At 46.3% G+C, this 70,994-nt stretch overlaps 3 protein-coding genes and 1 long non-coding RNA gene across 7 annotated transcripts; 1 reads left to right on the top strand and 3 right to left on the bottom strand.

Moving 5' to 3' along the window:
• Window positions 1-27,544: 27,544 nt before the first annotated feature.
• LOC109741453 (PLASMODESMATA CALLOSE-BINDING PROTEIN 1) lies at window positions 27,545-29,895 on the bottom strand. Its single transcript, XM_020300542.4, has 3 exons — window positions 29,198-29,895; window positions 28,260-28,293; window positions 27,545-27,967 (listed from the first exon to the last, which is right to left on the bottom strand). The coding sequence occupies exons 1-3, from the start codon at window positions 29,526-29,528 to the stop codon at window positions 27,784-27,786; spliced, it is 549 nt and encodes a 182-aa protein (XP_020156131.1). The 5' UTR covers window positions 29,529-29,895; the 3' UTR covers window positions 27,545-27,783.
• A 7,627-nt stretch (window positions 29,896-37,522) lies between these two features.
• On the bottom strand, window positions 37,523-39,512 carry LOC109741447 (uncharacterized). 2 transcript variants are annotated; one of them, XM_073498352.1, is made up of 4 exons: window positions 39,284-39,512; window positions 38,862-39,195; window positions 38,281-38,753; window positions 37,523-37,869 (listed from the first exon to the last, which is right to left on the bottom strand). In XM_073498352.1, the coding sequence occupies exons 2-4, from the start codon at window positions 38,962-38,964 to the stop codon at window positions 37,753-37,755; spliced, it is 693 nt and encodes a 230-aa protein (XP_073354453.1). In that variant the 5' UTR covers window positions 38,965-39,195; window positions 39,284-39,512; the 3' UTR covers window positions 37,523-37,752. The 2 variants fall into 2 exon arrangements, with proteins under 2 accessions (XP_073354453.1, XP_020156123.1); XM_020300534.4 differs by lacking the exon at window positions 39,284-39,512 and having other exon boundaries at window positions 38,862-39,203.
• A 637-nt stretch (window positions 39,513-40,149) lies between these two features.
• LOC109741445 (5'-adenylylsulfate reductase-like 5) lies at window positions 40,150-44,565 on the bottom strand. Its single transcript, XM_020300533.4, has 4 exons — window positions 44,268-44,565; window positions 41,829-42,010; window positions 41,580-41,704; window positions 40,150-40,810 (listed from the first exon to the last, which is right to left on the bottom strand). The coding sequence occupies exons 1-4, from the start codon at window positions 44,445-44,447 to the stop codon at window positions 40,395-40,397; spliced, it is 903 nt and encodes a 300-aa protein (XP_020156122.4). The 5' UTR covers window positions 44,448-44,565; the 3' UTR covers window positions 40,150-40,394.
• Window positions 44,566-46,111: 1,546 nt separating this feature from the next.
• On the top strand, window positions 46,112-52,000 carry LOC120964136 (uncharacterized). Of its 3 annotated transcripts, XR_005755789.3 has the most exons (10): window positions 46,121-46,320; window positions 46,410-46,878; window positions 47,259-47,320; window positions 47,422-47,510; window positions 47,905-48,092; window positions 48,176-48,249; window positions 50,539-50,681; window positions 50,872-50,935; window positions 51,155-51,258; window positions 51,340-52,000. It is a non-coding gene; the product is annotated as an uncharacterized lncRNA (long non-coding RNA). The 3 variants fall into 3 exon arrangements; XR_012183355.1 differs by having other exon boundaries at window positions 46,112-46,320; window positions 47,422-48,092; window positions 50,539-50,788; XR_012183354.1 differs by having other exon boundaries at window positions 46,115-46,320; window positions 47,422-48,092.
• The last annotated feature ends 18,994 nt before the right edge of the window (window positions 52,001-70,994 follow it).

The raw sequence follows: 70,994 nt of genomic DNA, 5'->3' as shown, positions 1-70,994 counted from the left end.
CGGACTCTGTTCGGTCACCGGAGCCGTCACCACGGGCTCCTTCTTGCACCAGCATTGGGTCACCGGAGCCATCATAATCATGTCTTTCCTCCTCCACTCTTCGATCACCGTAGCCTGCTTCTTCACGCTGTTCTTCCAGACCATCATTGTCGTTAAGATACGACAAGATATCACCTCCGGCTAAGATTATGTCCCCCAACACCTCTTCTGCTTCCTCGTCTCGTCCGTGCTCCATTGTTTCTGCAAATATTACGACATGGCAATTATTACACAAACATGACAGCAGGTGCATATATTAGTACAAACGTAGACCTAGCTTATTCCGGGTTTGGGGTGGCCTCGGCAACGCTTCAAGGGTAAGGGCGCGGCGGGAGGGGGTAGGAGACCGACATCGTTTTTTCCTAGGGTTTGGGTGTCCTCGAGAGTTTTGGTCGAGCGAGAGGGACGGGGGGTGCTCCCGTGGTATAAGTTATCACGGTCGAGAGGGGGTATATATATCGACCGCCCATCATGTCGAAGTTATTTTGGAATGGAGTTCCCGATAAAAATTAAGAAGAGGAAGTAGAAGATAAAAAAAGTGGAGAAGAAGAAAAAAAAGGAGAAGAAGAAGGAATAGAGGAGAAGAAGAAAAAATAGTTCTATTCCTTCTTCTTCTCCTCTTATTTTTCTTCTTAATCCTCTTCTTAGTTCATTCCTTCTTCCTTTCTTCCTAGCTAGATATATAAAACTTTTCTAAAAAATGTTATCGGGGAGGGGGTATCGACCTCCCCTCATGTTGAAATTGTCGGGGAGCCCCCTCATCATCCATATATAGCTACCACATACATATATACATTGAAAAAAATTACATATATACAACAAAAACATTAATACACATATGAACAAAAAATACATATATGAACAAAAACATGTTGTGAACAAAAAAATTAATGTAATAAATCTAATAAGAAATTAATCTAATAAAAAACATGCTCTGAACTTACATATAGCCACATACATACAAATATACATTTTATATATATGAACAAAAAATAATCTAATACAAAATAAAAACAGAGCCGGACCGGCGCGGCGGCTCACAGCGGGGGCGTCTGGCGATGGCGACGGCGGGGGGTGCTCGATCGGTGCGACGTGGACTCGGTGGAAACACTTTATGAAAATGCGGTGGTGACTGGGCCGGGCGGTTTTCTTTTCCTTCTTCATTTTTTCCTTTGTTTTTTCTTATATGTTTGTTTTCGTTTTCAGTCTACATTTTCGTACATATGAAAAAAATAAAGTTTCTATACAAAAGTGCACAATTTTTATGAACAAATTACAACATCTAAATTAACTACACATCTAAATAAATATTACTGCCCATCTGAAATTTTCCTAATCTTAAAACTAAACTAAACATAAACTAAAATAATCTAAAAAACATGTAAAAACATCTAAGTGCACCGCACAGGGGCGGAGGGGCACGGCGGAGGGGCCGGCGCCGGCGGGGCGCAGGGGCGCGGGACTGGGGAGGGGTGCGGGAGCAGGCTAGTGCTCACAAGGGGCGGCGGGGCACGGTGGAGCAGGGGCGACGGTGACGGCAGAGGGCGGCAACGGCGACTCGGAGGAGCAGGGGCGTCGGGGCAGAGGGCGAAAGCGGCGGCGGCGGCGGCGGCGACGACGTTGAGCAGCCTGACGGCGTCGGTGGCGGCGGCGACGGGGACGTCGAGCAGCCTGACGGCGTCGGTGGCGACGGCAACGTGAAGCAGGGGCGTCGGGCGGCGACGGCGAGGAGGAGCAGGGGCGTCGGGGGGTGAAGAAGTGATGGATTTGGTCGAAACTTCTAAGTGTTTGCTGATATACAAAGAGCATTGGTACCGGTTGGTGGCACCAACCGGGACCAAAGGCCTCTTTTCAGCAGCCCAAAGGGCGGGAAGCGGCGGCCTTTGGTCCCGGTTGGTGGCACCAACCGGGACTAAAGGGGGGCCATTGGTCCCGGTTGGTGCCACCAACCGGGAAGGAAAGCCTTGCACAGCGGCTTAGTGGTGGGAGTTTAGTCCCACCTCGCTAGCTGAGAGAGAGCCGCACCTGTTTATAAGGTGCGGTGCGCCTAAGCTGTCGAGCTCCTCTCTAAAGCAGGCTTACGGGCCTAACCTCTCTGTACATGCCTGTGGGCCTACTGGGCCTTCCGCGGGCCTGAATCCTGGCCCATGGATGGGTTTCTAGTCGTATTCAGACCGTGGTGGCCCAGTAGGTGGCATAATTTTTATTGTTTGCCTGTTTTTTTTTCTTTTTTGCTTTATTTATTTTGTTTTGTTTCTACTTACAACAAAAAACTTATTTATTTTATTTTATTTTGTTTCTAATTACTTATTTATTTTACTTTATGATAATTCTTTTTGCTATTAAAGTTTCTAACAAAAAAAGTTCTTTATGAAAATTATTTTTGCTTTCAATGATTTTGAACAGAAAATACTTCGATAATTTTAGTTGCATCAATTTAATATAATTTTAGTTTCAATAATACTAGAGGTTGCTTATAATGTTTTGAACAGAAAATACTTTGATAATTTTAGTTTCATAAATTTTATTTATGTTATTAAAGTTTGTTTTATTTGTTTCTACTTATATATTTTATTAAAGTTTATATTATTTTGTTTATAATTAATTATTTATTTTATTTTTTATTTTTCATGCACCATTTTTCATGCATTTACTGATTATTTTGAGCTATAAGACCCTAAAATTGAAAAGCATTTCAAATGAACTCTGAAAAGGTTGAAAGTTGGCATGGTATCATCATTTCATCCACATAGCATGTGCAAGAAAGTTGAGAGGGTTACGGCAAAAACTGGATGCACTTCGTGTACAAAACGGACAATCTCTTTCGAAGTATCAGGATTTCATACGGAAACTCGTCTGTTACAAAGGGATTTCATTTTTTAAAACTTATTTGAACTCCTGACTTTTTGTGTGTTCAAAATGCACCATTCAAAGCCACATCATCAATTTTCAACCCTTTTTGACTTCATTTGTTATTTTTCATGCATTTATTGATTATTTTGAGCTATACGACCCTGAAATTGAAAAGCATTTCAAATGAACTCTGAAAAGGTTGAAAGTTGGCATGGTATCATCATTTCATCCACATAGCATGTGCAAGAAAGTTGAGAGGGTTACGGCAAAAACTGGATGCACTTCGTGTACAAAACGGACAATGGTATCATACTCGTCTGTTACAAAGTTGGCATGGTATCCTCATAATAGTTGCGGGAGAAAGTATTCACTTTTTCTTCGCTTGTGTCATTTGCTTATTGCACCGTAACCATGGATAATCTTCATCGTTTATCAGGATGCTTGGGTCAGCCTTGACTTTGAAGGGAGGAATTTCATGAAACTTTTCATAATCTTCAGACATGTCTGTCTTGCCCTCCACTCCCACAATGTCCCTTTTTCCTGAAAGAACTATGTGGTGCTTTGGCTCATCGTATGATGTATTCGCTTCCTTATCTTTTCTTTTTCTCAGTCTGGTAGACATGTCCTTCACATAGATAACCTGTGCCACATCATTGGCTAGGACGAACGGTTCATCAGTGTACCCAAGATTGTTCAGATCCACTGTTGTCATTCCGTACTGTGGGTCTACCTGTACCCCGCCTCCTGACAGATTGCCCCATTTGCACTTAAACAAAGGGACCTTAAAATCATGTCCGTAGTCAAGTTCCCATATGTCCATTATGTAACCATAATATGTGTCCTTTCCCCTCTCGGTTGCTGCATCAAAGCGGACACCGCTGTTTTGATTGGTGCTCTTTTGATCTTGGGCGATCGTGTAAAATGTATTTCCATTTATCTCATATCCTTTGTAAGTCAATACAGTCGAAGATGGTCCCCTGGACAACGAGTACAACTCATCACAAACAGTGGTGTCACCTCTGAGACGTGTTTCCAACCAACTGCTGAAAGTCCTGATGTGTTCACATGTAATCCAGTCGTCACACTGCTCCGGGTGTTTGGAGCGCAGACTGTTCTTGTGTTCATCGACATACGGGGTCACCAAGGTAGAGTTCTGTAGAACTGTGTAGTGTGCTTGAGACCAAGAATGCCCGTCCCTGCATATTATTGAGTCCGCTCCTAGCGTGCCTTTTCCAGTCAGTCTCCCCTCATACCGCGATTTAGGGAGACCTATCTTCTTAAGGCCAGTAATGAAGTCAACACAAAACCCAATGACATCCTCTGTTTGATGGCCCATGGAGATGCTTCCTTCTGGCCTAGCAGGGTTACAGACATATTTCTTTAGGACTCCCATGAACCTCTCAAAGGGGAACATATTGTGTAGAAATACGGGCCCCAGAATGACAATCTCGTCGACTAGATGAACTAGGACTCGCGTCATGATATTGAAGAAGGATGGTGGGAACACAAGCTCGAAACTGACAAGACATTGCGCCACATCACTCCTTAGCCTTGGTATGATTTCTGGATCGATCACCTTCTGAGAGATTGCATTGAGGAATGCACATAGCTTCACAATGGCTAATCGGACGTTTTCCGGTAGAAACCCCCTCAATGCAACCGGAAGCAGTTGCGTCATAATCACGTGGCATTCATGAGACTTTAGGTTCTGGAACTCTTTCTCTGGCATATTTATTATTTCCTTTATATTCGACGAGAAGCCAGTCAGGACCTTCATACTGAGCAGGCATTCAAAGAAGATTTCTTTCTCTTCTTTCGTAAGAGCGTAGCTGGCAGGACCTTCATACTGCTTCGGAGGCATGCCGTCTTTTCGTGCAAACGTTGCAGGTCCTCCCGTGCCTCAGGTGTATCTTTTGTCTTCCCATACACGCCCAAGAAGCCTAGCAGGTTCACGCAAAGGTTCTTCGTCACGTGCATCACGTCGATTGAAGAGCGGACCTCTAGGTCTTTCCAGTAGGGTAGGTCCCAAAATATAGATTTCTTCTTCCACATGGGTGCGTGTCCCTCAGCGTCATTCGGAACAGCTAGTCCGCGGGGACCCTTTCCAAAGATTACGTGTAAATCATTGACCATAGCAAGTACGTGATCACCGGTACGCATGGCGGGCTTCTTCCGGTGATCTTTCGACATTGATGGTTGGTCGGAAGAAATCACGATGGCCCAGGTACACATTCTTCCTGCATTTGTCCAGGTATATACTTTCAGTGTCATCTAAACAGCGCGTGCATGCGTGGTATCCCTTGTTTGTCTGTCCTGAAAGGTTACTGAGAGCGGGCCAATCGTTGATGGTTACAAACAGCAACGCGTGCAGGTTAAATTCCTCCTGTTTGTGCTCATCTCACATACGTACACCGTTTCCATTCCACAGCTGTAAAAGTTCTTCAACTAATGGCCTTAGTTACACATCAATGTCGTTGTCGGGTTGCTTAGGGCCTTGGATGAGAATGTTGGGGAACGTAGCAGAAATTTAAAATTTTCTACGTATCACCAAGATCAATCTATGGAGTTATCTAGAAACGAGAGAGAGGGGAGTGCATCTACATACCCTTGTAGATCGCGCGCGGAAGCGTTCAAGAGAACGGGGTTGATGGAGTCGTACTCGTCGTGATCCAAATCACCGATGATCCTAGCGCCGAACGGACGGCACCTCCGCGTTCAACACACGTACGGAGCGGGGACGTCTCCTCCTTCTTGATCCAGCAAGGGGGGAGGAGAAGTTGATGGAGATCCAGCAGCACGATGGCGTGGTGGTGGAAGTAGCGGGATCCCGGCAGGGCTTCGCCAACCGCAAGCGGGGAGGAAGAGGTGTCACGGGAGGGAGGGAGGCGCCAGGGCTTGGGGTGCTGCTCCCATGCGCCTCCCCACTATATATAGGGGTGGAGGGGGCTGGTTTCTTGCCCTCCAAGTCCATTGGGCCATTGGCAAAGTTGGGGGAAAGAAATCCCATCATTTCCCTTCTCCACCGATTGTTATCCCCCTTTTTTAGGGATCTTGATCTTATCCCTTCGGGATATGATCTTATTCCTTCTAAGGTGGGATCTTGGTGCGCCTTGACCAGGGGTGTGGGGGCTTGCCCCCACTAACCACGTTCATGTGGGTCCCCCCATGCAGGTGGGCCCCACTTCGGAACCTTCTAGAACCTTCCCGGTACAATACCGAAAAATCCCGAACATTTTCCGGTGGCCAAAATAGGACTTCCCATATATAAATCTTTACCTCCGGACCATTCCGGAACTCCTCGTGACGTCCGGGATCTCATCCGGAACTCCGAACAACTTTCGGTTAACCGCATACTAATATCTCTACAAGTCTAGCGTCACCGAACCTTAAGTGTGCAGACCCTACGGGTTCGGGAGACATGCAGACATGACCGAGACGACTCTCCGGTCAATAACCAACAGCGGGATCTGGATACCCATGTTGGCTCCCACATGTTCCACGATGATCTCATCGGATGAACCACGATGTCGAGGATTCAATCAATCCCGTATACAATTCCCTTTGTCAATCGGTACGTTACTTGCCCGAGATTCGATCGTCGGTATCCCAATACCTTGTTCAATCTCGTTACTGGCAAGTCACTTTACTCGTACCATAACGCATGATCCCGTGGTTAACTCCTTAGTCACATTGAGCTCATTATGATGATGCATTACCGAGTGGGCCCAGAGATACCTCTCCGTCATACGGAGTGACAAATCCCAGTCTCGATTCGTGCCAACCCAACAGACACTTTCGGAGATACCTGTAGTGCACCTTTATAGCCACCTAGTTACGTTGTGACGTTTGGTACACCCAAAGCATTCCTACGGTATCCGGGAGTTGCACAATCTCATGGTCTAAGGAAATGATACTTGACATTAGAAAAGCTCTAGCAAACGAACTACACGATCTTGTGCTATGCTTAGGATTGGGTCTTGTCCATCACATCATTCTCCTAATGATGTGATCCCGTTATCAATGACATCCAATGTCCATGCTCAGGAAACCATAACCATCTATTGATCAACGAGCTATTCAACTAGAGGCTTACTAGGTACATGTTGTGGTCTATGTATTCACACATGTATTATGGTTTCCAGTTAATACAATTATGGAATGAACAACAGACAATTATCATGAACAAGGAAATACAATAATAACCATTTTATTATTTCCTCTAGGGCATATTTCCAACAGTCTCCCACTTGAACTAGAGTCAATAATCTAGTTCACATCACCATGTGATTAACACTCAAAGTTCACATCACCATGTGACTAATACCCAAGAGTTTACTAGAGTCAATAATCTAGTTCACATCACCATGTGATTAACACTCAATGAGTTCTAGGGTTTGATCATGTTATGCTTACGAGAGAGGTTTTAGTCAACGGGTCTGCAACATTCAGATCCGTGTGTGCTTTACAAATCTCCATGTCATCTTGTAGATGCAGCTACCACGCGCTACTTGGAGCTATTCCAAATAACTGCTCTACTATACGAATCCGGTTCACTACTCAGAGTCATCCGGATTAGTGTCAAAGTTTGCATCGACGTAACCCTTTATGACGAACCCCCTTCCCACCTCCATAATCGAGAAAATTCCTTAGTCCACTAGATACTAAGGATAAGTTCGACCGCTGTCATGTGATCCCTTCCTGGATCACTATTGTACCCCTTGACTAACTCATGGCAAGGCACACTTCAGGTGCGGTACACAGCATAGCATATTGTAGAGCCTACGTCTAAAGCATAGGGGACGACCTTCGTCCTTTCTCTTTCTTCTGCCGTGGTCAGGTCTTGAGTCTTACTCAATACTCACACCTTGTAACACAGCCAAGAACTCCTTCTTTGCTGATCTATTTTGAACTCCTTCAAAATCTTGTCACGGTATGTATTCATTTGAAAGTACTATTAAGCGTTTTTTATCTATCCTTATAGATCTTGATGCTCAATGTTCAAGTAGCTTAATCCAGGTTTTCCATTAAAAACACTTTTCAAATAACCCTGGATGCTTTCCAGAAATTCTACATCATTTTTTTATCAACAATATGTTAACAACATATACTCATCAAAAATTCTATAGTGCTCCCACTCACTTCTTTGGAAATACAAGTTTCTCATGAACTTTGTATAAACCCAAAATCTTTGATCATCTCATCAAAGCGTTCATTCCAACTCCGAGATGCTTACTCCAATCCTTAGAAGGATTGCTGGAGCTTTGCATACTTGTTAGCATCTTTCAGGATTGACAAAACCTTCTGGTTGTATCACATACAACCTTTCCTCAAGAAAATCGTCGAGGAAACAATATTTTGACATCCTATCTACAAGATTTCATAAATAATGCAGTAACTGCTAATATAATTCTAACAGACTCTTAGCATCGCTACAAGTGAGAAAGTCTCATCGCAGTCAACTCCTTGAACTTGCCGGAAAACATCTTAACGACAAGTCGAGCTTTCTTAATGGTGACACTTACCATCATTGTCTGTCTTCCCTTTAAAATCCATCTGTACCCAACAGCCTTACGACCATCAAGTAGTTCTTTCAAATTCTATACTTTGTTTTCATACATGATCCTCTCGGATTGTATGGCCTCGAGCCATTCGTCGGAATCCGGGCCCACTATCGCTTCTCCATAGCTCGTAGGTTCATTGTTGTCTAGCAACATAACTTCCAAGACAGGATTACGTACCACTCTGAAGTAGTACGCATCCTTGTCGTCCTATGAGGTTTGGTAGTGACTTGATCTGAAGTTTCATGATCACTATCATAAGCTTCCACTTCAATTGGTGTAGGTGCCACAGGAACAACTTCATGTGCCCTGCTACACATTAGTTGAAGTGACGGTTCAATGACCTCATCAAGTCTCCACCATCCTCCCACTCAATTCTTTCGAGAGAAACTTTTCCTCGAGAAAGGACCCGTTTCTAGAAACAATCACTTTTGCTTCCAGATCTGAAATAGGAGGTATACCCAACTGTTTTGGGTATTCTACGAAGATGCATTTATCCGCTTTGGGTTCGAGCTTATCAGCCTGAAACTTTTTCACATAAGCGTCGCAGCCCCAAACTTTTAAGAAACGACAGCTTAGGTTTCTCTAAACCATAGTTCATACGGTGTCGTCTCAACGGAATTGCGTGGTGCCCTATTTAAAGTGAATGCGGTTGTCTCTAATGCCTAACCCATAAACGATAGTTGTAATTCGATAAGAGACATCATGGTATGCACCATATCCAATAGGGTGCAGTTATGATGTTCGGACACACCATCACAATATGGTGTTCCAGGCGGTATTAGTCGTGAAACAATTTCCACAATTTCTTAATTGTGTGCCAAACTCGTAACTCAGATATTCATCTCTATGATCATATCACAGACATTTTATCCTCTTGTCACGACGATCTTCAACTTCACTCTGAAATTACTTGAACCTTTCAATAATTCAGACTTGTGTTTCATCAAGTAAATATTCTCAGCATCTACTCAAATCATCTGTGAAGTAAGAACATAACGATATCCACTGCATGCGTCAGCACTCATTGGACTGCGCACATCAAATGTATTATTTCCAACAAGTTGCTCTCTTGTTCCATCTTACTGAAAACGAGGCCTTTTAGTCATCTTGCCCATGTGGTATGATTTGCATGTCTCAAGTGATTCAAAATCAAGTGAGTCCAAATGATCCATCTGTATGGACTTTCTTCATGCATATATATACTAATAGACATGGTTCGCATGTCTCAATCTTTTCAAAAACGAGTGAGTCCAAAGATCCATCAACATGGAGGTTCTTCATGCGTTTTATACCAATATGACTCAAGTGGCAGTGCCACAAGTATGTGGTACTATCATTACTATCTTATATCTTTTGGCATGAACATGTGTATCACTACGATCGAGATTTAATAAACCATTCATTTTAGGTGCAAGACCATTGAAGGTATTATTCAAATAGACAGAGTAACCATTATTCTCCTTTAATGAATAACCGTATTGCGATAAACATAATCCAATCATGTCTATGCTCAACACAAACACCAAATAATAATTATTCAGGTTTAACCCCAATCTCGATGGTAGAGGGAGCATGCGATGCTTGATCACATCAACCTTGGAAACACTTCCAACACATATCGTCATCTCACCTTTAGTTAGTCTCCGTTTATTCCGCAGCTTTTATTTCGAGTTACTAACAATTAGCAACCGAACCGGTATCTAATACCCTGGTGCTACTAGGAGTACTAGTAAAGTACACATTAATATAATGTATATCCAATATACTTCTGTCGACCTTGCCAGCCTTCTCATCTACGAAGTATCTAGGGTAGTTCTGCTTCAGTGACCGTTCCCCTCATTTCAGAAGCACTTAGTCTCGGGTTTGGGTTCAACCTTGGGTTTCTTCACTAGAGCAGCAACTGATTTGTCGTTTCATGAAGTATCCCTTCTTGCCCTTGCCCTTCTAGAAACTAGTGGTTTTACTAACCATCAACAATTGATGCTCCTTCTTGATTTCTACTTTCACGGTGTCAAACATCGCGAGTTGCTCAAGGATCATCATGTCTATCCCTGATATGTTATAGTTCATCACGAAGCTCTAATAGCTTGGTGGCAGTGACTATGGAGAACCATCACTATCTCATCTGGAAGATTAACTCCCACTCGATTCAAGTGATTGTAGTACTCAGACAATCTGAGCACATGCTCAACGATTGAGCTTTTCTCCCTTAGTTTGCAGGCTTAAGAAACTTGTCAGAGGACTCATACCTCTTGACGTGGGCATTAGTCTGAAATCCCAATTTCAGTCTTTGGAACATCTCATATGTTCTGCGACGTTTCAAAACCGTCTTTGGTGCCACAATTTTAAACCGTTAGCATCACACACTGAACTATCACGTAGTCATCAAAACGAGTATGTCAGATGTTTCGTAACATCTACAGACGACGCTCGAGGTTCAGCACACCGAGCGGTGCATTAAGGACATAAACCTTCTGTGCAGCAATGAGGACAATCCTCAGTTTACGGACCCAGTCCGCATAATTGCTACTATCAACTTTCAACTAAATTTTCTCTAGGAACATATCTTAGTAGAACTAAAGCGTAAGCTACGACATTATTTGCAAAGACCTTTTGACTATGTTCATGATAATTAAGTTCATCTGATTATTTAATGAACTCCCACTTAGATAGACATCCCTCTAGTCATCTAAGTGATACATGATCCGAATCGACTAGGCCATGTCCGATCATCACGTGAGACGGACTAGTCATCATCGGTGAACATCTCCATGTTGATCGTATCTACTATACGACTCATGTTCGACCTTTCGGTCTCTTGTGTTCTGAGGCCATGTCTGTACATGCTAGGCTCGTCAAGTCAACCTAAGTGTTTTGCTTGTGTTCCGAGGCCATGTCTGTACATGCTAGGCATGTCAACACCCGTTGTATGCGAACGTTAGAATCTATCACACCCGATCATCACGTGGTGCTTCGAAACAACGAACCTTCGCAACGGTGCACAGTTAGGGGGAACACATCTCTTGAAATTTTAGTGAGGGATCATCTTATTTATGCTACCGTCGTTCTAAGCAAATAAGATGTAAACATGAGAAACATCACATGCAAATCATAAAGTGACATGATATGGCCAATATCATCTTGCGCCTTTTGATCTCCATCTTCGAGGCGCGGCATGATCACCTTCGTCACCGGCATGACACCATGATCTCCATCATCGTGTCTTCATGAAGTTGTCTCGCCAACTATTACTTCTACTACTATGGCTAACGGTTAGCAATAAAGTAAAGTAATTACATGGCGTTTTTCATTGACACGCAGGTCATACAATAAATTAAGAAAACTCCTATGGCTCCTGCCGGTTGTCATACTCATCGACATGCAAGTCGTGATTCCTATTACAAGAACATGATCAATCTCATACATCACATATATCATTCATCACATCCTTTTGGCCATATCACATCACATAGCATACCCTGCAAAAACAAGTTAGACGTCCTCTAATTGTTGTTGCATGTTTTACGTGGCTGCTATGGGTTTCTAGCAAGAACGTTTCTTACCAACGCAAAAGCCACAACGGTGATATGCCAATTTCTATTTACCCTTCATAAGGACCCTTTTCATCGCATTCGATCTGAGTAAAGTGGGAGAGACAGACACCCGCTAGCCACCTTATGCATCAAGTGCATGTCAGTCGGTGGAACCTGTCTCACGTAAGAGTACGTGTAAGGTCGGTCCGGGCCGCTTCATCCCACAATGCCGCCGAATCAAGATAAGACTAGTAACGGTAAGCAAATTGGACAAATCGTCGCCCACAACTACTTTGTGTTCTACTCGTGCATAGAATCTACGCATAAACCTGGCTCATGATGCCACTGTTGGGGAACGTAGCAGAAATTTAAAACTTTCTACGTATCACCAAGATCAATCTATGGAGTCATCTAGCAACGAGAGAGAGGGGAGTGCATCTACATACCCTTGTAGATCGCGCGCGGAAGCGTTCAAGAGAACGGCGTTGATGGAGTCGTACTCGTCGTGATCCAAATCACCGATGATCCTAGCGCCGAACGGACGGCACCTCCGCGTTCAACACACGTACAGAGCGGGGACGTATCCTCCTTCTTGATCTAGCAAGGGGGGGGAGGAGAAGTTGATGGAGCTCCAGCAGCACGACGGCGTGGTGGTGGAAGTAGCGGGATCCCGGCAGGGCTTCGCCAAGCGCAAGCGGGGATGAAGAGGTGTCACGGGAGGGAGGAAGGCGCCAGGGCTTGGGGTGCTGCTCCCATGCGCCTCCCCACTATATATAGGGGTGGAGGGGGCTGGTTTCTTGCCCTCCAAGTCCATTGGGCCGTTGGCAAAGGTGGGGGAAAGAAATCCCATCATTTCCTTTCCCCACCGATTGTTATCCCCCTTTTTTAGGGATCTTGATCTTATCCCTTCGGGATATGATCTTATTCCTTCTAAGGTGGGATCTTGGTGCGCCTTGACCAGGGGTGTGGGGGCTTGCCCCCACTACCCACGTTCATGTGGGTCCCCCCATGCAGGTGGGCCCCACTTCGGAACCTTCTAGAACCTTCCCGGTACAATACCGAAAAATCCCGAACATTTTCCGGTGGCCAAAATAGGACTTCCCATATATAAATCTTTACCTCCGGACCATTTCGGAACTCCTCGTGATGTCCGGGATCTCATCCGGAACTCCGAACAACTTTCGGTTAACCGCATACTAATATCTCTACAAGTCTAGCGTCACCGAACCTTAAGTGTGCAGACCCTACGGGTTCGGGAGACATGCAGACATGACCGAGACGACTCTCCGGTCAATAACCAACAGTGGGATCTGGATACCCATGTTGGCTCCCACATGTTCCACGATGATCTCATCGGATGAACCACGATGTTGAGGATTCAATCAATCCCGTATACAATTCCCTTTGTCAATCGGTACGTTACTTGCCCGAGATTCGATCGTCGGTATCCCAATACCTTGTTCAATCTCGTTACCGGCAAGTCACTTTACTCGTACAGTAACGCATGATCCCGTGGCTAACTCCTTAGTCACATTGAGCTCATTATGATGATGCATTACCGAGTGGGCCCAGAGATACCTCTCCGTCATACGGAGTGACAAATCCCAGTCTCGATTCGTGCCAACCCAACAGACACTTTCGGAGATACCTGTAGTGCACCTTTATAGCCACCCAGTTACGTTGTGACGTTTGGTACACCCAAAGCATTCCTACGGTATTCGGGAGTTGCACAATCTCATGGTCTAAGGAAATGATACTTGACATTAGAAAAGCTCTAGCAAACGAACTACACGATCTTGTGCTATGCTTAGGATTGGGTCTTGTCCATCACATCATTCTCCTAATGATGTGATCCCGTTATCAGTGACATCCAATGTCCATGGTCAGGAAACCATAACCATCTATTGATCAACGAGCTAGTCAACTAGAGGCTTACAAGGGACATGTTGTGGTCTATGTATTCACACATGTATTACGGTTTCCAGTTAATACAGTTATAGCATGAACAGACAATTATCATGAACAAGGAAATACAATAATAACCATTTTATTATTGCTTCTTGGGCATATTTCCAACAGAGAACTGGCAACATAATGAACTTCCGCTTCATGCACATCCAAGGAGGAAGGTTATACATACATAGAGTCACGGGGCAGGTGCTGTGATTGCTGCTCTGCTCCCCGAAAGGATTAATGCCATCCGCGCTTAAACCAAACCATACGTTCCTTGGGTCAGCTGCAAACTCAGCCCAGTACTTTCTCTCGATTTTTCTCCACTGCGACCCGTCAGCGGGTGCTCGCAACTTTTCGTCTTTCTTACGGTCCTCACTGTGCCATCGCATCAACTTGGCATGCTCTACGTTTCTGAACAGACGTTTCAACCGTGGTACTATAGGAGCATACCACATCACCTTCGTAGGAACCCTCTTCCTGGGGGGCTCGTCGTCAACATCACCAGAGTCATCTCGTCTGATCTTATACCGCAATGCACCGCATACCGGGCATGCGTTCAGATCCTTGTACGCACCGCGGTAGAGGATGCAGTCATTAGGGCATGCATGTATCTTCTGCACCTCCAATCCTAGAGGGCATACGACCTTCTTTGCTGCGTATGTACTGTCGGGCAATTCGTTATCCTTTGGAAGCTTCTTCTTCAATATTTTCAATAGCTTCTCAAATCCTTTGTCAGGCACAACATTCTCTGCCTTCCACTGCAGCAATTCCAGTACGGTACCGAGCTTTGTGTTGCCATCTTCGCAATTGGGGTACAACCCTTTTTTGTGATCCTCTAACATGCGATGGAACTTCAGCTTCTCCTTTTGACTTTCACATTGCGTCCTTGCATCGACAATGACCCGGCGGAGATCATCATCATCGGGCACTGGTTCCTCTTAATCTTCAGCAGCTTCCCCCGTTGCAGCATCATTGGGCACATCGTCTGGTTCCTCTTGATCTTCAGCAGCTTCCCCCGTTGCAGCATCACCGTATTCAGGGGGCACATAGTTGTCATCGTCCTCTTCTTCTTCGCCGTTTTCCATCATAACCTCTATTTCTCCGTGCCTCGTCCAAACATTATAGTGTGACATGAAACCCTTGTAAAGCAGGTGGGTGTGAAGGATTTTCCGGTCAGAGTAAGACTTCGTATTCCCACATTTAGGGCATGGACAACACATAAAACCATTCTGCTTGTTTGCCTCAGCCACTTCGAGAAAATCATGCACGCCCTTAATGTACTCGGAGGTGTCTCTGTCACCGTACATCCATTGTCGGTTCATCTGCGTGCATTATATATAATTAAGTGTGTCAAAAACCATTACAGAACATCATAAATAGATAATTAAGTGACCAAATTAATAGAAGTTCATCATCACATTAAAACCGAAGTACATACATAGTTCTCATCTAACAACATATAGCTCTCCAGAGCATCTAATTAATTAAACCATACATTGAAACTATGTAAAACATTTCAATGCGAAAACAAATGCGATCATAATCGCAACCAAGGTAACAATTGATCCAACGGCATAATGATACCAAGCCTCGGTATGAATGTCATATTTTCTAATCTTTCTAATCTTCAAGCGCATTGCATCCATCTTGATCTTGTGGTCATCGACGACATCCGCAACATGCAACTCCAATATCATCTTCTCCTCCTCAATTTTTTTTATTTTTTCCTTCAAGAAATTGTTTTCTTCTTCAACTAAATTTAACCTCTCGACAATAGGGTCGGTTGGAATTTCCGGTTCACATACCTCCTAGATAAATAAAATCTATGTCACGTTGGTCGGCATAATTTTTATAAACAATAAATGAACCAATAGTTATAAAGATAATATATACCACATCTAAATCATAGACAAGACGAGGGCCGACGGGGGCGGATACCAAAACCATCGCACTATATAATAACAAGCAATAAAATAGTAAGAAAATTAGACAAGTATCTATCTAAAGTAAGAATTTTTTTCTTTCAGAAAGGAGATAAGAACAAGAGGCTCACCACGGTGGTGCCGGCGACGAGATCAGCGCGGGCGATCGACGGCGGTGAAGACGGGAATGGGACGTGACGGGCAGCTAAACCTAGACAAATCTCGAGAAAAATGGAGCTTTGAAGTCGAGCTTCGAGAGAAGAAAGCTTAACTAGTGTGGCGTGGGCATTTCATCGAACACCTCATGCGCATAGGAGGTGAGCTAGAGCACCACAAAGCCCTCCCCTCGCCGGCCAGAGAAAAACAAAGCACTGGAGTGCTCTGCTCGCGGGCAAGGGGTATATAGGCACCTTATTGGTCCCGGTTCGTGGCATGAACCGGGACTAAAAGGCAGCCTGTGGCCCCGGTTCAAGTCACCAACCGGGACCAATGGTGGTGGGCCAAGAGCGAGGCCCATTGGTCCCGGTTCGTCCCACCAACTGGGACCAAAGAGGCCAGACGAACCGGGACCAATGCCCCCATGAGGCCCGGCAGGCCCCTGGCCTCACGAACCGGGACCAGTGCCCACATTGGTCCCGGTTCTGGACTGAACCGGGACTAATGGGCTGACCCGGTCTAAACCAAATCCCTCTTTTCTACTAGTGTAGTAAAACCAGGCAACCAAACAGCCCGTTCGCTTCCCGCGCGGGCCTGGTTGGGCTTCACACAGGCAACCAAACACGCCCTTACACCACGGGATGGTCGTACGTACGTACGTACGCTGGTGGTATATCAGATTGATGGATCGACGCGCGTCTCAGCATGGCACGACGCCGCGACCAGGCTGATGATTCAGGGCGGAAGTAAGTACGTAGATGGGTAGCATTCGTTAATGTTAATTGGTCGCGGCATCGCGTCAATAACTGCCTTTGGTTTGGTCCAACGGTCCTCGCATCCGCATTCAAGGCACGGCGCTGTCAGTAGTTCGTTGCGCCTGCCAGCGCCAGCCAGGGGCGGCAGCTCCGGCCAGAGCAACGCCAAATCTGCTCCCGCTCCATGCCCGGCGCCGGCGGCCTCGTCCTCCCAGATCGGCGCGCGACCACGGGACGGCGGCTCCACTGGGCGTGCGTGCTCGGGCTTGAAGCTAGGCGCCGTGGTTGAGCACTTCGCGGTCCCATGGCCGTGCCGCGCGTGCTCCGTACGTGTTGGCCGCCGTTGTTCCGCCACCATTAAGAACGTGAACTACCTCCCCAACGTGCTTGTGTGCGTGCATGTCGCCGGCGGCGTGCGTCCTGTGTGAGCGCTTGTGTGCATGGTGCCGCCGCCGACGTGTCCCCATATGCGTGCTTGTCGTCGGCGCGCGTGCGTATTCCCAGTGCTCCGTTCCGGGCAGCTGCTTTGTTCCTGTCACCGCTTTGAACGAAGCACGCCAAATATGAAATATTCGATCAAATGCGCGAGCGAGCCTGTCCGGGACGCCTGGTTGAAGATGCTCTTAAGGGTGAGTGGTGCTAATCGTTGAGTATCGTGATTGTTTAGGAAATATAGGGTAGCGTATGATTTATTCTATATCTTGTCTTATATTTCAAGAAGATAATGCACTCCTATATGTACGCGTTTATAGATCACTACTTTAGTGATTTATATTTTTTTACGGAGGATCACCACTTTAGTAATCTAATGCTCTTATATTTCTTTACGTAGGGGGTGCTTCAAAAACAAATTCATTCGTCCGGGTAATCATGTTAAATCATGTGCTGTTTCCCTTGTCATATTGCCTGGTCTAGGTAGGAAATTAAGCTTGATCCGGGTCGTTGGGTGGCTTTAGGTACGGCTTAGTTTAGTTCATCTCTATGTATTTTTGCTCACTATACTAGTTAAGCAAGAGCACGTTTCCCCTTTTGTTAGGCTGTTGGGCCGAGCTTTCCTTCCGATTGATACGTGGTACGGCCGGATGTGAATTGCTTGTGGTGTGCATGCACGGACAGGAACACGTGCGTGCAATGCAGACCCGGACGTTGCATCCGCACGATGATTGCTTCGTGTCGTGAACCGGATCTTTTATTTGCTTGTCTCAGGCTCGTGGAATGGAAGCACGTCGGATTCCCTCGTTCGGAAAGGTGCACGTGCCGTGCCCGCTGCGTCGATTGGACGTGAAAGGGGCCGGGCGCCTAGATAAGATAACCGCTGTATGTGTGCACTGTTCTAATGCTGATCATATATGGGTGGTTGGTTCGGTTCGGTTCCACGAGCTATATATTCATCTACGGAGATTGTTGACCGATAAGTCACTGCCAACAAACAGAACACAGTCATAGCCGATCGGATACCATGAATGCACATGCAGATGCAGCCCCGGGTCGTAGCGAAATCGGACGCAGCCACTGCGCGCACTCGCCGCCGCCGCCGACGACGACGATTCAGAGCAGCGGACGGTCATTGATTGGTCGCGGCATCGCGTCCATAACTCCTCCGTCGACCGGGCGTTTGGTTCGGTCCAACGGTTTCCCCATTCGCTATCGCATTCAAGGCGCGGCGCTGTCAGTTCGTTAGGCCTGCCGTCATGGGCGGCAGCACCACATGCACCGTAGACGGAAAAGTTTGCAATACAATAATCGTTGTACTGATGGAGTGCTGGTGCACGTATATATAATACAAGGGAAGGCCTCTACCTCAACTATATAAGACTAGGAGGTGGGCCACAACTCCAATACACGTGCAATACAAAACACATACTCAACCCCACCCCCCCCCCCGCGCAGTCGAAGCGTCGCCGGACACACAGAGACTGGACCGAAACTCCTCGAAGACGGGAGTAGGCAATCCCTTAGTCATCACATCAGCAAACTGTTGCGTCGTCGGTACGTGGAGAATCCAAACACGGCCAAGGGCAACCTGCTCACGCACGAAGTGAATATCGAGCTCAATATGCTTCGTCCGTCGATGGTGCACTGGGTTGGAGAGGTAGACCGCGCTGACGTTATCGCAGTAGACAAGAGTGGCCTTGTGAACATCACAAAGCAACTCCTGGAGCAGCTGACGTATCCAAGAGCACTCGGCCACGGTGTTGGCCACGGCGCGATACTCTGCCTCGGCGCTGGAGCGGGAGACCGTGGGCTGCCGCTTCAATGACCAAGAGATCAACGAGGGCCCAAGGTAGACACAGTAGCCTGACGTAGAGCGTCGCGTGTCGGGGCAGCCAGTCCAGTCAGCATCCGAGTAGGCCACGAGGTCGGTGGAGGCGGAGGCCGTCAGGGTGAGTCCCAAGGACATGGTGCCGCGTATGTAACGGAGAATACGCTTCACCAGAGTCCAGTGAGAGTCACGCGGGGCATGCATATGGAGGCACACCTGCTGAACAGTGTACTGCAGGTCGGGGTGAGTCAGCGTCAAGTACTGTAAAGCACCGACAATAGAGCGATAAAATGCTCCAGCGAACGCGAGAGACCCCTCCAGAGCAGAGACCTTCGCCTTCGTGTCGACGGGGGTGGGCGCCGGCTTGCAGTTAAGCATACCGGCACGCTCAAGGAGCTCGTGGGCATACTTCTGCTGATGCAGAAAGAAACCGTCAGCCCGGCGGATCACCTCGATGCCGAGAAAGTAGTGCAGGGGCCCCAAGTCCTTGAGGGCGAACTCATCACGAAGACGAGCAGTCAGCCGCTGAAGGAGATCGGGGGTGGATGCCGTGAGGATGATGTCGTCGACGTATAGCAGCAGATATGCAGTGTCAGCTCCCTGATGATACACAAAAAGTGAGGCATCGGAGCGAGTGGACCGAAAGCCCAGAGACTGCAGGAAGGTTGCGATATGCTGGTACCAAGCCCGAGGCGCCTGCTTCAACCCGTACAGAGAGCGGGAGAGCAAGCACACGAAGTCGGGGTGCTCGGCGTCGACGAAACCAGTGGGCTGCTCACAGAACACCTGCTCGGCGAGATGACCATGCAAGAAGGCGTTGGAAACGTCCAACTGATGCACACGCCAGGCGCGCGAGACGGCCAGCTGAAGGACGGCGCGGATCGTGCCCGGTTTCACAACCGGTGCGAAAGTGTCGGTGAAGTCCACGCCCGCGCGCTGCCGAAAACCACGGACCACCCATCGAGCCTTGTAGCGCACGAGAGAACCGTCTGGGCGAGTCTTGTGGCGAAACACCCACTTGCCAGAGATGATGTTGGCACGAGGGGGTCGCGGAACAAGCTGCCACGTGCGGTTGCGATGTAAGGCGTCGAACTCCTCCTACATCGCAGCTAGCCAGTGGGGATCCCGAAGGGCAGCATGAGCGGAGGTGGGGACGGGTGATGGCGTCGACATCGAGGCGGTGCACACATACTCGTCGGCAGAGTAGCGCGTACTGGGCCGAAACACTCCTGCTCGGGCACGGGTAGTCACGCCAAGTGACGGGGCAGCAGGGCCGGCGGGTGCCGCGGCGGCAGGGGCCACGGCGGCGGGGGCACCCGGTGCGGCGGCGGCAGCAGAGGCCGCGGCGGCAGCAGCGTCGGCCGATCCGGTGACGGAAGAGGGGACGGGCGAGGTTGACGTCGAGCCCGTCGCAGGCGTGGCGGGCGGGGTGCCGGGCTCAACCTCGTATGAGGGAGACGTGGACACGGGGGCCCGCGCGGACTCGACCTCGGGGGAGGGAGTCACGAAGCCAGGTGGTGGCTGCATAGGGCGCCGTGCCGGGGGCTGCCGCCGCGCATCGCTCCACGAAGGGGGCGCGGGGGCCGGCGCCAAAGGGGCCGAAGCCGGAGGAACCTGAAAAAAAGGGAACACCGTCTCGACAAAGTACACATGCCTCGAGGTGTACACACGATGAGTGACAGGATCATAACACCGGTAACCTTTGGTATTAGGAGGGTAGCCAAGGAAGACGCATGGGACGGATCGTGGTGCGAGCTTGTGTGGCGTGGTGGACGCGGTGCTAGGATAACAGAGACACCCGAAGATGCGGAGACCATCATAGGACGGTGGTGTGCCGAAGAGAAGGTGGTGAGGGGCGTAGTTCCACCGAGGGCGACACAGACGAATGTTAACTAAGAGAGTGGCGGCAGCGAGGGCATCGGGCCAAAACCGAGCGGGCACGTTAGAGTGAAAGAGTAACGTGCGAACACAGTCATTAAGAGTGCGGAGAATGCGCTCGGCGCGGCCGTTCTGCTGGGAAGTGTAGGGGAAAGTCAGACGGAAGATGGTGCCGTGAGAGGCGAGAAGTGTGCGAAGAGCGACGTTGTCAAACTCTTTTCCGTTATCAGTTTGGAGTGTGATTATGGGGCGACCGAACTGGGTGGTGACATAGGAATAAAAGGCGGTGAGTGTGGCTAAAGCATCGGATTTACGACGAAGGGGAAAAGTCCACACATAATGAGAGTAATCATCTAAAATCACCAAGTAGTATAGATAGCCCGTGTTACTCGCAACGGGAGATGTCCAAACATCACTATGAAGTAATTGAAACGGAAAAGTGGAAACTGAAGAAGACGCACTAAAGGGAAGACGAACGTGCTTACCTAAGCGACAAGCCTCACAAGAGTGCTCGTCGAGCTTATCACATGAGAAAGAGAAACTCCTAAGGATTTGACGTAAGACGGTGTGGTTGGGGTGACCCAAGCGAGTGTGCCAAAGGTCAACGCCGGCGGCAAGAGCATCAGGTGTGGAGGTGGAGGCACCGGCATGCACGGGGTAGAGCTCATCGGGACTGTCACATCGGTGAAGGACCATCCGGGTACGAGCGTCTTTCACAGAAAAGCCGACACCGTCAAATTCAACCGTAAGTAGGTTCTCATGAGTAAGACGACGAACGGAAACTAGGTTTGTGACTAAATCAGGTGAAACTAGAACATTAGACATAGTGATAGGTGTGGAAGTGGAGGGAAAGCTAGTGCTACCGATATGAGTAATAGGTGAGGAGGGGTCGTTGCCGACGGTGATACGAGTGGGTGTGTAAACGGGAGTGGAGGAGGTTAGGTTACCGGGATGAGCTGCCATGTGCGCAGTAGCACCTGAGTCCATGTACCAGTCGCCTCCACCGACAGAGCTACTCGACGACGGTGCGGAGTTCTGGGCGGCGAGGAGGGTGGGGTCCTATGGCACAGGTACCGGCGGCGGCGGAAGGCCCCCATAGGGCGGCGCCGGGACGGGCGGGCCATAACCACCGAGGGGCGGCAGCGCGGGGAGGGCGCCATAGCCGGCGCTAGTCGGCTGGAAGGGCGCGCCGATGAACGCCTGGTGGCCAGCGGGGAGAGCCTGCGGATAGTGCAGCCCCCCGGCGTCCTGGGCCTGCGGCTGCTGCAGGCGGCGGCGACCGCCGCCACGCCGGTTGCGTCGGCCCCCGCTCCCTTGCGGGTGCTGTAGGGAAGGACGCGACTGGATTGGCACGGCCGGGGAAGCGGTTCCATCGCAGATGGTGAAGTAGCCTGGAGAGTCCATGGAAGGCGTCAGAGGCGGCGGGAAGAGGAAGGGGGCGGCGGCGGCGGCGCGTCGGGTTAGGGTTGCGGCGCGACGGGGAGGCAGCGGCGCGACTGGGGGCGCGCGGCGGTGGCAGTAAGTCAGCGCAAACGGGTGGGAGCGGAAGCGGCGCGGCGGCACGGGGCGGCGGCGGCGTCAGAGGAGGACGCGGTGGCGGCGGCGGCGGCGCGCGCAGGGAGGCGCGGCGGCGCACGCGAGGAAGCGCTGCGCGGCGGCGGCGGCGCGCGCGGGGAGCCGCTTCGCGGCGACGGCGGCGGTGGGGAGCGGCGGCGGAGGCGGCGCGCACGAGGAGGTGCGGTGCTGCGGCGGTGGCGGCGGCTTGCCCTAGGTCAGGACCTTCATGATTACCATGTGGACGGGAAAGTTTGCAATACAATAATCGTTGTATTGATGGGGTGCTGGTGCACGTATATATAATACAAAGGAAGGCCTCTACCTCAACTATACAAGACTAGAAAAACGCCCGTGCGTTGCAACGGGGCCACATTAACTTTAAAAGTTCAATATCAATTATGTTAATATTATATTTAATATTCTCGTACATATTAAGTGACATTGACAACCTTTTTTACCATCAAATTCTCACACACACACCCTCTCGCCCCCTCTCCCTCACTCGGGAGATGGGACGAAAATAAACTCGGAACGGAGACTACCAACTGAGACATTAGGAGTAGAGATCATTAGTTGATAAGAATAAATAGAAAACGGTGTTAAAAAGGAGAAACAGATCAGAGTACATTGAAAAACCAAAAGGACGATGTAAAAGGGGATTCGCCCTGTCCCCCCCCCCCCCCCCCCCCGGGCCTTGCCACCGAACCGGCTCAGTGGTCCAGTCCCCGCGCGGTCGTCTTCTCCTGTTCCCCGAGCCGCGTCGCTACAGAGCCGGGCTCCCGCCCGACCACCTCGCTAGCATCGAAGGGGAATGGATAAGGATGACGCCCTTCCTTCCCTGCAACCATGGCCTCACTCCTCCTCGACGCCCCCTCCCAAATCCACTTCTCCTCCTCGCTCGCTCGATCCCGACGATCTGGACGAAGTCAAACGCCACGGCCACCATGACCAACCCCGTCCACATGGCCACTGCCCTCCCTGCGGGCTAGGAGCTTGTCGAGGAGCTCCGAACGCCTTCGCCACTTCGTCTGCGCCAACGAGATCAAGTCCAGCACCCCCGCATCGACGTCGCCGCCGTCTTCCTCAACCTTGGGCCACCGCGACATTGCCGTTCGATCCGCGCCGCCCCGAGCTCCCATGTCTTCCCCTAGGGCGCCATTGACACCGCCATGATCTCTTCTTGCCTTTCCCCTGTTTTCCCTCTCGTTTGCTCTCGTTAGGTATTTCGCCGTGGCCGAGAACCGCCGTCTGCCATGGCCATTGCAGGGGTAGCCACCGAGCTCCTCGGATTGACCCCGTGGCACATGCCCGCTCCTATGCACGCCCATGCCCGAGCCTGCCGCTCTTCTTCCGCGCCCGCGGGGCCACTCCCTCTCCATGCCCACGCCCGTGCTACACCGCGTCGGTTGCGCCCGCCGCTGCCGTCGCGCTCGCCGCAGCCACCGCACCACTGTGCCCCGCGCGACACACAGCCTGGTCGCGTGCCACACTCTCGCTGGCCGCGCTCGCCCCGTCGGCTGCCGCCTATCCCTTCGCTCGCCCCGCTGTCGCGCCCCTGCCTCGCGCCGCCTCCAGTCGTGGCCATCTTCTGCCCATCGCCCCCTCAGCCACGCCGGTCGCGTCTCTGCCCTCCATCATCGGCCGCTCGCCTCGCCTGCTGCGTGTTGCTTCCTGCTGCTATGCGCTGCTCTAGCGCTGGTACGCTGCTGCGCCATGCCCTCGACACCGCCGTGGACAAATGTGGCGGAGGGATTGTTAATGGAGTACGAGAAGGAGGTGGCGGAGAAGGTGGAGAGGCAGGAGGTCTGGGGCGGTGTCACCTGGCTGTGGTGGAGGTGTTCATGCGAGAAGGAGCCGAAGTGGAAGGAGAGGTCACAATTGGAAAGAATCGCAAAAAAAAATCATAACCCGGAGATCTCAGTTCAAAAAAATGCTAATATCGAGGGTGATTTCCTTCAATAGGTGGAAAACATAGGAAATATTGGTTGTTATCAAGGAAAGGTAAAAATTTAGGAAAGTTAGGATTTTTGAACTGATTTCTATGCAAATGGGGTTTTATTATTTGGTAACGTGATATCAGTACCTGCCCGTTTGTGACGTGTCTGATTAGGAAAGTTTGCAAATGTTAAGAAACTATTTATTGGGAGGAAAGTTGTGACGTGTCTGTTATTCTTTCCTAAAACAAATTTCACTAATAAGAGAAATCGATTGATTTAGATAAGTTAGGAAAGTTAGATTAAAATGTATTATTTATTTCCTGAAAATCGGTTATTTGTTTCCTAAGACAAATTGAATCAATAAAACGGATCGATTGATTTGCATAATTTAAGAAAGTTAGATTAAAATGTATTATTTGTTTTTTAAAAATCTGTTATTTGTTTCCTAAGACAAATTGAACCAATAAAAGGAATCGATTGATTTGCATAATTTAAGGAAGTTAGATCCGTGATTTGTTATACGTTAGGAAAGTTCTGATTGTAATAAAGAGTGGAGAGAAAAATAAACCGATGGACCAAGGTGGGAGGAGAGACGAAAAAAACCCAACGAAAATAAACCGCGGACCAGGGTCGGAGGGGTGGTGGGAGGGGAGACAAAAAACCAGCGAAAATAAACCGCGAAGATGATTCACCAACTCGTCCATTAGAAATAGAGATTAGGAGGTAGGCCACAACTCCAATACACATGCAATACAAAACACATACTCAAGATGCATCTCTCTCCGCCGCCGCGGAGAGGAGGTGCGGACTAGAGACACAGACTGTTGGTGCTGCGTCGTCGGCTGGATGGACGGAAAGCTCACTCTCAGTTCAGAATTCAAACTGAACTTTTGATGAAGGATACCGACCTTTTTTTCCTTTTTTTGAGGGGAATGAAGGATACAGATCTGATGGGCATGAATGGAAGCCCACGATGGGTAAGAACGGGCCGAGCCAGACTAGAGGCTACCAAGCAGGCCGTGACACTCAAACCCGTCCCTGGACCTAAAAAAACGAAATCCCTATTTGACGCATTTTTCCTCACTGTTCATAAATCACACACGCACGGCCGATCTTTTGAACAGTTGGGTGGGCCCACCTCCTGCTGTACGTATGACTTTCAGTTCCGGTTTGAGAACCTTCTAGAAGGTAAGGTTACTTAACCAGTTTGTTTTTCCTTTTCTTTTTAATTTTCTTCTCTCTTTTTAAATATTTTTTTATATTTTTATATTAAAATTTTATTTGTGTTTCAGAAAAAATAGGAATTTTAGAAATTATTTTTGTTTAATTTTTTTTTCAGTTCTCAAAATATGACTCTACTTTCAAATTTTTTGTCCATGTATTCAAAAAATGTTCGCTTTTTTTAAAATTTGTTTGGGATTTCCAAATTTTTCTCGGTTTCAAAATTTTGTTCCCAATTTTTTTTATAAAAAGCGTATTTCTTATATTTTCAAAAAATCGGTGGCTTTTCATATATTTTTCATAACCTCAAAAAATGTTTGTGTTTTCAAAAGATGTTCAGGAATTTTAAAAAAAATCATAAATTCAAAAAAATGTTCATAATGTTTTACAAATTTTCCACATTTCTCAAAATATGATTATATTTTCAAAAAAAAAATCCATGTATTAAAAAAATCTTCGTTTTTTAAAAATTTGTTTGGGATTTCCAAATTGTACTCGGCTTCAAAATTTTGTTCCAAATTTTTTAATACAAAAACTTTTATATATTTTTTCAAAAAATTGGTCCCCTTTTCATATGTTTTTCATAATTTCAAAAAATATTTTTGTTTTCAAAAGTTGTTCGTGAATTTCAAAATTTGTTAAAAAAATTCAAAAATGTCCATAATGTTTTAGAAATTCTCCACATTTGTCAAAAAAATCTTCAAAATTTTAATAAAATTTTGAAAATCTGTTTGTGCATTTTTCAAGAAGTGTCAAATTTTGCCAGTGCCGTTAGTTCTTTAAGTGGCGCTGCATATCTGTCACTAGAGCTCGTCAGGCGCAGTGACTAGCAACACGCTACACATCAGCACACTGTCGCGGCTTCCATTCCCAGCTAGTGAGTGCTCTTTTACCTCGCTACGCGGTGCCACCGCAAATGGGCCTGCCTAGGTGGGCTGCCTCCTGTGCGAATCGCCAACTACTTGTAGCAAAGCGCAACATATATGAGGTTCGCCAAAAGAAACCAGTCTTCCCGTGCATCGCTGTCACAGGTAGAGCGGCACACTGGCATGTCTTCTTCCCCATCATCCTCTGATGTAGATGCATGATTTTTATCTCCCTACACGGCTAAGTCTCAATGTGCTCCAAACTTCGATCGTGGCCACACGATCCAGACGACAGCGCACGGTGTTCCCAAAAGAAAAAAAAAACAGTGAACGACGAAGCGACGGATCTCTGAGCAAAAAGCATACACCGTTCCAGATCCATTGAACGAACACACGGCCAAGTGGATGGGTGGCCTACGAGTATTTTGTGCACTCGATTATGCTAGCGCGTGATCAGGAGGCAAGGTACCATGTGCGTGCATTCGAGTGACGTGGGTGGTGGCGATGTAGACGTTGATCTATTTTTCAATAGAATTGGTCAAACATAAAAATGCTTGATGTCGAACAAACTTAGAATTTCAAGTATTTGGGAACGAAGGAAGTACACGTCAAGCTCGGGACATGAAGGAACAACCAAATGAATCAGACCAATTCAATTGTCTGCCACTCTAGCCCCTTTTTGCTTGAACGGGCAGGTTATAAATTCTAAATTCAGCTTAAATTGCCCCTAAAAATTTGAAGCGAACGGCGAAAGAAAAAGAACATTTTTTATAATTAAGACAATCGTTTGACGCCTCTGTGTTTGCGCATATGCCCGGCAACCTCCAAATCTATATGAAGCGCAATTCATATAACGAATGGAGATCAGGGATACAGATCATATATTCCCAAATGACCCTCATTTGTTTTGACAAGAAAAATACTTATTTTTTGTAACTTTGGTAATACTAAATCAGCGACAATTAATATGGATCGTAGGAAGTAGTAAACTTTCGCGCATTCGTCACCTACATTGAGACAAAAGATTTCAGAGATAGAGAAAATGTTAGATGTCAACCTCATGACACGAAAAACCCCGAAAAAAGGAAGAAGCTCATGACACGAAAGAACATCCAAATGAATCAGACGAATCCAAATGTCTGCCACTCTAGCCCCTTTTGCTTGAACGGGCAGGTTACAAATGCTACGAGCGATCACTACAAATTCCCTCCCAAAAACAAAACTGTGGTGGCTTCTTACATCGTGACAATGCTCTACGCACAGAGCCTAACTACGCAATCCATACCGTGTCACCACCAACGCAGGTGCAGGTACACGAAACATGACAGGGCAAGAGACATCAAGGGTGCATTGGCGGTGGCAACGTGAGCCTCATCGGCATCGGAATCGTCGTCGTCTGATCCAAGGTCAGGCTTGCGGTTGCCCGGCGGTGGTCGAGATGTAGACGTGGCTGAACCGGGTGACCCAGCTGCGCTGCATATAGGAACCCAACATGATAAATTTGAAAGTTTATTAAGGTGCAAAACTGTGGTAACAACAGATAAAATAAATTCAGCACAACACAGTCACAGTAGCCACAAGTTGAGCTAAGTAAACATCTTATGTCATTCGACGTGTTATATAGTTCAAATTTCATCTAGCAAATATCATGCACTAAGACAGCATTTGTTCATGTTATTCGACGTGTTAATGAATTATTAGAAATTCCTCATGTATTCTTCGTGAAGTTCTACAAATGGAAGCAAGTACAATGTGATGCACGTACCCTGGAGATGCAGGGAAGGTGCATGATCCATAACCTGAAAAACGTAAGACAAAACTGGATTATTAATAGAAGGGTATAAACACTTCACTTGCCTAGGTACAACTAGAAATACTCTGAAAGAGGTAGCCCTGGAAGTAGGGTTCACAGACAAGATGAAAACTGGCAATGCGTGAACACAATGAATAACTTTTGCATGTCTCAACACCGTCAGTTAATCAGGAATTTTGTAAAAAAAATGGATGAATTACTCCACATGCCGGTACAGAAATACTCTGAAGGCGGTAGTCCTGATTCCTGAAGATAGGGTTCACAAACAAGACGAAAACTGGGCAATGCATGAACACAGTGAAGTAACTTTTGCATATCTCAACACCATCACATAATGAATTTTAGAAGTCTTGTTTTGGATAACACATTCATGGTGAAATTACCAAAACATGGCCCATCAAAAATCATAGAACGACCTACACATGTATTCTTCGTTCAATGCATGGAGGCGCAAAGATTATTGCGTGTTCTTGAGAGAAAAATTCTCCTAATGAAAGCATAAGCCCAAAGGTTCCAAAAAGAAAAGTACGCCGGCTATTACCTATTGGTGCAGTGGTAGTGATACTACTAACGAAACAAAAAAAAGGCAAAAGCGACGCTGGTCAAGCAAAAAAAGAAGGCGGCAAAAGCAAAAGAGACGCGTGCATGGAAGGGATTGCACTGATAGGAAGCTTGCAAGTTGCAACCGAGGAAAAAGAAGCAGCATACTAGTACAATGCAAATATATTTTTTGAAATATACTTCAATGCAATTTACTGCTGTTTGTTTGAAATAAACTAGTACGATGCAGATTTAAAAGATAACCAGGGCATAATTGAAGAACCGATCGAGTGCGCAACGCATGCGTGACAGAGAAGGGAGGAACAAAGATAGAATCAACGTGTACTGACTGGGGTCGGTGAGCGTGACGGTGGCGGTGCCGGCGAAGTCGCAGGCGCCGGGGGCGGCGTGGGAGCGCTGGTAGACGGAGTTGAAGGCGTAGGAGGCGTGCGCGGCGAGGGTGTTGGGGAGGTAGCAGAGGGCGCTGGGCTGGATGGGCGCGCAGTCGGCGCCGCCCGCGGGGCTGCACGCGTAGTCCAGCGCCGCCTGCACCGTCCTCACCGGCGCCCCGGTGCGCACGATGCACCACGTCGGGTTCGCGGCCCCGGCGCCCGCGAGCAGCTGCAGAGCCCACGCCGCCGCGAGCCACAGCGCCGCCAGAGGAGAGCGCCGGCGCCGCATGTACGTAGGTAGTCTGCGGGAAGCGTGGCCGTGGAGGGTGCGGGAGGAGAGACGGCAAGGAGTAAAGGTGGTGGGAATATGTGCGAGGTGGTGGGGAGGGAATATGAGAAAGAAGAAAGATGGTGGGAGCGGGAGCGGGAGCGGAAGCCAGGAGGAGGATCTCCTTCTCCATCTCCATGGAGAACTGCTTTCTTTTCTTTTCTTTGCTTTTCCTTTGGAGTGTCTTATCTAATTACGACAGGAGAAAGGAGAGAGAGGGTAACTAGGAATGGACAGAACATCAATGAAGAAGAAGATCAACTGGTAAGATAGCAAGCAGACTCGCATGGTAGAAAATGGAGAAGATCAATTGCCACGAGGTCGTTTCCCTTCTTGAAGGCGCTACCTTATTTGCTCGAAGCGGCCCGATGTTTGGTTTTCGAGATGCTGGATGTCGCACTGGTCCGGCTTGCCTCCCTAGTTCTAGGCTTCGTGGGTTTAGCAGTGTTTTTTTTTTTGTTTGGGCCGAGCATCCCTTGTCTCTCCTCCGGGTGTCATGCTCACGCCTTTGCGTTTGTGTCATGGGTTGTACCTTTTCGGTACTCATTCTACTTCCTCCTATCAATGAAATGATACACAAGCTTTGCGTATTCGCGAAAAAAATATAAAGAATAACATGAGAAAGTACTCCCTCACACCTTTCAAAACGATCTTACATTATGGGATGGAGGGTAGAATACAAGAGGTAACAATAGAGAGCAAAGCAAGATGGCATTGGGATATGCCTCCTTGGTTGAAACTAAACCATGAATCCATTAGCACTTGATTAGAGAATGCAATAGAACCCTTGGACATAGTGACATAGTATGACTGAATATTTTATTTTCCTCATTGGCAACTTAAAGTCACAGGTAGGTAATAACCATCGCAAATCTAGTAAAATCATCTGGTAATAAGAAACGCTCTCTCACACACACACACACACCCCCCCCCCCCCCCACCCGGGGAAAAGGAGATAGCCCCCAACCTTTGCATCCTTATGATGCCCATGAACTTCTTCCTTTTTCTTTTATACTTTTATTTATATTCTGAAATATCCTAGAATATAAATATTTGTATTTATATTACAATTCTTTGCAATTTTTTGGGCCCTCCCCCCGCGTCGCTCTCCTCTGCCAGCACGGGGGGAACCCTAGCCGCCGTAACTAGCGGCCACCTCCGGCGCCCTCCCTCGCACCGCCGCCGCCAGAGGACCGGCCGTGAAATCGCGTCGGGCCCTGATGTCTCCCTGGCGATGGCAACCAAGGTTATCGAACCAGTAGGAGAATCAAGCAACACAACGTAAACAACACCAGCACACAAAGAACAAATAGTCGCAACCCGACGTGTAAAAGGGGTTGTCAATCCCTTTCGGGTACGGCGCCCCAAGATAGGCAAACATACGTGAATAAAATTGTAGTAGATTGATAGATCGAACGCCAAATAAAATAAATAAGAATAAATTGCAGCAAGGTATTTTTGTATTTTTGTTTTAATAGATATGAAAATAAAAGCAAAGGAAAAGTAGATCGCAAAGGCAAATAATATGAGAAAGAGATCCGGGGGCCGTAGGTTTCACTAGTGGCTTCTCTCGAGAAAAATAGCAAACGGTGGGCGAACAAATTTGGGCAATTGATAGAATTTCAAATAATCATGACGATATCCAGGCAATGATCATTGTATAGGCATCACGTCCAAGATTAGTAGACCGACTCCTGCCTGCATCTACTACTATTACTCCACACATCGGCCGCTATCCAGCATGCATCTAGTGTATTAAGTTCATGGAAAACGGAGTAATGCAATAAGAACGATGACATGATGAGACAAGGTCTATCTATGTAGAGATAGACCCCATCGTTTTATCCTTAGTAGCAACGATACATACGTGTCGGTTCCCCTTCTGTCACTGGGATCAAGCACCGTAAGTTCGAACCCACTACAAAGCACCTCTTCCCATTGCAAGATAAATAGATCAAGTTGGCCAAACAAAACCCAAAGATCGGAGAAGAAATACGAGGCTATAAGCAATCATGCATATAAGAGATCAAAGAAACTCAAATAACTTTCATGGATAAAAAGGGATAGATCTTATCATAAACTCAAAGTTCATCGGATCCCAACAAACACACCGCAAAAAGAGTTACATCATATGGATCTCCAAGAGACCATTGTATTGAGAATTCAGCGAGAGAGAGGAAGCCATCTAGCTACTAACTACGGACCCGAAGGTCTACAAAGAACTACTCACGCATCATCGGAGAGGCACCAATAGAAGTGGTGAATCCCTCCGTGATGGTGTCTAGATTGAATCTGGTGGTTCTGGACTCTGCGGCGGCTAGAATTGATTTTCGTCCACTCCCCTAGGGTTTCTGGAATATCGGGGTATTTATAGAGCAAAGAGGTAGTCCGGGGGGCACCCGAGGTGGGAACAACCCACCAGGGCGCGCCTGGGCCTCCTGGCGCGCCCTGGTGGGTTGTGCTCTCCTCGTAGCACCCCCCAGGCGCAGCCAGGGCCCATTAGGTGTCTTCTGGTCCATAAAAATCTCCATAAAGTTTCGTTGCATTTGGACTCCGTCTGATATTGATTTCCTGCGATGTAAAAAACATGCAGAAAACAGCAACTGGCACTTGGCACTATGTCAATATGTTAGTACCAAAAAACGATATAAAATGACTATTAAATGATTATAAAACATCCAAGATTGATAATATAACAGCATGGAACAATCAAAAATTATAGATACGTTGGAGACGTATCAGGCCCGGGAAGGTGGCGGCGGGGCGGATCTGTCCTCTCGTGCCCCCCAACCCTCCCGCCCGCGCTCCCCACCACCGCCCCACTCTGCCTCGCGCCCCTCCCCCTGGCGGTGGCTGCCGCCTCCAGCGAGGCCGCGGTGTCCCAGGTTGTGTTGCGCTACCGGATCCGGTCCCCCGCTGCTCCGAGCTGGCCGCGCCCCCTGTCCCCGAGCTCCATCGGCCGTCGCGGGTGCCACTGCCCCCTCCCCCTACCCTCGATCCCGGGATCCCTCCCCGGCGCTTCTTGGGCGTCCTCTCCAGCTACTGCCTGAGCCTGCCGGTCCGAAGGTGGATCCAGCGTTCCTGGCCATGGCCATGGATGGCATCCCCTGCAGTCTTCCCCACCCCTCGCAGCGGCACAGCCCAGTCTTTGTTGTTGCTGCTGTCGGCCATGGGTGGGGTGTGGGACCTGCGGCCGGTTGCAGGGGTGTTCGTGGCCTGTGGCCTTCCCTGTGCAGGCGGCCCCCCTAGTCTCCGGCGCACTCCCTCTCCCCGAGCCACGGTGACGGCTCTCGGACGAAGGCGACGATGCTTATGTGGTTATGGTTGCCACGAGTCATCTTACGGTGGGTCCTTGCTGGCGTTGTCCAGGCCCCGGCAGTCTCGGGCCCGCGTCTCTCCGGTTTCACCGCCGTTGGAGTCCTCTGCCGGGCAGCTCCGACCTCGGTGACCGAGTGGCCGCGTCCCTTCCAGTTCACTTGGCTCGCTGATGCCCCGATGGCTAAGGCCACGGCAGCTCGGATCTGCGTCCCTGCAGTCCTAGCTTGCCGGCGTTGCTGGACGCCGTCACCCCAACCCCCCGCATGGTGCACCTCATTGCCTGCCCTACCCAGTACGCCTCAAAGCCTTCTCCTTTTGTCAGATCTGTTGCTCGTGGGTCCGGAGGTGGTGCCTGATACGTCTCCAACGTATATATAATTTTTGATTGTTCCATGCTGTTTTATTATCAATCTTGGATGTTTTATAATCATTTTATAGTCCTTTTATATCTTTTTTGGTACTAACCTATTGACATAGTGCCAAGTGTCAGTTGTTTTTTTCCATGTTTTTTACATCGCAGGAAATCAATATTAAACGGAGTCCAAATACCACGAAACTTTACGGAGATTTTTTATGGACCGGAAGGAAGATGTTGGGCCCTGGTTGCACCTGGGGGAAGTCTCGAGGAGGGGACAACCCACCAGGGTGCGCCAGGAGGCCCAGGCACGCCCTGGTGGGTTGTGCCCACCTCGGGTGCCCCCGGACCGCCTCTTTGCTCTATAAATACCCCAATATTCCAGAAACCCTAGGGGACTCGACGAAATATTCATCCAGCCGCCGCAGAGTCCAGAACCACCAGATCCAATCTAGACACCATCACGGAGGGGTTCACCACTTCCATTGGTGCCTCTCCGATGATGCGTGGGTAGTTCTTTGTAGACCTTTGGGTCTGTAGTTAGTAGCTAGATGGCTTCCTCTCTCTTGCTGAATTCTCAATACAATGGTCTCTTGGAGATCCATATGATGTAACTCTTTTTGCGGTGTGTTTGTTGGGACCTGATGAACTTCGAGTTTATGATCAGTTATATCTTTTTATATCCATGAAAGTTATTTGAGTTTCTTTGATCTCTTATATGCATGATCTATTATAGCCTCGTATTTCTTCTCCGATATTTGGGTTTTGTTTGGCCAACTTGATCTATTTATCTTGCAATGGGAAGAGGTGCCCGGTAGTGGGTTCGATCTTACGGTGCTTGATCCCAGTGACAGAAAGGGAACCGACACGTATGTATCGTTGCTACTAAGGATAAAAAGATGGGATCTATATCTACGCAATAGATAAACGGATCTTGTCTACATCATGTCATCGTTCTTATTGCATTACTCCGTTTTTCATGAACTTAATACACTAGATGCATGCTGGATAGCAGTCGATGTGTGGAGTAATAGTAGTAGATGCAGGCAGGAATCAGTCTACTAATCTTGGACGTGATGCCTATGTAATGATCATTGCCTGGATATCGTCATAATTATTTAAAGTTCTATCAATTGCCCAACAGTAATTTGTTTACCCATTGTTTGCTATTTTTCTCGAGAGAAGCCACTAGTGAAACCTACGGCCCCCGGGTCTTCTTTCTCATATATTTGCCTTGCAATCTACTTTTTCCTTGCGTTTATTTTCAGATCTATTAAACAAAAAAAAATACAAAAATACCTTGCTGCAATTTATTCTTATTTATTTTATTTGGCGTTCGATCTATCAATCTACTATAATTTCCTCACGTCCGTTTTGCCTATCTTGAGGCGCCGTACCCCGAAAGGGATTGACAACCCCTTTAACACGTCGGGTTGCGAGTATTTGTTCTTTGTGTGCATGGGCTGTTTACGTTGTGTTGCTTGGTTCTCCTACTGGTTCGATAACCTTGGTTTCATATCTGAGGGAAATACCTACCGCCGCTGTGCTGCATCATCCCTTCCTCTTTGGGGAAATACCGACATAGCTTCAAGCGACATCAGTGCCACCCTTCGACGATAGGTGCAGCCCTGCCAACCCCCTTCGGCCATGGTGTTGCCGACCATTGTCGGCTCCCTCATCTTCGATTCCAAATTCAGCGGCTATGGGATTGCTCAGCTTCAGGCCTAGGAAAGATCTCCGCTCGGCTTGCCGGTGCTGGCAACGGCGCTGCCCGCGGGTGTTGTTTCCTTGGTGGAGGCGTTGCCAAGGCCTTAAGCTGCGCCCCTCTTCGAGCTCAAGGAAAACCCTAGGTCTGGTTTCTCCAAACGGGATGGCGATGGCGTCTCGACGACGTTTTCCTTCTTGAAGGCGCTATCTTGCTTGCTCGCGGTGTCCGTTGTATTAGCTCGAGTGATGTTGGAGTTCTTGCTGGTTCGGCATGGCCGCTCTTGGTTTGGGTTTGGTAGGTTTAGTTGTGTTGTATCCTCTATTCGGGCCGAGCATCCTTTGTCTCTCTGCTCCGGGCACCATGTTCACGCCTACCTGCGTTCGTGTCATGTGTTGTATCCCTCGTTGTACTCATTTTATTCCTTCTATCAATGGAAAGATACGCAAGCTTTGCGTATTCGCGTAAATAAATTCTTTGCAATTTTTTAAAATGCTAACGACATTCAGAAATATATGCATTAAAAAATGTTAACGCATTGTGAGAAAATGTTCGTGAATTTTAAAAATTGTTTGGATAACTCAAAACATTTATTTCACCATTCAAACAAAATGTACGTGACATTTTTAAAAATGTTTGCGAGTTTCAAAAAATATGTTCACGACATTTGGAAAAAAATGTGTATACAATGTAAAAACATGTTCACCTAGTTCAAATATGCTTTTTATCATTCAGGAAAATGTTTCAATGTGTATTTAAAAAATGTTTAAACATGAATTAAAAAATGTTACAGTTCAAAAAATAAAAAAAAATGTTCAATAACATGTATTTTAGAAAAATGTTAAATAGGGTATTTAGAAAAAGTGAAGTGTACTTAAAAAAATTGGATGAATATGAAAAATATATAACATGTATGAAAAATGTAGACATTGAAAAATATATTTAAAAACCTTAGCCATATATTTTGAAAATTGTTTAACGTGTAGAAAAAATATTCTTGTTGTATACGGAAAATGTATAGTTTTTAAAAAATATTAGATATGTGTTGGAAAAAAAAAAGAAAACAACCAAAGAAGGAAACACAAAAACTAAAGAAACTCAAAGAAAAATAAAAGGAAAAAATATAATAAAAACTAATGAAAACCAAAAAAAAGAAAAGTGAAAATGTGTATAAAACACAGAAAAAACCATGAAATCAATGAAACCGTAAATAAAACAGTGAAAAGAAAACAGACTGGTTAACGACCCGAGCAAGGGACCTGATTTCTAGGCCGGCCCAAACACGCGGATGCGAGATGCGGTTCCTAATAGGTATCTGTGGTATGACTAATCAAGGGGTACCCCTTGGAAGGGTATCGCCTGCCGCAGAGGTCACTTTCTTTACCTGGTAGCGCATCAAGTGGTGCACCCAACCTTCATCATGTGTAGCGCCCTGGGCGCATCCTTGGGATTTTTTTGCATGCATTTTCACTTATTATTATTTTTGGCTTTTGCTTGATTTTTTCTAGGTTTTGGCGGAAAATGGTTTTTTTTGGGGGGGGGGGGGGGGGGGTAATGCTTCTGCGAGAAGTGAAAGCACTGCTTGTGCTTCCACGAGAAGCACAACTGTGCTTCCTGAAAAGAAAAAAGCACAACTATGTTTTCACGAGAAGCCTAGCCTATGCTTCCACGAGAAAGAAAAGCGCAACTGTGCGTGCCGACAGAGGGAAAATTTGAATGCACAATTCAAGAGATAAATCGTTTTGAAAAGACGAATCTAGAAAAAAAAAACTCACAAGTTCCAATAAGTGACACACATGCAGTGCAGCACTTGTCAACCACAAAAGAAGATGGGAGTGACCTTTGCAAGGATACCTCTTAATTAGTTTTTTTAATGGTAATCCAAGCTTTATTCATCAAAAACAGAGGCGAGAAGCAGTGTCACTCAAACTCGTCTTCCTGGATTCTCCCCTCAACAACAGAAACAAAACACCCGTCATCTTCGGGGACAGCTTCTTCCCATCCATCACTGTCACCGAGCAGCGCTCCGGCACGGCATCATCTGATGTACTAGTAGAGTAGTAGGTGCGAGATTTTTATCTCCCTGCCTACACGGCTGAATCTCAACGTGTTGTTTCAAACAATTTTGACTGCGGGAAGAGGAGGGAGAATCAGCTCACCTGTCACAATGTAACACAGAGCAACGTGCCGGGCCAAGGCTACTCCGTGAACAGTGGCCACCGCACGGCGAAGCGACGGGGACCTCCGAGCAACTGCATATTCCGTTGCCCCGCAGGAACAGGAGGGAAGGGAAGGAATCAACGTCGACGTCGGGGTGCTGCGCCGTGGCGCTAGCCGACGAACCGACGGTCGCGCACGCCGGCCGGATTCAGTGAACGGACACTTGGCCGGCGGAGTAGTATCTACAGCTGCAGTCAATTCCAGCGCGTGGTTACCGCGTGCGTTCCAGTGACGTGCGTTTGAATCTTCTTTGTCATCGCAGAAAAAAAAAACACCGTTGATTGCATTTCTACAGAGCATCCTCACCATCCGTGGTCTCGTCGTACAGTACAATAATCGGAGGGGAAGGCCAAGTAATTTCGCGGAGAAAATCAAACCCAAAATAATACTGTTCACATCTGCTGGTAGGAAATGTACATGACAGTGGAGTAGTGGACTGATGCAATCTACCAGCTATTAAGCATATATACATTGCAGACATACAGGCTACGGGGCCCTGACCAATGTAAATAAAGAATCTCAATATCAATATGCCTAACACTAGGATGTCATGGATGCGTCGATGGATTCTAGAAGCTTCTGGCACGTCAAAACCCGTTGTAGTGGCCGCCGAAAGACACCTTCGCTCTGGTGGATGCGCCACCCATCACCGACGACACGGCCTGGTTCAGCCTCGACGCCTGCTCCACGGCTCGATGAATTCTCTGCAGCAGATCAAAACAAGCAAAACCGTCAGAAAACACTAGGCCATTTTTTCCGCCCCAAAATGAAATTCTTCACTGCTTTAGGCTAATCTATTGCAAGATTCCATGCTTCAGACAGAAAGAAGATCAAATCATCAGGTGCAGTGGGCCGTTTTCTCCCTATTCTCTAGTGCTTTGGCCTGATAAAATATACAGCAGTGTACTAGAAAGAAGATTCTAATCTTTAGAAAGAAGCATGATCAAATTCTATTCCAATTGGGCATGATGATGCAAAGTTGCTGAACACATCCAATGTTTTTTTGTTGTTGTACCAAAGTATATAGGCTATAGTTGTTGGAGCATGTGGTTAGGGAACAGCGAGAAGATTAAAGTGGCGAATTAATTCAAGACCAGAAGGAAAGAGTGATCAACCTCGTCATCGGCGAACACCTGGAACTGGGACTTCTGATCTTGCACCATAATCTTCCTCTGCTGCTGCTGATGCTGCGGCCTGCCGCCAAGCACCAAGATGCAGAAGGTGGCAGCGGCGACCCCGAACGAGCAGAGCGCCCCGACGCCATTCACCCTCAGTTTCCCGACGCTGAAGCCAGCAGCGTCCATCCCTGCCCTGTCTCTCTCCGCACCTTCTTCCACCTCATGAGGTAGATGATCAGGTGCCGCTTCCACCATCACCTCGTCCTCCTCAGAAGCTTCCTCTTCGGCAACAGGGGAGTGCACCATCTCTTCCTCCTCCTCTGCACCGGACACCATCACCTCGGTCACCATCATCGTGAGCTCCCCTCGCCTCGGCTCGGCCTGCACGACGCCCATGTCCTCGAATTCGACGCCATGCTGCTGCTGTGCAGAGGCAGCCTGCACTGATGGTCCCATGGCCTCTTCTTCATCTAGGATGCAATCATAGGTACAAGGGTGAGATGCAGGGCCAAGGGTGAAGTGGCCCATGTCGATCACGACCAGATCGGACCCAAACAGGAGCTGATCCTGATCCTTACCACCACCAGCAGTGCACTCCTCCATGAAGAAGGAGCTCCCGAGGTCAGGCAGGAGCTCCCACTCGTCCAGGCTGATCGCATCCATGGAATCCCCTCCGGTCATGGCAAGAAACAAGACCGATCCGATGAGGGAGTTCTTATAGCTAGCTGCTCAAACCTGCTTGCACGCAGCTATGAGGATGCTATGGAACGGATGCTCCCCAAGAATCAAAGCAAGCGATGGCTTGGAAGGATACTTTCTCTTTTCTCAGGAGGGGAAGCAGAGCTGAAGATGCTAGTGGGGTAGTCAGTTCCACCAAGGGAGATGGCAAACCCAATTTAAGGAGATCCTACCCTAAAAAAAAAAAATTAAGGAGATCCTGTGGGTATGTGCTTTGCCTTCCTGCTAAGTGACAAAGCTGAAAGTGTTCTTTCGGGCCTACCAATGTGGACTAGCTCCTTCCTTCCTTCTTTCCTACTCAATTCTTTCCGGCTGCCGTATTTTCTGCAAAGATCAATTAATTACTTGCAAATAATCTACAATGAGAAAGTGATTTATACAAGGGGGTGGTGAAAAATATCATTATAGAACAGCTTTAGGATATAATGTCGGCGCAGTCAAATCGTCCGACTGGCAAACTCATCCACAATTCTAAAATAACCCCAAGCCCCAGCGCAGCGTTACTTGGCGATCTTACTTGTACGACATAGCAAGCTGTAATCAAATATGTCCTCTCAGTTGCTGTCAAGGGTCATGATGTCAATGCCACCGAATCCGAAAGGGATTTCGACGAGCGTCATCTTCAAAATCAAGGAGTTGCATATAAAAAGCATGCTTTCAGAGAGAACTGCACACTAAGTAACATAATGGATAGGGTCAAAGTTATTACGCGGTTAGATCATAAACAAAGGAACTGATAAACGGAAACAACAGGAAGGAAAGATGGATAGAGACACGCACCAGCTGAGCACGGAGGGCAGAGGAGATCGAGACGCGTGTTTAGAAGGTTCTGCAGAAATATAACTCGGAAAAGTTGAGATTGTGACCCGAGACAGTGATGGATAACCATGCACAGGACAATGTAACTGGGAGAAAAGAATATGAAATGGGTCTTCGGAGTGAAACAAATTCACTTGAAAATGAGAACCGTTCAGATACACAACCGCTTCGTTTCTTTTGGAGAGCATGGTATGTTTAAAAATCAAGCCAGTTTTACAATTCAGAGCAGGAGCCGGCAGCCCAGGATTTAAGTTGGTGCAGAGAAGGGTGGCATAGTGAAGCCAAATTCTAACAGCAACCGAAAAGACATCAAAGAAAAAACTCAGATCTTCACCAGACATCAAAGAGTTAATCTGACACAAAGGTCGGAGATCAGCTATCGCGTCAGCAAAGCGAAACGCGTTCCTATATACAACAAGATGAAATCCTGAAAATTTACATTCCTGGGTCCCCACATGCGCGGATGCAAGTACATAGCAGGATGGGGAAGCAAGACCAAACAATTTTGGGCCATATATCAGCAGCTAGACTATCGACCAGCATCGGGAACAAGGCTAGGCATGCCGTAAGGAGGATGGTTCGCCCAGTGAGACGGACGCAAACGACGAAGCCCAAGCTCGAGCATTACTCGCCCCTTTACTTAGGTCCCTTGTCTTACTGCTCAGTCTAAGCTTGCTCCAAAGCCTCTTAACATCAAGCACAGTCAAAGCCCGTTCCGTAAGTTGGCTTGATCCCCTACGAATTCTTAAGTTCAAGTTCTGAACACGCACGATCAAGAAGGCTCTGAGTTGAGAGATGACAGTGGGTATGAAGTGTGCCGCGACCTTCATGATTATAAAAAGCGCTCCAAGAAACACAAAGGGCTCGTCTTCCGCCATTTTGCGCAGAGACCGGCCTCCTGGCATGGCTGATCCTAAACTCCCAGCGCTCTCTTGCTGATCAACATCAATATATGTAATTGGATCGAGGCCTGCAGCAAGAAAAACCTTGCTTCAATGCTTGAAGTGATAAAATCAACCTAACAAACTTATTACCAATGGATGTAGCAGTGCAGTGTGCAACATATGCTCCATTTTTAAATCAATTGAACAATGGAATAAAATCCATACTATCAAGACAGGTTATTATGAGCAATCCAAACTGCCCCAGGAATAATCAAATATGCTGTTGTTCAACATTCACAGGCATCAACAGTAAAACGTTTCAACAAGTAGATCACTGTAGCAAGACGTTAATCCTGATGTATGGGGTAAGAGTATCATTCATGGAATCAAGGGCGCAGCTAATTCCCCACCATGCCACACACAGTATCCAATGTAAATGAGTACTAGACCAATCAGAAGCAAAAACAACCCAAACTTTCAATCGAAAGAACCCCATGCACAATCTTTAATTATGTTCAGGATATCGATAACTGGTACCATATCGGTCGGGTGCTGAGTAGGGATAAATAGGTGAATTTTCCAGTTAATCGGCCCAATAAATCAGTTAATTGGCTATTCAGTGACCCACCGAGTAGCAATTAGCTGACAAGATGCCGATTAACTGGCCAATATTTGGAACAAAATTCCAGTGTTGTTCAAGTTTCAAAAGCAGACATATTTGAAACAGGCTGTTAGCCTGTTACCATTAAATAAACTATGTCTGCAGGCAACAGGGGAGTAGCTATTCTCATGTGTGCATGATATTGAGTGCAAGAAATGATATTCAAAATCAAAGAACAAAGATAATGATCATACCTGTAGTCTCTTGATAGAACTGAAGCAGAGACTTCAAATCTTTTGTGCCCCTGTAACGAACCATTGTAGTCTCATTTGCCAGAAGAATGGCTGGGAAGCCACGGACACCATATCTTGAAAACAAACTGCAGTCAGCAGAAGAGGTAGGATAGGATGAGCAATAATTTACTGGGCAAATAACATGTTGGAAACAAAAGGGACAGGATGTATCACTCAGGCACACAAAAAAATATTTCAACAATCAGATACCTAGGCGTCGCAGAAGATTCTTCGACAGCAAAGTGATGTATCTGAGGGAACATGGTGCTGAGAGCTTCAAATATTGGTCGAAATTTGCTCGAGAAAGGACACCATGCGGCATAGAAGAGAATGGAGCATGAGGCACCGGTACAGCGAAGGTTCAACTCTTTATCAACAGCATCTCCTCTCACCTTCAGTAGGAGGAACATATTTTAAATTATTAACAGATAGTCAATAACTACAGAAGAAACCAGAAAGTTTGCCAGATCAGCAACATGCATATCAGCATTCTTGTACTGTACAAGATTAACATTTATATAACAGTTCTTCATGTATCTGCACTGTATCCTCATCACGCTTATGTTTGCTCAAATCAAAATCTCGTTCGTAATGTATGAAGAAACTAGATACTCTGGAAATTACATGCACATCTCTCTTTATTCTGAAATTACATGCAGTGACCATGTTATGCCACTCACCTTTTTAATACCATCTGTTGGATTAACTAGAGAAGCACTTAAAACCATAACATACTAACATGACATGCAAAATGCAACGCCGCTGCGTTGTTGCGTCCTTTGGAACAGTGGACCAGAACGATAGTGTGCTCTCACGTTCCCAAAACCAATGGAACTAAAAAGCTTTTAATTTCCTGGTTGCAAAAGTCAGTAAACCATTCTTACATGCCTACATATAATAGGTGTCCATCGATGACTATTAATTTTATTCCTTCTTTTTTTATTCGCTTTCCTAACACTAACATGCATGTGCACATGCAAGAGACTAGCGAAAGATACGACCAATCGCGCCATAAGGTATGCGCCGCATTGGCAGTTTGTCTCCTTGCCAATAGCCAATAAAATTGGCCGTTCGCTCAACTGACATAAGAAAGCGCGGCACCTTGGTGGGATTTAATGCACGCTTTGACGGAAACCAAGTGTAAGACCAGGACACCGCTGGATGACTATTAGATTTGCGTTCCATGGGATTCTTCGTGGCACTGAACAGAGCGGTGCTAGCACGGATTATGGTGGTGATGACGGGGTAGCGCAGGTAACAAAACATTGGCCATCGCTGACGGTTTGTGGTGTTGGAGATGATGGGATCACCGGCAGTACAGGTGGAGATAGCGAAGGAGCCATCATGTTGTTGTGTTATTGTTAAAAAAAACTATCGTGCTTCCTAACTTTTCTCTTTCGTAAAAGGAAAAGCAATGTAAATGGGACATTATGTAATAAAGTAAAGTTTTCCAGGCTTAAATATATGTTCAAGTGATTTGGAATATTTACATGCTCCTTTTCTTTTGAACTTCTATTTACATACTCCTTGGTACCACACATAATACTTTCGATGAAATTACACAGAACTTATGCTCAAAGTTACAACTAATTACTAACTGATAAAAGTTTTTTATGTAATAAAGTAAAGTTTTCCAGGCTTAAATATATGTTCAAGTGATTTGGAATATTTACATACTCCTTTTCTTTTGAACTTCTATTTACATACTCCTTGGTACCACACATAATACTTTCGATGAAATTACACAGAACTTATGCTCAAAGTTACAACTAATTACTAACTGATAAATGTTTTCTACTCCCTCCGTTCCTTTTTATAAGACGTTTTAGACATTTGATTTGAACTATTTTGGGAGCTGTCTGAACTATCTAAAACATCTTGTAAAAGTGAACAGAGGAAGTATAAATTTGAAAACCAATACTACCCAAAATATTTCCCACAGCGATGCGCGAGTAGGGCACTAGTAATGATGCTTGTATTTATGTTTCCTCCTGCCCGCATTTTGAATCTAACCTAAGGGTGTGAATTCAAACCAAGACAAGTTTACGGAGGGAGTAACTAATAAAATGTTTTCTATAAATGGAAACCAATAGTACCCAAAATATACCGCGCCGCAATGCGCGGGTAGGGCACTAATAATGATGCTAATTATGTTTCCTCCCGCTTGCGTTTTGAATCCAACCTACGCCTACGAATCAAATTCGAAACACGTCAAAGCTTGCGTTAACATACGGATCCTACCGTGGCGCCTACGACACCGCAGCCCAACGCGCCTCGATTATTCTCCTTCGCCTGAGCCAGCCACCCATGTTTTGTTGCTCCTGGTAATTACCTGATACTATGCACCCACCAACGCATTGCAATTCACATCATTCCTGCCACGAATATCCCTCCCGACACACTCCCCACCCTCTGTACCAAAATCCCCCTCTAACGTCGCCCCGCTTCAAAACCTAATCACCCGCCGGGTCAGCGATTCAAAACGCTCGACAGCCGCATTGTGACCAAAACATCCCGTGAGTGAGGAGGATACGGCGCGCGGAATGAATCTCGGGGTCGGGGCCACGACGCAGGGCACGAGGACCGGGGTCGGATTGGGTCGCGAACAGGCGGCGGATAGGGGAGGAGGGCCGGAAGACGGCGGGCTACCTCGAGGGGCGGGGAGGGCGTGATCCGGGCGGCGCGGGGGCAGCGAGATCCGAGCGCGTCGAGGAACGGCGGGCCGGCGCCCCGCGGGCAGGTGGGTTCCGCGCCGGGGGGGCCCGCAGCTGCGCCGGCGACGAGGAGGAGGAGGAGCGCGGCGGCGACGGCGACGGCGGCGCGGCGCATCGTCGGAATGGCAGCAGCCTGGAATTTCTTCTTCCTGGGGGAATTTTCTCCGTGGGCGGGGTGGGTGGGTGACGGGGCGACTGCTAGACCAGATTTGCCACGAGCCTATTTTGGGCGTAGGGGAGGTGACGTGGCTAGCACTTGGTGGTTGTGGCGCGTTCGTGCTGGCCGGGGTCCGGTTGCTCGGCGTCACGTGTCACGTAGGGGCCGTTTGGGCCCGCTCATCCACTTTAGTTTCTCGTGATTTTTGTTTGACTACAATAATGCCCATTGAAACGGGATATAAATATTCTATATACTCCTATTAGTGCATTGGGCATCTCAGAGCATCCAGGAATAAGTATCTAGGGAGCTCCCGAGCCTCCTTAGAGCTCAGACGAATCCGGCCGTTCGTTGCGTTCGCTTGATGGATTTCCGGCCGTCGGATCTCGCTCTGGGAAGATATGGGCCGTAGGATCAAAGTGAAAACACTGCTGCAATGAATAGTCTGCTCTCCACCGAAAAGATCTCATGCCACCGCCGTAATTCCCATACCCCGCCGACGGCATTTTCGGAATTTCTCCACAAGGTATAAAAGCCCAACGCTCCCCAATCGGCTTCTCTCCTCTTCACGCGAGGGAGAGCTGCCGCCGCCGTCCCCGCGCCCCCTTGCCGTGGTGCGCCCTCTCCCCATCTCCACCGGCCCTAACCCTCTCTCAATCCCCTCACCTTCTCTCATGTGTGGATTCGTCCCTCACCGGATCGAATCCTCCGAGCCGGCGGTCTGCAGGGCCGGGCGGGAGCGGCGCGTCCCCGTCGGCGTGTCGGTGGTGACGGCCCCGCGGATCGAGGCTGACCCCCAATGGCGCTGGCGCTGCGTCGATCTGGCGCGCGCTTCTGCTCGAGGGGCAGCGTGGTTCAGCGACGACGAGATGCTCGTCCATCTCCTCCTCATCGACCAAATCGTCCAGGATTCCTCATCCACCGCCGCGCCCCAAGGTGAGCACGGATCCTGCCTCCAGAACATTCTTCGAATTCGCGTCCATTATGTGTTCCTGCTCGTGCGCCTCACCGATTCCCTCGAGGTTTCGACGCCCCCTGCAATGAATTCTCTTCCTCGTGGTTCGTGGGTTCAAGTTTCGCAGATGATTGGTTTCTATCTTGTGTGATTGCAAGTTTTCGTATAGATAGCTTGGTACAGACTAGAGCATGGCTGACTGGCATCATACATATTCATAAAATTAGTTGCTTTGTTCTGGATAGTTAGGTGTATATGTTACCATTGACTAGAGAGACTCATTCATAGGAAACGGTCTAGAACCTCTCATGGATAATCCTTAGTTGCCTTGCTGTGGTTCAGTGTGGACTGTGGAGGCTGCGTAGTGAGTTCTGGGCTAAGCATTGTCAAAGCAGGATGGTGCCTCGAGCTTGACATACCAAAGTTGCAGTTTTTTAATATGCAGCGACACATGGGCGGGCTATAAGGGTAGTTAGATTGATCTTTAAGCATAGACATTTTCATCAAAGATGATTCTGTTGAGAAAGTAAAATAATTGTGTTGTTATATTATGATCTCCAGTGTAAGATCAAAACAAGAAAACATATGTTTTACTTTTTCAGTAATGTAACTTCTGATTATTTTTTACACGACTCCTGTTGGGGGTTTGGTTGTAGTTTCAGTGCGCCATCTACTCGGCTCCTGCCCCAATGTTGCCGAGTTCAGGTCACAACATTGTGATCTCCTTTTTCTTCGAGAAGAATCCATCCAATGCTCTGATCTAGAAAAGGCAACAAAAGTAGTTTCATTCGTCCATGGATACTTGGTCCGGCCGCTCGAGAAAGGGCTAGACTATATATGCTGCAATATGCACTTGCCGCCCTGTACGAATTCAAGGTCAAATTTCTCCTCTCCACTCAATTAATTTACCATGTTTTGTTTTAGCCTCTTCTAACTTTAATCAGTGTTATTTTTCTGCTCTCCAGCAATCAGCACTCTGATTATTCCGTCTGTACACAATTGCCTTTGCTTTCTCAACCATGGGTACAATTTCTCTCATCTTTTCTGGAGATCCCACACTATTCCTACGGAGCAGGAAGTGCACTTTTGAAAGGTGTTAGCATGCTTCATAATTGCCTATGCACCTGGTACCTATATGATGTTAGTATCAGTTGCTCCTGTGACTGCCATGGGGGTCTCTCTCATCAGTTTACTCAGAGTGTTCAATCCAATTTGGGAATTTAAAATCAAGGGTATTGTTCTGTTAGCGGCATTCTGCAAGAGAAAGGGGATATGGTATGGGGTAGTCATCATGGCAAACCCAGTTGCAGCCTTATTGTCTGTGACATTCGTGTCCCTTATTCTACTTCTACTACTGGACTTGTCGTTGGTCTCGATGAGTCATCTGGTGGCAAAGTGGAACCACGTACCAGCACAACCACCGACACCATTCATGTATGCACATTGTTCTATCTCCCTTTTAGTGCAGGCAATGTATTTACATGCAAAACATGAGACGGTGGGGTTTCATTCTGTATCCCCGATATTATGCACAATCATATATGTACATTGTTCTATCTATTCCTTTTAGTACAGTTTATACCTTAGAAGGAAGTGGCATGTGGAATCGAAAGGAAGTGGCTTAGGTAGTATCATGTTTCTCTTTTCACTTAAAACAGTGCAGCATGTAACAAGTGCAGTTTTAATTTTAGTTTGGGTACTAATGCATTGACATGCATCTCTTATGTTTAATAATGCACTGATGTTCATCTCTTTTGCTATTTGCACTGCAAGATTTAATAAAAGTTATCTTTGGATGGTTCACATTTTAATAGAGAAACAACTAGAGTGACATTGTGGGTGCATGGAGGTGGTTTCATCCTCATCGACGGTGGAGGTGGTTTCCATTCCTGTTTTGGGCGACCAATGCGTGCAGACTTTGTATAGAATATCTTGTCACCTGAAAGTTATAGGCTGAGATGATCGTTTTATTTGCAGACAAGATCAAGGACTGGACCAACGCGGTCTTCGCACACGAACCAATGTGGGCCAGTTGCATCGGTAAAGTAGCATCACCGGCTTAGGAAGTAAGTTCCTCTGTTTAGGTGTATTGATGTTTCTGAACTAGCAGGCACAATTCATCTCATGACCACTGGGCTGTCGTCTTTACTTTTTCTGAAATTTGTGACCAAGTGGTTAAAGCCTGAAACTGAAGCTTGGTCTTTCTCCAAATTTACCATGGTGTAATTTTATACTACAATCAAGCATTGGATAGAAAATAAACATGTTATCAAGATAATATATCAGTTTTAGAAATACATATTGATCGACTATACAAGCGTTACTTTTTACTGAATTTCTTTTTGTTGTTTTTCTATCTATATCACTCATTTTGTTGACATGTTTATTCAAATGTGCCTAATGTTTCTTTGCTTTTCCTGGTTTCTCAAAACTAACAAATGATGTTCTCTGATAAATTAGGAGGCTGAAGGTGGTAGCTTGCTGAACTCTTATTTTGGAAAAAATCTGTAGATGTTCACATAAACCTGAAGTATGCTCTATTTTTCTCATATAAATGATAAACAACCATGGCACCGGCACCGGCAACCATGTGCTTCTTCTCCATGGAAATGGACATGGGGCTCCAAACCACAGAATGAGAATGCAAGGTCCCTCTTCTACCCCCTCCCCCTCTGCTTGCTTGTTTTGATTTGGCCGCTCCCCTCCCTCCCTCACCCCCTGATGCGCGCAGACACAAGCAAGGGAACACCATCGCTTCACTCCTCCGGGTCGCCGCTGCTCCAACCCTACTGGACGCTATGAATGGTATCTCTCTGCTCCCTCTCCCTCTCATGCTATGCTCTTCTTGTCCACGCCCATCCAATTTTCTTGCTGAAACTTTCGTGACTCCATTGTTGTATGAATCAATTGCTTGTCGTATGAATTTTTCTTACTGCAACTTTTAGGCAGATTTGTCGTATGAATTATGCAGAGAGAGAGGGGGAGAGGGAGAGAGAGAGAGAGATTGATATGAAGTGATTGTTCATGATGTGTCTCCATTGTGTTTATATCATAGGTTATACCCTCCGCTTTATCATAGGGGTGTGTCCTGGTAGAGTGAAAACAAATCCCTCCGCTTTGTCCCGTTGTTAGTTTAAACAGAGAATTCTGATTCAGATCCTATATTGCATAAATGTATTGTTAGTGTGATTTAACTTCTCCATTTTTTACATCAACCAAGAAAGCATGCTGACATTCTTGATAAGCTAATTCGATTAGCTTGCAGTCTAGTTCAGATCCTATAATTGATCTGCAGAATCTATACCACTGAATATTTATGCAGCTTACACTGTTCTTTGCTGAAAACTTGAGCTAGACCGATTAAAATTCCACCTATCTCGAAGCTATTTCAAACAGTCGTGTGCTCTTTCAATTGTTCTAGATGAAAAAGAATCAATTGTTATAATCTGTATGTGTCTTGGGCTATCCTATTTTCTGATTTACTTTTGTTTTTATTCAAAATGAACTCGACCATTTCGAACTGAACCCACATGCTTTGATTTAAGGATTCATTTTCGTTTCGGGCTAATTTGCTCCATATGTTTGGACTTCTTCATGTTGGTTTTGTACACTTTCGAGAAACAGTTCAGAATTAGCCTACTGAAGTTTTCGAAGCACATTATTTTTTACCAATCTGTTTGACATATCTAAGACGAGATTCATTTAGATATTTGTGGCTATTTTCTTTCTAATATATACACAAATCACTTTGTATTTTCAGCGATAGAGTTTGGGTGTTGAAAGAAATGACTTGAAATAGTTACTTATTGGTGATGTCTTATTCACCATGCTTTATGCAATTCTAGACTTTCAGTACAATAATTTGCAATTGAAGTAAAAAATAATGTGTTATAAATACCTTGATGTGTTTGGCATCAACAAATACACAACACTCATACAACATAGCATATATAGCACTGTAGTCTTTTCGGCATTTTAAGAAGAGTTATCGACCTTCTCTTATAACTGAATTGAGAAATCCATCGTTCTAAAAAACTGAACTATTCCTCGCCTAGCCATTGTAGTACTTCCCTTTTTAGATTAACCAAAGTATTCATTGTCCAGGCGTTATAATACTCTGATTTTGGCTTACCACGATTTTGAAAAAATATTACGCTGCCAAGCTTGGCCTAAGTGATTTGTGATATCAAATCTAGCTTGCATAGTTTATACCAAGGCATCATTTTTTCAGTTGGTATAACAGCTATACACAACTTAATTTATTGTGAGTATATATTTTCACAGTACGTTAAAACAGGAGAAAGAGTTTTTGGTTTAATGTTATTAAGATATCTGTCTAAACAAGTTAGTACTATCTCGAAGTAGTTGTTGGCCAATTACACATTCTGCCCAGTTTATGCACACTGCATTTTTTCTTACACCACCTTTTTTATTGGGAGAGAATGCATCTATATAGGATTGATGCTTGATAGGTCCATTATTATAGCAATACCAAAGCTGGCTTTTAAGTTTTGCACTTCAGATTTCTCCCAACATAAAGTATTCACGTGAAAACATAATAGTAATGATTAGCTCAATATATCAGTTATTTAAATGTGTTGTATTAAACCATTCCTATACATGTATGTAATTGCATTGTCAGGTAGTTTTTTTTCCATTTACTCATCGATATTTGGTTCAGACATCACATGGTATAACAAGCTATAACTAATTAATTTTGACTTGGTACACTCAAACTGGCAAGTGTCGATCCTTGATATTTGGTAAATGCGGTTTTTTGAATAATTTTTTATCTTCAACTTGCTAAAGAGAGGCTTCCAGCAGCAGTCATGATTAGTTTGAACTGAAGACAGTCCAAGAACTCCGTTGTGTTGATTACTATGATCATTAGGTCATTTTATCAGTATGTCATCCTTTAACTGATCTTTTGATTACGCCCACTGCCATATTATGTAACTGAATCTATCTCTTTTCCTTTCATGGTGGAATTGGATGTTCCTCCTATTTAATAGAAATGGATACATTTTTTTGCAATAGTATGGGATTATTAAGTTTGCTCATCTCATTTGTCGTCGCATCATCCCTTTCCTCTAGGTTGACTGCAGTGCACAGTGGCGGCGCTCACGTCTGCATCATCCGCATCCGTTGTGTGTGCTTCCGTCCATGTTGTTGAGGGACGCCTGCCCCTGCTGCAAGGACTGCCACTGTTGTTATGGAAGACGCTACAGATAAATCAGGTCATTTCATCCGGACATTATGACAAAAGTTTCTATACCCTGCTTGTTGTCGTAACAATTGCACAAGGTCAGGGTTTTATGACATCTGACTTCACGGTTTCTTCAGGGTATGTTATTTTTTGTTGTTTAAAATTTTGTGCTACCCGGGAGGAACTGATGAGTTCAGAATATACTTATCCAAATATTTCAGCTCGACGTCGACTTTGCTACATTATCTCGATTTGTGTTACATGCCACTTTGAACTTCTACCTAGGTAATCTCAGTAATTACTTCTCTCCCTATCAGTTATGAACTGCAACATCTCAAGTTGAGCTATGAATATACAATTTTACCTTATCGTAAATAAAATATTTACAAGCTTATATCCATGTGCATATATCATTTTAGTTGCCTATGCAATATGCATACACTATTTGAAATGTGTCAATCTTCAACTTAATTATTCATTTCCAGTTGCCCACCACTTATGCAGGCAATGCGTGGCAAGCCGCGCTTTACATTGGTTCAACCAGCCCTCTCATCAAGTATTATGTTTGTGGGATGAATAAGACACTGGTCACTCCTGGACTAAGGATGGTAAGGACCTTCAATATGCGACCTCTTACAAGTAGAGTATCATAGTACCCGGCTCTGATCAATTGATGTTTCCTTTTCCAGCACTTCTCCTGCCACTTAACAAAAAATAATCAGAAGAACCATCTCAATGAACCAGTCTAGGACATGATGGTCAGTCTCAGCGCTGGAGATGTTACGAGACAGGTTTGGCGCATAAGAGGAACACACACAAAAAAGCAATTTGTCAGACTTTGTCAAGGCGGGAGGGATCAGAGAGTATCAAATGTGTTTCTTCGCCTTCAAAATTGAAAGGGGGAAACCATCGCTCAATCTCCATAATAAGCTTTAAAAAGCTAAGGTAGGAAATCACAAGTCTATACAGAAATCATTCTATGCCATGTATTTCCCGGACTATTTGCATCGGGTTCATGTGAAGTACCGCATATGAGGTTGATCGACAAGGCAATTGAATGGAGCTACTTTTCAGTATGACTAATAACTATAGCTTCGTAGATTTAACATCTATATTGTCATTGTGTCTGCCTTTTTCTTCTTTATTATGTTCCAACTCTTTGTAATTGCTCTCATGTTCACGCTCGTAGTACTGAGCTTAATGTAAAGTGATGATCTTTTGTGGTCCCTTGAACTCAATAAACTTGATGTTGCCTTATAATCTCATGACGATGTTGAAACTCGATGATGACTTGCTTCTGTTAGAAGTGAATGTTTTCTTTTTCTTCTATTTTGTTGTCCTATTTGAATACGTATGCTAAACCAGGTTTCCTACTAACTTGAGCATTACCTGATTACCATATCATTGGGACCGGCACCCTCGCTCCAAGGCGCGATACCGATCTAGTGGTTAATAAGGCTGGTCATAGTGGAGAGTAACATAGACTAGTAACATATGTGTGGGTAGTAACATAGTGGAGAGTAACATAGACTAATGTATGTTAGTGGGTAGTGTCATATGTGTGGTAACATAGATATGTTCATTTATTACTCTATAGACTCATTTTGCATTGGAAAGCGCTATGTGATGGTAACATTGAGCAAGTATAAATAGTGGGCTATAAGCCCGCTTACATGGCACTTTTGCCTATGTGAAGGATAAAAACAAGAAAAAAGTGATGGAGTGGGCTAACATGCAAGAGCCAGCCTCTATGCGAGCTCCTAGATACAAGCATTTAATGAGAGGAAAGAGATAGAGAGAAAGTTAAAAAAAGTTCTACCCTTATAGCTAACCTTGTAGCCAACTCTGTTGTATGAGTAATTAATGATGCTAACTTTTGATGACATATCATGTTTATATAGCCAGCTCCTGGCTATATTATTAACCATGCTCTTAGGCTGGTCATAGTGGGGAGTATCATATACTAGTATCATACATATGATAATAGTGTACGATACTACATCCATAATGCATAGTATCATAAATTAGTATCATAGATGGTCTCATTTATTGCCATGCCTGACACATACTAGTAGTAGCATAACATTTATTATGATACAGTACCTACCTATGTTACTATATGTTGGGGAACGTAGTAATTTCAAAAAAAATCTACGCACACGCAAGATCATGGTGATGCATAGCAACGAGATGGGAGAGTGTTGTCCACGTACCCTCGTAGACTGAAAGCGGAAGCGTTAACACAACGCGGTTGATGTAGTCGTACGTCTTCACGATCCGACCGATCAAGTACCGAACGCACGACACCTCCAAGTTCAGCACACGTTCAGCTCGATGACGTCCCTCGAATTCTGATCCAGCCGAGCTTTGAGGGAGAGTTCCGTCAGCACGACGGCGTGGTGACGATGATGATGTTCTACCGACACAGGGCTTCTCCTAAGCACCGCTATGATATTATCGAGGTGGATTATGGTGGAGGGGGGCACCGCACACGGCTAAGAGATCAAGAGATCAATTGTTGTGTCTTTGGGGTGCCCCCTGCCCCCGTATATAAAGGAGCAAGGGGGGAGGCGGCCGGCCTAGGAGGAGGGCGCGCCAAGGGGGGAGTCCTACTCCCACCGGGAGTAGGACTCCTCCTTTCCTTGTTGGAGTAGGAAAAGGGAAGGGAGAAGGAGAAGTGTAAGGGCATATTTATCCCTAAGATGTTTTGGTGATTGATGACAATGCTTTTGCGGACTAATCGTGTGCATTGAGTGCTTTCAGAGATTCATCCTTTTGGCACGAGACGATTCCCTCCCCTCGGAGCTTGAAGCGAAGACGGTGTAGTCCTGTCGAATTAGTTTGGTGGACTAGTTTCATAGGGATCACCGTACTATCAAGAGGAGGTCCGCTTTGGAAAGGCTAGGGCGGAATCATCACGTACACTTCCTTTGCCCCCCTCCGAGCCTTTCTGCTTCTATGATGGGCTCGTTCCCCTTATCAGTGTGCCCTCTCTGGTCCCAGCGGTAGTACCGCGGGCCGGAGCGGTAGTACCGCTTGGGTGCTATAAGCGGTAGTACCGCTCTGGAGCGGTAGTGGCAGTACCGCTGGTAGCCCCCAGCCGTAGTACCGCTGGGGTCTCGTTCTAGTACCGCCTCGATTCGAGGGGTCTTTTTTCGTGTCGGGTTGTACGGTACTAGCCGCGGCAGTGGGGGCCGTAGTACCGCTCGTTTGCGGTAGTACCGCCCTGCCACCGCGGTAGTACCGCTCTGGGCCCAGCGGCAGTACCACGAGGGGGAGCGGTAGTACCTCTTATAGGGCAAGCGGTAGTACCGCTGGCCAAGCGGTAGTACCGCTCTCTGCGGGGCTGAAGTGGGGGTAACGGTTGGATTGTCCCCCCCCACTATATAAGGGGGTCTTCTTCCCCAAAGTTGACTCACCTCTTCCCCCAAAAGCTCCATTGTTGCTCCAAGCTCCATTTTCGCCCGATCTCTCTCCCTAGCCAATCAAACTTGTTGATTTGCTCGGGATTGGTTGAGAAGGCCACGATCTACACTTCCACCAAGAGAAATTTGATTCCCCCCACTTATCCCTAGCGGATCTTGTTACTCTTGGGTGTTTGAGCACCCTAGATGGTTGAGGTCACCGCGGAGCCATAGTCCATTGTGGTGAAGCTTTGTGGTGTCGTTGGGAGCCTCCAATTAAGTTGTGGAGATTGCCCCAACCTTGTTTGTAAAGGTCCGGTCGCCGCCTTCAAGGGCACCAATAGTGGAATCACGACATCTGGGCGTGAGGAGAATACGGTGGCCCTAGTGGCTTCTTGGGGAGCATTGTGCCTCCACACCGCTCCAACGGAGACGTACTTCCCCTCAAAAGGAAGGAACTTCGGTAACACATCCTCGTCTTCACTGGCTCCACTCTTGGTTATCTCGTCCCTTTACTTTCGCAAGTTCACTCGTGCTATATCTCTTATTTTCTTGCGTGCTTGTTGTCATTGCATCATATAGGTTGCTCACTTAGTTGCATATCTAGACAACCTATTTTGATGCAAAGTTTAATTTGGTAAAGAAAAGCTAAAAATTGTTAGTTGCCTATTCACCCCCCCTCTAGTCAACTATATCGATCCTTTCAATTGGTATCAGAGCCTTGCCTCTTTTTAAGGACTTTACCGTCCGAAGAGTATGGTTGACGTCGTAGACGGTGTGGAGGAGCACTCCGGTGTGAATCCGGTCTCGTCTACGGGAGATGGGGGAACCGCGGTCTCTCGTGAGGAATTAAATGTGGCGTTGGACACATTGAAAACCTCCATGACTACCGAGGTCGAAAGCATGTTTAATAAATACTTAGAAGGGCTTAAGCTTTCCACCGCACCGTTGAAAGTGGGTAATCCCACCAACAAGGTGACGGATGCTACCTCCGACAAAGGGGAAGCTACTAGAGAGAAAGCTCCTTCTTCTAGTGGTAAAAGGGGCACCGGCATCTTTGCCCATGTGGAACCTCCACCTGTCTATGGTGGACCGCTCCCTTCCACTCATTTGAATCATGACGGCCCGGCTCCTAAGATTGAGAAGAATGTAGATTTTGATTCTTGGGTCTATCGTTTTAAGCGTCATTTAAATCATGTGAACACTAACCTTTGGAGAATCATTGAAGAAGGTTTCTATCCGCATGACCGAAGTAACTTCACTCCTAGAGAAGTTGTGGATCATCAATTCAATGAGAATGCTCTCTTCATCATCCAAGAAGCAATCCCACCCGAAGATCTTCCTCATCTCCGGCCTTACACCGTGGCCAAAGATGCTTGGCTCCAAGTTGTTTCCCTCTATCGGGGAAGCGCAAGCATTCAACGCTCCAACTATGAAGTGGTGCAAGATGAAGCCGACGAGTTTGCAATGAAAGAAGATGAAGAACCTCGTGAGCTTTTTCGGAGAGTAACCAAACTCGCGGTCTCTCTCCGAGATCATGGAAGTAAGCACACGGATGACAATTGGATCAAGCGCAAATTCCTCAAGGCAATGATGCCCTACCACAAAGCCATGTCCTCCGTAATTCGTCAAAGGCCGGACTTCCACACCTTGTCATCAAGTGAAGTGTTGGATGAGTTTGTTGCTATGAGCATCTTGGACAAGACCGCCGACAATGCGGTTCTTCGCTCTCAAAGAGTAAAGAAGCCCAACCTTGCTCTAAAGGCCAAGGTTAGTATGGAGGAAGAGGATGAAGAGGAAGAAGAGGAGGGCAACCTCGAAGATACGAAGTATGCCTATCATGAACACATGGCTCTTGCTTCAAGGCAATTTTGGAGCAAGAAGAACACAAGGCCAAACTTCAGCAAGAGCAATTCAAGTGGCGCAAAGGGCAAGCAACGAGTGAGAACTTGCTTCAATTGTGGCAATGTGAGCCACTTTGTTGCGGAGTGCCCTTACGAGAAGAGGGAAGACAATGGTGGCAAGCTCATTAGAAAGGACAAGGCCAAGTCGTTCCCCAACAAGAGCAACTTCACCAAGAAGACTCCTACCAAAGCATTAGTGGTACAAGAAGAGTACAACGAGGATGATGACGATGATGAAGATGGTGAGTCGGTTGCCATGGCCTCCGTTGCCATTGCGAAGACTCCACGGATGTCTCTCTTCGACTCACCCAATGAGAACATCACTGCCAAGTGCCTCATGGCTAAAGCCACCAATAAGGTAACCTCCGACATCAAAACTACCATCATTAATCATCCTTCTTCGACGGATAGCATTGATGAACATGAGGGGACAAATGTGGAGGAAAATGATTTTGAGACCTTTATGGGTAAACTCAAGGGTAAATCCAAGAAGCACTTCGTTGCTCTCTTGGAACAACTTGGCGAAGCCAATGACATGATCGAGGCTCACGAAGATACCATCTCTAAGATGGAGGGGCATAGTCGTGACTATGCCGATGAGATTTCGGATCTTTCCAATGCTCTTGACGAAGAGCGTGGTCTTCGTTTGGCTCTTGAGGAGTCATAAAACAATGATCATGCTAAGTTAAAGAAAGATCTTGATCATGCTCTTGTTGTGTCTCGTGTGCTAAACTCCGAGAAGGCAAAACTTGGGGTTGATCTTGCTAGACTTAAAGAGGAGTTTGACATTCTCGACAAGGCTCACAAAGTCTTGAAGGGCGTTCATGCTAGCCTCAAGGAGTCTCATGATCAACTCCAAGTAAAGCTAACTAAGGAGAAAGCCACCTTTCCTCATATGGTGTTAATTGATAATGCAAATGCTACTAACCCTTGTTGTGAGCATGTGCATCTTGTTGAGGAGAATGCTAAGTTGAAGGAGCAACTTGAGAAAGGCCTTGTGTCATGCATACAAGGTGAGAAGAACCTTAACGACCTTTTGAGAAACCAAAAGGAAGTTGTGGCCAAGGAGGGGATTGGGTTCGCACCCAAGCCTAAGAACAAGAAGAAGAATGACAAGACCAAACGACCTACCCCTCTCAAGCAAACTTTTGTGAAGGAGGGAGAGGGTACTTCCAAGGAGAAGAAGAACAATGCGAAGGGTGACGGTGTCAAGAAGGGCAATACCACCCCATCCAAAAAAGCCGGCGACTTTAATCCTTCTTATGTGTTATGCCGTGCAAGTGATGGGCATGTTTATGCCAAATTTGTTGGTTCTCCTCATGAGTATATTGAATGGTCCATTTGGGTTCCTAAGACCCTTGTTACTAACATCAAAGGACCCATTACAAAATGGGTACCTAAAACCAAGCATTGATCTCTTGTAGGTGTTTGCTTCCGGTTGGGGATCATGGTTGCTCGATAGTGGAGCTACAAATCATATGACCGGAAGCAAGGACTTGGTGGTGGACGTGCACAAGATTCCATCTATGCCCACCAATATCGAGTGGGGTGATGCCTCGTCTTCTAAGGTATTGGGGCAAAGTTGTCATTTCTCATGATCTCACGATCGAGAAGGTCATGCTAGTTGAGTCCCTTGCATACAATTTACTTTCCGTTCGTCAACTTGCTACCATGGGCTTTGCCACTTTCTTTGATATTTATACCGTGGCCCTCTTGTGGAGCAAGACTCTTAAAGTAGCCTTTGTTGGGCATGTCGAGAACGGTCTCTATGTGATTAACTTTTCGGAGCGACCCACTAAGACCGCGACATGCCTAATGGCTAAAGTTGACGTGGGATGGCTTTGGCATCGCCGTTTAGCCCATGTCAATATGAGATCTTTGCAAAGTCTTCTCAAGGGGGGCCATGTCCGTGGACTAACGAACGTTAGTTTTGCTAAAGATCGTGCTTGCAGTGCTTGTATCGAAGGAAAGCTTCATGAGAAGGCTCACCCTCCCACGACTCTCATTTACTCAAAGAGGCCCTTGGAGCTCCTTCATTTGGATCTCTTTGGGCCTCCATCCTTTGATAGTCTTGGGGGTAGAAAGTATTGCTTGGTAATTGTGGATGACTATTCAAGATACACCTGGGTGTATTTCTTCAAGAGGAAGAGTGAGACCCAACAAACCGTCATTGACTTTGCAAATGAAGCCCAACGTCAACACAATGCAAAGATCTTGACAATAAGAAGTGACAACGGCACTGAGTTCAAGAACTACACCTTGGATGAGTTTCTTAGTGATGAGGGGATCAAGCATCAATATTCCGCACCTTACACCCCTCAACAAAATGGTGTTGCGGAGAGGAAGAACCGGACGTTGATGGATGCGGCAAGGACCATGATGGCGGAGTTCAAGTCTCCATACAACTTTTGGGCCGAAGCCATCAACACCGCGTGTCATGCTTCAAATCGGCTCTATCTCCGCAAAGGCTTGAACAAGACTCCATATGAGATACTCACCGGTAACAAGCCCAACCTCAAATACTTTCGGGTGTTCGGGTGTAAGTGTTTCATTCTCAAGAAAGGTGTTCGTTTGTCTAAATTTGAGACTAGAGCTCATGAGGGCATATTTGTTGGTTATGCTACAAACTCCCATGCTTACTGAGTTCTCAATAAGTCCACGGGACTTATTGAGGAGACGTGTAACATGGAGTTTGATGAGAATAACGGCTCCCAAGTGGAGCAAAGTGGTACTGGTGATGTAGGTGATGAAATTCCTCCCAAGCCATAAGAAGAATGGGTGTTGGTTATATCCTACCCATTGAGGAACCCCTTGTGGCCGAAGGAGAAGGACAATGCTCCACTCAAGTGGAGCCATCACCAACCCAAGACCCACACGCTTCCGAAGAACAAAGTGAAGGCCCTCAACCTCATGAACAAGATCAAGGGCAAGATCAACCTCAAGATGGTGGTGATCCACCAAATGATGCCCAAGGTCAAGTTCTCCCCCTCGAGCAAGTTCAAGATCAAGAACAAGCTCAAGACGACACTCAAGATGAACAAGTAACCCCTCCTCGTTTCACTTCCGAGGAGGAATTGGAGCGTCGTGCCGCTAAGATCGCTTCCAAGCTCACCACCAAAGGTCATCTCATGGAGAATGTGGTTGGAAGCCTAAGAAAGGGGGTAAGCACTCGTAGACAATTAGCAAACTATTGTGAACATCATGCGTTTGTTTCTTGTGTCGAACCCCAAAATGTTTATGAAGCGCTCGAGGACCCGGATTGGCTCAATGCCATGCATGAAGAACTCAACAACTTCGAACATAACCAAGTGTGGAAATTAGTGCCAAGGCCAACCGGGAACCATAATGTCATTGGAACCAAGTGGATATTCAAGAACAAGCAAGATGCTCATGGGATCATTGTTCGCAACAAGGCTCGTTTGGTGGCACAAGGCTACTCCCAAGTCGAGGGTATCGACTACGGTGAAACCTTTGCCCCCGTCGCTCGCCTTGAATCTATTCGTTTGTTGATTGCTTATGCTTCTCATCATAATTTCACGTTGCAACAAATGGATGTGAAGAGTGCTTTTCTTAATGGTCCCATAAATGAGTTGGTATATGTCAAACAACCCCCCGGGTTCAAAGATCCCTATTTCCCCGATCATGTGTATCAACTCCACAAGGCGCTCTATGGCCTTAAACAAGCCCCACGTGCGTGGTATGAGCATCTTACGGAGTTGTTACAAGATCGTGGATTCGAAATCGGGAAAATCGACCCCACTCTTTTTATTAATTAGGTCAAAGGGGAGTTGTTTGTGTGCCAACTATATGTTGATGATATTATTTTTGGTTCCCCTAACAAAGCCTTCAATGAAGAATTTGCCGCTCTCATGACCTCAAAGTTCAAGATGTCTATGATGGGAGAGTTGAAGTTCTTTCTCGGATTCGAAATCAAACAAAGAAGAGAAGGAACCTTCATCAACCAAGCCAAATACACTCAGGACATGCTAAAGAGATTCAAGCTAAGTGATGTCAAGCCGGCTTCCACTCCAATGCCCACCAAGTGCCAACTTGACATTGATCCCAATGGTAAAGCAGTGGATCAAAAGGTATATCGCTCCATGATTGGATCCTTGCTTTACCTTTGTGCATCTAGACCGGATATCATGTTGAGTGTGGGAATATGTGCACGGTTTCAAGCCGGACCTAAGGAAAGCCACTTTGTGGCGGTGAAGCGAATCTTTCGATATTTGGCTCATACCCCAAACTTTGGCTTATGGTACCCAAGAGGAGCAAACTTCAAGCTTGTAGGTTATTCGGACTCCGATTGGGCGGGAGACAAAGTGGATAGGAAGTCCACTTCTGGAGGGTGCCAATTTCTTGGTTGCTCTTTGGTAAGTTGGTCTTCTAAAAAGCAAAGTTGTGTGTCTCTCTCGTCCACCGAAGCGGAGTATGTGGCGGCCAGGAGTTGTTGTGCACAACTCTTATGGATGAGGCAAACTTTAAAGGATTACGGTGTCATTTGTGACAAAGTGCCTCTTTGGTGTGACAATGAAAGTGCTATCAAGATTTCTCTCAACCCGGTGCAACACTTCAAGACAAAGCATATTGAGATTCGGTATCACTTCATCTGGGATCATATTAGGCGAGGGGAGATCGAGCTCAACTATGTCAACACTCATGATAACCTTGCAGATATTTTCACGAAGCCATTGTATGAAGCAAGATTTCGCGAGTTAAGGCATGAGCTAAATATCATTGATTCGAGCAATGTGGTTTGAACCTTTGCACATCCCTCACATTCATCATGCATTCTTATCTAGGTGTAGGCATGGACTTAGGGGGAGTGTTGTTCTCTCAATGAACTCTTCCTCCCCCATAATGCATAAACTAATCTCACTCTTTCACATTAGCCATTTTTGATGGTACTTGTGCTTCAAAGACGAGCTTTGGTCATGGGCCCAAGGATAATTCTTCGCGGTGCCATACCAAGTGACTCAAACATAGGTGGCCTCGGCCACCGCCCTCTCGTGTAGAGGCGTGTGGTTCTTGTTCTCTTGCTGGTGCTCTTGTTGGTCTTCTTGTCGTCGTTTCCCGTCTTTCGTTTTGTGCCATAGGTGTTGAGTCGTGTTTTAAGTTGCGCTGGGCGGTACTACCGTTGTGAAGGCGCGGTACTACCGCTGAAGCGGTACTGCCACTACACGGAGCGGTACTACCGCTTATGTGGCTAAGCGGTACTACCGCCCACCACCATGGTACTACCGCTGAGGGGCGGGGCCAGGGGGTTAAGTCGTGGGCAGGGGTGGTTTCCTCTCCCCATACCCATTTTCTTCATCCCCTGGTTCCTCTTCCTCTCTCTCCAGCGCCATCTCGCCGCGGGAGGGCTTCGGCGGCCCTCCGTCTCCGGACCGTTCCTCTCCATTTCCTTCGGTGGAGTCGATCCCCACCTCGTCCTCTTGCCATGGATGCCGGTATTGCCGCCGTTCCTCTTCTCTTCTTGTCTAGTTTTCAGATCTCGCGTTTTAGGGGCAATAGTGGTTGCATCTCTAGATTTTTGGCCAAATCTAGGCTTGAGTAGGTTGGAGAAGGCAACTAGACTCTTTGGATTGATGTTTGGTAGGTTTATTTTTGAATTTGGCATCCCCGGTAGTGCCGGATCTGACCACGGCAGTAGGGATCCTCCGTGCCCCGTCTCGGGCGGTACTACCGCCCATCTAGCGCAGTACTACCGCTGGAGCGGTACTGCCGCTGTGGGGGCACGGTACTACCGCTGGTGCGGTACTGCCGCTGTGCAGGCACGGTACTACCGCCGGATGCCCAGTTCCATCGTTTCCTACCACATGTTGATCCATATTTGTTGTGTTTATTTGGTTTTGATCGTTCCTTCTGGTTGTTTCGTGTGTCCGTGTGTTTGGTTCCAGGTGATGAACATCCTGAGCAGCAAGTCCGCCGTGTCAACCCCGGGCGTTCAACGTCAAAGTGGTACCGCTCATCTGAGACTGCAGGTGGTTCTTCTAGTGCTCCACCGCCGCCAGTGGGTGCTTCCTCAAGTGCTAATCCTCCTCTCAAGAAGAAGACTGCCAACCGGCCGAAGCCAAGTGGCAAGAAGGTGACTGAGATGTCTAGTAAGGAATTCTGGGACAGGCGTCGCCGCAACCCATATGAGGAAGACCAAGAACCCAACCTTGTCAATCGCCCGTTCTGGAACCGGTTTCAGTATGCCACCTACTTTGATGTGATCAAGGCTAAGAAGAACCTCTTTGTCAATGTTCATTCCATCAACACGGATGCTATGGAGAAGGACCCTGAGTACTTTGGTGATGCCCTTCAGATGTGCTCTCAGTTGAACATTCTCAGGATCATGCAGTTCAACAAGGACTTTGATGCAGATTTGCTGGCTCAGTTCTTTGCCACTGTCCACCTAGGAACTGATGGAGACAGGACTCTGACTTGGATGACTAATGGGAAGTTGCTAGCTGTCAAGTGGCAGGCCTTCATGGAGTTGCTTGAGGTGGAAGATCAAGGGCTCGAGACTCCAGTCGGTTTTCGTCCTCACCAAAATGTTACCTCCACTCACAAGCAAGCCCTCTGGCCCTACTGCACTCGGAAGGTCAACCCTGAGACCAGGAAGGAAACCTATGAGTTGTCTACCTATCTGGACATCCTTCACCGTATCTTCCGCGAGACTCTCTTCCCTCGTATCGGGAATCTGGACATGGTACACTCTTATCTCGTGGACATGCTTCTCTTCTGCCAGCGTGAGAAGGAAGCTAACACTGGCGAGTCCCTGGACATCTCTCACGTTATGTGGTCTGAACTTCTTGCTGCTATTTCTGAGCGCAAGTGCCCGATTTATGGTCCGTTCATTATGTTGCTCATTGAGAAGGCCTGGAGACGTACCTATCCTGAGGAGCACCTGGAAACTGGAGAGTTGGTGTCTCATGAGATCAAGCATCTGCGGAAGAAGGATAATTGGGGCATGCCTAGATCTGGAGTTCCATCTTCTGCTGCTGCCATGGAGACCGAGGGCGAGGCTGATGCTGATGTTGACGATGAGGATTATGTGCCTTCTGGGACAGAGCCCTCTGTGGCAGAGCCCTCTTGGGCAAAGAAGCTCAAACACAAGATGAAGAAGCTGTTCTGCATGGAGTCTCACGGTCAGTACATGACTCATGTGGCTGAGAAGAAGGCAAGGGGACGTCACAAGGAGCTTATGCGTCAGTTGGGTGCCACAGTCACCAGCGGCTCTGAGGGTCAGATCACTGAGGAGGAGGAGTGGATCCAGCAGCACTGTCCGTGGACCGATTCAGATGCCGAGCAGTTTCTGGCCGGGGACGGCGATGCAGATGATCACGCAGAGTCCTGATGTTCGAGATCCTCAGCATGCTCTCACCTGGAGCCGTAGGTTAGCTCTTTGCCCCTTTTGGTGTCTCGATGCCAAAGGGGGAGAGAGTTTAGGGATTTGCGTCGTTGTGTTGCGAGTGTGTCTTTGTCTTTGTGCTTTCGTTGTGTTTGCTACCTTGTGCTTTGTTTGGTTTTGTGTTCAGTGAGACCTTAGTTCCAGTCATATGGTGTGAGACATATGCTATCCTATCCTTAGCATACCTTTATCTTTGTCTCTAGTCATTTGGTATCTCATGAGTTGCATGCTTATTATGTTATATATCCTGCTCTCTTGTATCTCGCTTAGGTTGTTGGTCTCTAAAATACAGGGGGAGTGTTGATCCTATTATGTGTATCGTGCAGTCCAAAGCACTTATCTTGATGGCACACATCTAGGGGGAGCCCGTCTATATTTTAGAGATTTTGGGTTTGCTTGTGTCCTTTGTCTTTTCCCGTTTGTGCAAATCCTGTATTGTCATCAATCCACCAAAAAGGGGGATATTGTAAGGGCATATTTATCCCTAAGATGTTTTGGTGATTGATGACAATGCTTTTGCGGACTAATCATGTGCATTGAGTGCTTTCAGAGATTCATCCTTTTGGCACGAGACGATTCCCTCCCCTCGGAGCTTGAAGCGAAGACGGTGTAGTCCTGTCGAATTAGTTTGGTGGACTAGTTTCATAGGGATCACCGTACTATCAAGAGGGGGTCCGCTTTGGAAAGGCTAGGGCGGAATCATCACATACACTTCCTTTGCCCCCCTCCGAGCCTTTCCGCTTCTATGATGGGCTCGTTCCCCTTATCAGTGTGCCCTCTCTGGTCCCAGCGGTAGTACCGCGGGCCGGAGCGGTAGTACCGCTTGGGTGCTATAAGCGGTAGTACCGCTCTGGAGCAGTAGTACCGCTCCAGAGCGGCAGTACCGCTGGTAGCCCCCAGCCGTAGTACCGCTGCTGTCTCGTGCTAGTACCGCCTCGATTCGAGGGGTCTTTTTTCGTGTCGGGTTTTACAGTACTAGTCGCGGCAGTGGGGGCCGTAGTACCGCTCGTTTGCGGTAGTACCGCCCTGCCACCGCGGTAGTACCGCTCTGGGCCCAGCGGCAGTACCGCGAGGGGGAGCGGTAGTACCGCTTATAGGGCAAGCGGTAGTACCGCTCTCTGCGGGGCTGAAGTGGGGGTAACGGTTGGATTGTTCCCCTCACTATATAAGGGGGTCTTCTTCCCCAAAGTTGACTCACCTCTTCCCCCAAAAGCTCCATTGTTGCTCCAAGCTCCATTTTCGCCCGATCTCTCTCCCTAGCCAATCAAACTTGTTGATTTTCTCGGGATTGGTTGAGAAGGCCACGATCTACACTTCCACCAAGAGAAATTTGATCCCCCCCACTTATCCCTAGCGGATCTTGTTACTCTTGGGTGTTTGAGCACCCTAGACGGTTGAGGTCACCGCGGAGCCATAGTCCATTGTGGTGAAGCTTTGTGGTGTCGTTGGGAGCCTCCAATTAAGTTGTGGAGATTGCCCCAACCTTGTTTGTAAACGTCCGGTCGCCGCCTTCAAGGGCACCAATAGTGGAATCACGGCATCTCGCATTGTGTGAGGGCGTGAGGAGAATACGGTGGCCCTAGTGGCTTCTTGGGAGCATTGTGCCTCCACACCGCTCCAACGGAGACGTACTTCCCCTCAAAAGAAAGGAACTTCGGTAACACATCCTCGTCTTCACCGGCTCCACTCTTGGTTATCTCGTCCCTTTACATTCGCAAGTTCACTCGTGCTATATCTCTTATTTTTTGCTTGCGTGCTTGTTGTCATTGCATCATATAGGTTGCTCACTTAGTTGCATATCTAGACAACCTATTTTGATGCAAAGTTTAATTTGGTAAAGAAAAGCTAAAAATTGTTAGTTGCCTATTCACCCCCCCTCTAGTCAACTACATCGATCCTTTCAAGAAGGAAGGAAGGGGGCGCCCCCCCTCCCTAGTCCAATTCGGACTAGTCCATGGGGAGGGGTGCGGCCACCCTTTGGGGCCTTTCTCTCCTTTCCCGTACGGCCCATTAAGGCCCAATACGAATTCCCGTAACTCTCCAGTACTCCGAAAAATACCCGAATCACTCGGAACCTTTGCGATGTCCGAATATAGTCGTCCAATATATCGATCTTTACATCTCGACCATTTCGAGACTCCTCGTCATGTCCCTGATCTCATCCGGGACTCCGAACTCCTTCGGTACATCAAAACACATAAACTCATAATATAACCGTCATCTAACTTTAAGCGTGCGGACCCTACGGGTTCGAGAACTATGTAGACATGACCGAGACACGTCTCCGGTCAATAACCAATAGCGGAACCTGGATGCTCATATTGGCTCCCACATATTCTACGAAGATTTTTATCGGTCAAACCGCATAACAACATACGTTGTTCCCTTTGTCATCGGTATGTTACTTGCCCGAGATTCGATCGTCGGTATCTCAATACCTAGTTCAATCTCGTTACCGGCAAGTCTCTTTACTCGTTCCGTAATACATCATCCCGCAACTAACTCATTAGTTGCAATGCTTGCAAGGCTTATAGTGATGTGCATTACTGAGTGGGCCCAGAGATACCTCTCCGACAATCGGAGTGACAAATCCTAATCTCAAAATAAGCCAACCCAACAAGTACCTTCGGAGACACCTGTAGAGCAGCTTTATAATCACCCAGTTACGTTGTGACGTTTGGTAGCACACAAAGTGTTCCTCCGGTAAACGGGAGTTGCATAATCTCATAGTCATAGGAACATGTATAAGTCATGAAGAAAGCAATAGCAACATACTAAACGATCAAGTGCTAAGCTAACGGAATGGGTCAAGTCAATCACATCATTCTCCTAATGATGTGATCCCGTTAATCAAATGATAACTCATGTCTATGGTTAGGAAACATAACCATCTTTAATTAACGAGCTAGTCAAGTAGAGGCATACTAGTGACACTCTGTTTGTCTATGTATTCACACATGTATTATGTTTCCGGTTAATACAATTCTAGCATGAATAATAAACATTTATCATGATATAAGGAAATAAATAATAACTTTATTATTGCCTCTAGGGCATATTTCCTTTAGTCTCCTACTTGCACTAGAGTCAATAATCTAGTTCACATCACCATGTGATTTAATACCAATAGTTCACATCACCATGTGATTAACACTCATAGTTCACATCGTCATGTGACCAACACCCAAAGGGTTTACTAGAGTCAATAATCTAGTTCACATCGCTATGTGATTAACACCCAAAGAGTACTAAGGTGTGATCATGTTTTTCTTGTGAGAGAAGTTTAGTCAACGGGTGTGCAGATCCGTATGTATTTTGCAAATTTCTATGTCAACAATGCTCTGCACGGAGCTACTCTAGCTTAATTGCTCCCACTTTCAATATGTATCCAGATTGAGACTTATAGTCATCTGGATCAGTGTCAAAAACTTGCATCAACGTAACCCTTTACGACGAACCTTTTTTGTCACCTCCATAATCAAGAAACATATCCTTACTCCACTAAGGATAATTTTGACCGATGTCCAGTGATCTACTCCTAGATCACTATTGTACTCCCTTGCCAAAATCAGTGTAGGGTATACAATAGATCTGGTACACAGCATGGCATACTTTATAGAACCTATGGCTGAGGCATAGGGAATGACTTTCATTCTCTTTCTATCTTTTGCCGTGGTCGGGCTTTGAGTCTTACTCAATTTCACACCTTATAACACAGGCAAGAACTCTTTCTTTGACTGTTCCATTTTGAACTACTTCAAAATCTTGTCAAGGTATGTACTCAAAAACTTATCAAGCGTCTTGATCTATCTCTATAGATCTTGATGCTCAATATGTAAGTAGCTTCACCGAGGTCTTTCTTTGAAAAACTCCTTTCAAACACTCCTTTATGCTTTGCAGAATAATTCTACATTATTTCCGATCAAAAATATGTCATTCACATATACTTATTAGAAATGTTGTAGTGCTCCCACTCACTTTCTTGTAAATACAGGCTTCACCGCAAGTCTGTATAAAACTATATCCTTTGATCAACTTATCAAAGCGTATATTCCAACTCCGAGATGCTTGCACCAGTCCATAGATGGATCGCTGGAGCTTGCATATTTTGTTAGCACCTTTAGGATTGACAAAACCTTCTGGTTGTATCATATACAACTCTTCTTTAATAAATCCATTAAGGAATGCAGTTTTGTTTATCCATTTGCCAGATTTCATAAAATGCGGCAATTGCTAACATGATTCGGACAGACTTAAGCATAGATACGAGTGAGAAACTCTCATCGTAGTCAACACCTTGAACTTGTCGAAAACCTTTTGCGACAATTCTAGCTTTTGTAGATAGTAACACTACTACCAGCGTCTGTGTTCCTCTTGAAAATCCATTTAATCTCAATGGCTCGCCGATCATTGGGCAAGTCAATCAAAGTCCATACTTTGTTCTCATACATGGATCCCATCTCATATTTCATGGCCTCAAGCCATTTTGCGGAATCTGGGCTCATCATCGCTTCCTCATAGTTCGTAGGTTCGTCATGGTCAAGTAACATGAACTCCAGAACAGGATTACCGTACCACTCTGGTGCGGATCTCACTCTGGTTGACCTACGAGGTTCGGTAGTAACTTGATCTAAAGTTACATGATCATCATCATTAGCTTCCTCACTAATTGGTGTAGGAGTCACAGGAACAAATTTGTGTGATGAACTACTTTCCAATAAGGGAGCAGGTACAGTTACCTCATCAAGTTCTACTTTCCTCTCACTCACTTCTTTCGCGAGAAACTCCTTCTCCAGAAAAATTCCGAATTTAGCAACAAAAGTTTTGCCTTCGGATCTGTGATAGAAGGTGTACCCAACAGTCTCCTTTGGGTATCCTATGAAGACACATTTCTCCGATTTGGGTTCGAGCTTATCAGGTTGAAGCTTTTTCACATAAGCATTGCAACCTCAAACTTTAAGAAACGACAAGTTAGGTTTCTTGCCAAACCATAGTTCATACGGTGTCGTCTCAACGGATTTAGACAGTGCCCTATTTAACGTGAATGTAGCTGTCTCTAATGCATAACCCCAAAACGATAGTGGTAGATCGGTGAGAGACATCATAGATCGTACCATATCTAATAAAGGACGGTTACGACATTCGGACACAACATTACACTGTGGTGTTCCAGGTGGCGTGAGTAGTGAAACTATTTCACATTGTTTTAACTGAAGGCCAAACTCGTAACTCAAATATTCGTCTCTGGGATCAAATCGTAGAAACTTCATTTTCTTGTCACGATGATTTTCCACTTCACTCTGAAATTCTTTGAACTTTTCAAATGTTTCAGACTTATGTTTCATCAAGTAGATATACCCATATCTGCTCAAATCATCTGTGAAGGTCAGAAAATAATGATACCCGCCGCGAGTCTGAACACTCATCGGATCTTATACATCAATATGTATTATTTCCAATAATTCAGTTGCTCGCTCCATTGTTCCAGAGAACGGAGTTTTAGTCATCTTGCCCATAGGGCATGGTTCGCAAGCATCAAGTGATTCACAATCAAGTGGTTCCAAAATTCCATCAGCATGGAGTTTCTTCATGCGCTTTACACCAATATGACCTAAACGGCAGTGCCACAAATAAGGTGCACTATCATTATTAACTTTGCATCTTTTGGCTTCAATATTATGAATATGTGTATCACTACGATCGAGATCCAACAAACCATTTTCGTTGGTGTGTATGACCATAGAAGGTTTTATTCATGTAAACGGAACATCAATTGTTCTCTAACTTAAATGAATAACCGTATTGCAATAAACATGATCAAATCATATTCATGCTCAACGCAAACACCAAATAACACTTATTTCAACACTAATCCCGAAAGTATAGGGAGTGTGCGATGATGATCATATCAATCTTGGAACTACTTCCAACACACATCGTCACTTCACCCTTAACTAGTTTCTGTTCATTCTGCAACTCCCGTTTCGAGTTACTACTCTTAGCAACTGTACCAGTATCAAATACCGAGGGGTTGCTACGAACACTAGTAAAATACACATCAATAATCTGTATATCAAATATACCTTTGTTCACTTTGCCATCCTTCTTATCCGCCAAATACTTGGGGTAGTTCCGCTTCCAGTGACCAGTTCCTTTGCAGCAGAAGCACTTAGTCTCAGGCTTAGGTCCAGACTTGGGCTTCTTCACTTGAGCAGCAACTTGCTTGCCGTTATTCTTGAAGTTCCCCTTCTTCCCTTTGCCCATTTTCTTGAAACTAGTGGTCTTGTCAACCATCAACACTTGATGTTTTTCTTGATTTCTACCTTCGCCGATTTTAGCATCGCGAAGAGCTCGGGAATTACTTTCGTCATCCCTTGCATACTATAGTTCATCACGAAGTTCTACTAACTTGGTGATGGTGACTAGAGAATTCTGTCAATCACTATTTTATTTGGAAGATTAACTCCCACTTGATTCAAGCGATTGTAGTACCCAGACAATCTGAGCACATGCTCACTGCTTGAGCTATTCTCCTCCATCTTTTAGCTATAGAACTTGTTGGAGACTTCATATCTCTCAACTCGGGTATTTGCTTGAAATATTAACTTCAACTCATGGAACATCTCATATGGTCCATGACGTTCAAAACGTCTTTGAAGTCCCGATTCTAAACCGTTAAGCATGGTGCACTAAACTATCAAGTAGTCATCATATTGAGCTAGCCAAACGTTCATAACATCTGCATTTTCTCCTGCAATAGGTCTGTCACCTAGCGGTGCATCAAGGACATAATTCTTCTGTGCAGCAATGAGGATAATCCTCAGATCACGGATCCAATCCGCATCATTGCTACTAACATCTTTCAACATAGTTTTTCTCTAGGAACATATCAAAATAAACATAGGGAAGCAACAACGCGAGCTATTGATCTACAACATAATTTGCAACATACTATCAGGACTAAGTTCATGATAAATTTAAGTTCAATTAATCATATTACTTAAGAACTCCCACTTAGATAGACATCCCTCTAATCCTCTAAGTGATCACGTGATCCATATCAACTAAACCATGTCCGATCATCACGTGAGATGGAGTAGTTTCAACGGTGAACATCACTATGTTGATCATATCTACTATATGATTCATGCTCGACCTTTCGGTCTCTGTGTTCCGAGGCCATATCTGTTATATGCTAGGCTCGTCAAGCTTAACCTGAGTATTCCACGTGTGCAACTGTTTTGCACCCGTTGTATTTGAACGTAGAGCCTATCACACCCGATCATCACGTGGGGTGTCTCAGCACGAAGAACTTTCGCAACGGTGCATACTCAGGGAGAACACTTATACTTTGATAATTTAGTGAGGGATCATCTTATAATGCTACCGTCAATCAAAGCAAGATAAGATGCATAAAAGATAAACATCACATGCAATCAATATAAGTGATATGATATGGCCATCATCATCTTGTGCTTGTGATCTCCATCTCCGAAGCACCGTCATGATCACCATCGTCACCGGCGCGACACCTTGATCTCCATCGTAGCATCGTTGTCGTCTCGCCAATCTTATGCTTCTACGACTATCGCTACCGCTTAGTGATAAAGTAAAGCATTACATGGCGATTGCATTGC

Source organism: Aegilops tauschii, chromosome 5 (genome assembly GCF_002575655.3).
Source record: "Aegilops tauschii subsp. strangulata cultivar AL8/78 chromosome 5, Aet v6.0, whole genome shotgun sequence".
Lineage (NCBI taxonomy): Eukaryota > Viridiplantae > Streptophyta > Magnoliopsida > Poales > Poaceae > Aegilops > Aegilops tauschii.
This window is presented reverse-complemented; position numbering and strand designations above follow the sequence as displayed.

What these genes read in the sequence shown, in the direction of transcription:
- LOC109741453 (XM_020300542.4), bottom strand. Translation starts at nt 29,528, where the DNA reads ATGCGGCGCCGGCGCTCTCCTCTGGCGGCGCTGTGGCTCGCGGCGGCG. An exon ending in CGTCACGCTCACCGACCCCA is followed by an intron (nt 28,294 to 29,197) that starts GTCAGTACACGT and finishes TACGTTTTTCAG; the next exon opens with GTTATGGATCATGCACCTTC. An exon ending in ACCTTCCCTGCATCTCCAGG is followed by an intron (nt 27,968 to 28,259) that starts GTACGTGCATCA and finishes TCCTATATGCAG; the next exon opens with CGCAGCTGGGTCACCCGGTT.
- LOC109741447 (XM_073498352.1), bottom strand. Translation starts at nt 38,964, where the DNA reads ATGACCGGAGGGGATTCCATGGATGCGATCAGCCTGGACGAGTGGGAG. An exon ending in GGAGTGCACTGCTGGTGGTG is followed by an intron (nt 38,754 to 38,861) that starts GTAAGGATCAGG and finishes ATTGCATCCTAG; the next exon opens with ATGAAGAAGAGGCCATGGGA. An exon ending in AGGTGTTCGCCGATGACGAG is followed by an intron (nt 37,870 to 38,280) that starts GTTGATCACTCT and finishes GATCTGCTGCAG; the next exon opens with AGAATTCATCGAGCCGTGGA.
- LOC109741445 (XM_020300533.4), bottom strand. Translation starts at nt 44,447, where the DNA reads ATGCGCCGCGCCGCCGTCGCCGTCGCCGCCGCGCTCCTCCTCCTCCTC. An exon ending in CGCCCTCCCCGCCCCTCGAG is followed by an intron (nt 42,011 to 44,267) that starts GTAGCCCGCCGT and finishes CTCCTACTGAAG; the next exon opens with GTGAGAGGAGATGCTGTTGA. An exon ending in GAATCTTCTGCGACGCCTAG is followed by an intron (nt 41,705 to 41,828) that starts GTATCTGATTGT and finishes TGCTGACTGCAG; the next exon opens with TTTGTTTTCAAGATATGGTG.